Here is a 72089-nt window from a genome sequence, read left to right as displayed (position 1 = left end):
CGCTTCTTGGTATCATAAACAGATTTGATGGTGAGGGAGAAGAGTCCATTGGAAACTTGGGTTGAGATGATGGAACTAGAGGTTGGGGAGGAAATAGGAAAAAGGAAAAGGCTTCAAAGAAACATGATGCCTTATGAATATCCCACCAATACCTGACCTATTCCCTGAGATACTGCCCCAGGCTTTGACACTATTCTTTCTCACCTGGGAAGAATTTTCCAGAAACTGGGCCCAGAACAACCCGCATCAGAAACAGAAGTGATGAATTACAAACCTTTGGGTGGAACCTATAAATATACCTTGTTAACAAGCACGTTGGCTGATTTTTGTGCATATGAAAGTTTGATCACCACTAACTTAAAAATTAGGATCATTACCATGTTGACATGATACCCAGACATGTTAAAGAGCATAAAAGATGGTGTCCATGTAAATACTCCCAGCCCAGGGCCAATGTGGTTTAGAAAAAAAAAATTATTGAACAGGTATATCTGGTTATAATTTTTGTTTCTGCACAGCTAAACACAATCAAGGTAGTACTCTCTGAAATGTTTGCTTTGATTGTTTTCCTCTTCAGTCATCGTGAAATTTCCTACAGAAACATTCAGTAGAAATAAATCTTCAAATAACCATGAGCTGATTATCTACAGTGTTAATGGTAACAAATAAATCTGTGAGCGCAGTAATTAGTAAGTAATTGCAAAAATTTTATCTTTAATTTTTGTGCCTTCTTTGTTTTTTCCATTTGATTTTGTGGTTTACTGGGGATGCTGGGTGACATTCCTGGGCAGGGTCTTCACACTAACTCTACAGAATTATATGTGAAAGCAACAGTACCTTCCTCATGGAGTTTCTGCGAGAACTAAGTGCAATCACATAGAAAAAGTACCCAGCCCATTGCCTTTGAGCACTGTAGAAACTCAACAAATGGGAGCTGTGAAGACTGTATTTCAATTTCTAATAGACACGTGCATGTCCACATAAAAATGAGAGGAGGCAAATCTTTTGAGGTTTCTATTTTCATTCTTACAAATATATTTCAAACTAAATATATTATATTACATTATATTTGAGCTAAATATAAATATAATTAAATGAAGTATTCTCACAAATATATTCTTTTTTTTTTTTCTTTTTTTTTTTTTGAGACAGAGTCTTGCTCTGTCTCACCCAGGCTGGAGCGCAATGGCGTGATCTCAGCTCACTGCAGCCTCCACCCGCCACGTTCAAGTGATTCTCCTGTCTCAGCCTCCCGAGTAGCTGGGACTACAGGCATGTGCCACCACACCTGGCTAATTTTGTATTTTTAGTAAAATAGGGTTTCACCATGTTGGCCAGGCTAGTCTCGAACTCCTGACCCCAGGTGATCCACCCACCTCGGTTACCCAAAGTGCTGGGATTACAGACATGAGCCACCTCACCCAGCCTCACAAATACATTCTAAACTAGTTTATAGTCTCAATTGTTTACCACTCCATTCCTCTCCTTTATTATTACACAAATAATTACAGGCACATCACCAATGTTATGATAGCCATAGAACATGTTGTCTTAGCAACTCACCCTCCAGGGAATAAAGTTTTGGTCTGGAAGTCACAGCCTGCTGTTGACCCTGACCCCACATCCACTTGGCTTCTCTTTCCTGAGATGGTGCAGTCATGTCTTCAGGCAAGTGACATAGTCAGGCTTCTTTCTTTACCCAGATGTCAAGCATACCTCCGTAGAGTAATTATTCATTAATTTTCAGAAAAGAACATTCAACTCTCATGTATTTTTCAGAAAGTTAATCTTAAACTATTCATCACAACCTAATTTTCCATTATAATACTGTAGGAGGCTTGGCTAAAGCATGAGCTGTCGGTCTGTTTCTCAAAACGCTCTAACCTTCACCCTTAAGTGAAACCAGGTACTCATGGGCTACTCACCTGGATGTTTAGGTCCCTCGTATAGCTCTTTTGGGCCACATCTTTCAGGTCATGCCACAGTGTAAGACACAGCACCACAGAATGCATGTGTGTGCCTTGAGCAGGGTCATGGCACCACTTTCTAGGATGTCACTTGTACGAGGACTTAGAGAAGACAATTTCCTCCCATGCCCTCAGCTACTGGATGGCTCAAGAATGGAACTTCTAAAATCCTAAAAATGCAATCTCCAACCAGAAAGCCTAGCTTCGCAGCCGAAATCTTCTCTTCACTCTGAGTCTTTCATGGAGCAAGCAGGCAGAGAAGGACCTGTTCAACTATGCGGTTCATCTGTTCTCACTTTTGCTCCATTTCATGTGTGTTAATTAAAACTGGAAATAGGTTTTGTGCCAACATTACAATACAAATGGAAACAGTTGCCTTTTGGAAAGATCATTTTGGTCTAAAAAGTAGAAGTTTACCCCTAAAACTTGTCTTAAATATTTTGAAGTTGGGAAGCTATGTTTTCTGAAGGTTACGAAGTAAAAGCTAAGATATGAGTTCTGATCGTTATTCCAGGAAAACCTGTAAAGAAAAGTAACTGTGTTGGTCAAGCCTCATATTTGTAAGCATTAGGTACTAACCCTGACTCATTTAAGTGGAAAGGAGATTTTTTTTTTAAAGGATATTGGGCATTCACAGATAAGAAAACTGGAGAATCAAGCCTGGGAGACTATCAGTCCAAAATAGAATCCAAAAATCCTAAAACCACCGCTGCCACTGGGAATTCCCATTTTTGCCTCAAAAGTCCAAACCACAGGCTGCTACCCTGACCCATGGAAGAGCATCTATCTCCCTTAGACCTGGGCTGCCATCTGTCTACTTCTCACCCACCCTCAATGCTACCCCCAAGAGCCTACAGATGGCACCACTGCCAGACATTACTGTTATCAGGCACTGGACCAGGACACACATTAATGCTCTCCCGCCGCCCACCTTTAGGAACAGGATGCAATTGCCCTCCCTATCATCACTTCTCTCAGATGAGAATCCGGACAGTTTCTTCTCCTCTTCATCAGCTTCCCACCCAAATCTGGGCAGAAGTGTGTGTGCGTGGTGGAAATTTTAGGTCATATGCTCATTACTCTTCCTGCAAGGACCATTGGAAATGAGACAATCTGACATATCCAGCTGTATAATAGGAAGGAGTTTCTGCCTCATAATGTGGGAAATTTCCAGATATTGGAAAGGCAGTCAAGATTGTAGGTAGCCAAAAAGAGTAAACAACTATTACAACAATTGCTCTTCTCTTCTTTAGAAATATAAATTTAAAATGTCCCTTGAGGCTAGGTGTAGTGGCTCATGCCTGTAATTCCAGCACTTTGGGAGGCCAAGGCAGGCAGATCACTTGAGGTCAGGAGTTCTAGACTACCCTGGCCAACATGGTGAAATGCCATCTCTACTAAAAATACAAAAATTAGCTGGGCGTGGTGGCGCATACCTGTAATCCCAGCTACTTGAGAGGCTAAGGCAGGAGAATCACTTGAATCTGGGAGGTGGAGGTTGCAGTGAGCTGAGATAGTGCCACGACACTCCAGCCTATGCAACAGAGTGAGATTCCGTCTCGAAAACAAAACAAAACAAAACAAAACATCCCTTGAATATGGGACATAGCAGTGGACATAGGAAATATTTTTGAATCAAAATCTTCTAAGAAGGGTGATTTCTTTTTCCTGTCTTCTATGGCCCTGCTAAAACTGTAAGCACAGAGATGAAGACAAAGTGAAGATTTCCAATTTTTCACGAAGGAAAAGCCCAGCTCCTCATGTCTCCTGACTTAGCTCGTAATAACTTCACTCTTGCTCCTTCCGTTTCTGTATGCAGTGATGTTTTCTCAGAGGATGTGCCAAAAGATGTATTCCGGATAGACACTGAAATGTATTCTGAATACACCACAGCTAAAGAACCTTCCTGGGCGTATGATAGCTCAGTAAAAGAAGAAAATCTAAAACTTTACATTATGATGAATAATTATTTATTACAGATAAAAGAATATTTCAAACATCGTATGACAGTATTTATGATTCCTAAACATAAATCCTAGATGGCACTTTTCTCAGCATTGTTTCAACAGGTTCTCCTAGTTACTTGGAAGTTAGTCCTACATCTGCCTAACATTTTCTTTTAACTTCAAATTCTCAATGATCTATTATGCATTATATGGGCAATCAATAAATACTCATTGACTGGATATAAGGCTGTATCACTCTTTCCAAAAAGTCAACAAAAAGGAGCCATGAGCAGTCACTTTGGAGAAATATGCTTCTCTCTCCCCTTTATGGGGATTTGCCCACCTGCTTTTTTTGAAATTTACCCAGTTATGACACATTATATCAATTAATAATGAATCTACTGAGTATTTTGTAAATGATTTACTCATAAATGAATTTCTATTAAAATTAGAGGGAGAATTGTATTTTAAGGTATTGTGTTAATGATATAGTCAGGAGGCAGGGAAATAATGGGTGGAAGAGGGCAGTTGCCTGGCAAAGGCCCCACCCTCAAGCCTGGAAACCCATGGCCCTACATGGGAACAGGCATTCCTATTTTCGCACCCAAATGTTGCCTTTTGGCCTGCCATGCCCCCGTATCCTGTACCCATGTAAACCCCAAACCCTAGGCTCCGCAAACAGAAGAGCAGAGGAGCAGAAGAGTGACACAGCAGGGAGGGAGAGAAGAGAAGGAGTGTCTGAATGTTGAGAGGAGTTTGGCTGGGGATGGTCAGAGGGGAGATTGGCCATGGGATGGCCAAACTCCAGGGGAAGATCATCTTCCCACTCCATCCCCTTTCCAGCTCCCCATCCATCCCTTTGACAGCCACCTCTATCCAGCAATAAAATCCCTGCATTTACTTCCTTCAATTTGTCCGTGTGACCTGCTTCTTCCTGGACAATGGACAGGAATCCAGGTACCAAAAGGACACTGAGCTGGTTAACACTTAAGCCGTCTGCAGACAGCAGAGCTAAAGGAGCACTGTAACATGTTCACTGGGGCTTTGGGAGTCACAGGCACCCACCCCTAGATGCTACTGTGGGGCCAGAGCCCAAAAGCACTCATCCCACCTCCTGCACCTGCCTGTTTGCATGTCTTCTCTCACATAAGGGGTTTGAGCACGGCAGCCAAACAGATGAGCCACACCCCTGTCACATGTCCTGAGAGGGGGGTCAGGGAACTCTCCCATTTCATTAATACCCTGTTTGATATAGTTTTAAAACAAGAGAAAGTCATGAATTTGTTGTGGGTCAATACAGAACACAAGTGCATAAAATAAATGTGCTGAATATCTGAATGCTCCCCTCACCTCACCCTCCTTACAAGGAGTAGGTGCAAGGTCCTTTGAGTCTTAGGAAACAGGTGAGCAAGGTAGTCAGGAAGAAGCTAGAGTTCAAGGGTCATGAAAACAGAAAGCACATGGGAGATGCCAAGGGAGTCAGGATGGGGTCAGATTAAAAAGAGTCAGCAGAATTTGGAGTCAATATGTAAAGACAAAATGAAGAACCTAGGACTAAGAAACAGAAAACAAAATTGTGCAGAAATAAGGAATGTTCAAACACACACACACACACACACACACACACACACAAAAGCGAAGAGACGGAAGGGAATCCCACACAGTGGCCTAGAGCACTGGCTCTCAAACTTGGATGAATTAACGGGATCAATTGGAAGTCTAATAAAATACAGAGAGGCCATCTCCAAAAGACAAAGAAGCTGGCCCTGGAAGTAGGAGAGGATCTGGGCCTGGGTATTTTTTTTTACCAAGTTTCTCAGGTGATTCTGATACCAAAGTTTGAGAAACACTAGCCTAGGATGTCAGCTACCAGAAGCAGAAAGAGGACTCTGAAATATTTTAATGACTTGTGTGAGAAATAATATTCCTCCAAAACAATGTGTTGGATTTTCTACTTCACAAAATGCATTCTAGGATAGTCAATTATCTCTCGTGCTGCAGGTCTTTAGGTGTGAGGCGGAGAAATACATTTTTCCAAAATGGGGATGGAAACACAAGTTAAATGTTGTATATAATGCCTTCATTGTATTGTCATTAACCGCAGGGTCTAGTAAAGGAAAAAAATTGTCATTTCCTCTTGACTCTTCGCTTCAGTATTTGGCCACAGCAGACTTTATATAAACATGCTATTGTGAGCGTCAGTCCCCAAACAAGTAAGCTGCTACCTCTGGCAGATCTTAGCCCCACACCGTGTAAGAACAAGGTTTGTGCAAGTAGCCAATTTCTCAAGTGTATTCTTCAGGCAGGTGCTACTCTGTCCCCTCACCTGCACCTCTGGCCCTTTCATGTCCATGGTTCTAGTTCTGCCTAACTTCTTACGGCCTCAATCATGTTAATCAAATAATGGATTACTTAAAATAAAAATCAAACAAAACAAAGCATGAGAAAACTTATTTAAAATGCATGGCATTCCTGTTTAGGAATGTGCTTTATGCTACCGGTATGATTTTTGTTGACATGTGGCCAGGAGATATTCCTTACAGTTTTGTGCCATTTTGCTGAGTAGAGAAGCTTTGTAGAAGAAAAGGGTCTTTCCAACCCGTGATGTGTTACCAGAAATTGGGGGTGTGTCTGTGTATACGGAGGAGAGAGGAAAATCGTGTCATCAGGGTGCTTGTGATGGATGAGTTGCGTTAGGTATTATCCCCATAAATTACAAATGCTGAATCTGCTATCTTCTGTCAGTCTAGATAAATTGGGGGTCTTGCCCATAATTGACATGACTACTGACTACTGACTCTCGCAGCTAAAACCTGTTCATTTCCTGCAAAGAAGAATCTTAAAGTTTTATACCCCCATTCTTTAAGACAACTGACTTTTGAACTGATCACATCAGAAACATCTAGTAAATGCTTGATGCATTCATTAAATCTGTTTGCGCACCTGTGTGAAGCCCTGGGTATTCAGGGTTTTTTTTTTTTTAAAAAGACATGCCTCTCTCCCCCAAAAACTCACAGTCTAGTGGAAAACTCAGACATGATTTTAAAAAGGCTGGCCTACTTCTCCCCGATAACCTCCAGAGCTCTGTCTCAGGAATCCCTTAACACTGTGATGCTCTTCTGTAGGCTTTAAAAAAAAATCTATTTTTACCACTTGCTTGTCTTTTTCTTTTCAAGTCAAATTCCTTTGAGATTCCTTTCTAAAGTGTACCCAAGAACATTTTAATTCTGAGATTGAAATTTATAAATGCAACAGCATTTTTCTTAAAGTGCTAGAGATAATAGCTAGTTCTAGGTACTTCAAAATCAAAAGACCTCAAAAACATCCTTGGGGATTTAAAATGTTTTATTGAGGAAACCACACCTAAGTTTAAACAAAAGGCTTACCAAGAGCCAGAGCTACACAGCTATCTGTTACAAAGAGAGACAGAATATTGAAAGAAAAGAAGATGGGCCTTGAAGCAAACAGAACTGAGGTTGAATTTAAACTCTAAACTTTTTTGCTGTGTGATGTTAGGGCAAGTTGCTGAAGGTTCCAAAATTTCATTTCCTAGTGTTTAATTGTACATAAAACTGCTTTACCCTGTGACTGTAAGGACTAGAAAAATGTTTGTGATGTGCCTCACATGTATGAATACTTTATAAATGGTAGCTATACTTGCATTATTCCTAGCTCAATTACTTCTAGAAATTCAGTTATTAACTACAACTTGGGTAATTACACACCAATAAAACAACTACTTTAAAAATCTGGTTAATAATGATAGCCTGGGATAAAATAGCTCCGTTTTTCAGATATATAAGCTTTCCTCTCCCATACACTTAAAAATACACAATTAGGGACCTAACTCAATTCCTCCTGGAAGATCCCCAGTCACACTGAGCCTGTCCTAGAAGACGGATGAACCAAGTCTGTTACTCAGTGCCTCACTCTCTGGCTTCCTCAGCTCCTTGCCTCCCTTCCGCTTCCCCTTCCCCTTCCTCTGCCACTTACTAAATGTGTTTTCTATGTTTTCTCCTCTTCAATACTTTCACCATGAGGGACTGTTTGGAAAATTAAGGCTCCTTCATTGTCTATTTTTGGTTTTCCAAATTCCCCTTACATTATCATGTGTTGACTAAAACTGTCGAAAGTCGCTGATGATGGACATACTCTGTATCACAAGACAAAGCTGCGTGCCCAGGGAACAGTGAAAATATAATTCTTCCAGGTTAGGGTCCTCGAGCGCCCATGAACTCGTTCTAAGTAATTCATAAATATAAATAGCTTCATGATCAGTTTACTCATAATAAAGCTGAAAGGTTAAATAAAACATCAAAGTTAATTGTTTCTGATTAGAAATATATCAACTGAGTCAGCCATCATGAATTCTCTCATGCTGGTCAGAAGTTTCGAATGGCACTTTCTCTTTCTTTCTCTCTCTCTCTCTCTCTCGCAAAATAATGGGAAACCATTTTAACAACAGTTTCTAAGACAATGTTTCAAAATAAGAAATCTATGAGAGAAAAAATAAAGTCTATTTTTTGTTGGCAGAATTTTGGAAAACATTAGCCTATCTTGTTTATGTGGGAGTTAGAATTGTATTAAACCATAACACTTTCTCGGTAACCCTCCCCATTGCCAAAATTCCATGTCTCTGGAGGGAGGGTCCTATGGCCTACGATTTCTTGGCTGAGCCCTTTTACTTGTTCTTGGTAACATCAGACATTCTCCATGCCTCTCATTGGCTAAGTCATTAACCACCATTGTTCAATGCTTCATCAACAAGGAGAACTAAAAGAATTAATATATTTTGTAAATTAAACTCATTCTTGTGTTTTCCAAGACTGTGTAATGTTTTTTAAAAATCAAGTAGTAAAACAAACTCATTCATTAAATATATTTACAGAAGGCCTCAAGAGCTACAGTAAAAAAAAAAAAAAAAAAAAAAGAAGAAGAAGAAGAAGAAGAAGAAGAAGAAGATACTGCCCCAAAGCATTCTAAGGCCTGTTAATATCCAAATACCCTTTTGTCAACAAAGCTAATTATCATAACAAACCAGTTTTAATTAATTTTATTTATTTATGTGCCTCCTTTAATTGCATTTCCTTTACACAACTCACACCTTTCTAGCATTGTATGGTAAGATAAACTATAAGCTTGTCTGCCAAGAGTAAATTCTTGCTGGACAATTGCTGAGGAATTTCTTCTACCAACATAAATACGATGCCATTTTCTGTTGATAAAATTGATTCTTGACTTGCGCCACCAATCATTTGATCTCTCTGAAGGAAGAAGTAGTGAAAGAGACAAGGAAAGTCTGAATATAATTACATTTAAGAAGTAAACCTGAGTGGAGAATAAGGACCTGTGAAAGAAAGCAATTGTTTTCATCTTAGAATATGTTACAGCCAGCGATGGGAAGACCAGAGCTCTAAGAAAATAGATTTTTAAAGATTAGTTGGGTAGGATTCCTTAGACAGAAACTCTGAGAAGGGAGATGACTCAAGAGGGAAGAAAAACTCACAGAAATACAATTCTGACAACACAATATCAAACAATCCTACTAAGGAAAAGAAAGAAAAAGACATGGCAATCAAATGTAGGTGAGCCGCAGACAAGTGTCATGGAACTGAAAAAAGAAAAACAGTCTAGTAGGCTAAAAACAAGAATAAGAAAAAGCTTTCAAAAATGCTAACAATCAACAAAAAGGGCTTTTTTTTTTTCAGTTTGAAGCAGATGAAAGAAATACAAAGAAGGGTACGTGGTTTGGAGCTGCTGAAAGTATCAGTTCCTGTTTTGTGTGTATCTTCTGTAAAGGGAAATGCCAAAAAGCCCTGAAAGGCAAGAATGAACCTCTAAGGTAGTATTAAAGACCAAGATGGGGCAGAATCATGCTAAAAAATGGCAGCCAACTATATTAAACAAGCAAAGTGCTTCTGACCAGGTGAATTCCATCTCAGGCTTCCAAAAGAAATCACAAAATGAAGTGGCTGAACCCATGAGAATTTTGCATTGAGGAAAACTGGAGAAAAGGAAAGGCATTAGAAAGTGGAGACGAGCTAATGTTGAGTTAATATACTTAAAAGATGAGAAGTAGGAGAGGGTGGATTTCATTAATTAAAGTCTTTTAAATTCTGTGTTGATTGTGGGCAAGGCAGGAATTGAGAAAATCAAATGAGATCAATATGGAGCCAGCATGGATGTGGGATGAACAATTCAAGCCAGACCTAACTCATTTTCTCTTTTGATAAAATTACTAGAGCGGGAGACAAGGAAAATGCTGAAGACATATGTGTCTGAATTTCAGTTAGGCATTTGACAGGCTCTCTTATTTTACCCTTGCAGGGAGTAGTTCCCAAAATGGTATCTGCAAAGAACAGACTTCCATAGGATATTCATAGGTATGTAGGGAGTGTACACAAATACATTTGGAAAATATGAGTTAAACAAAATATAATTTTCAGTATTTCGAAGAGTAATACACTGTATATGATAACATGCATTGTAGCTCTTCAAGAAGAGAATATAGTGTGCACCATCTCCCAAACTTTTTCTAATATAGCCCCCATTTCTGCTTAGGTAAATCTATTAATATCATCTTGAAATAAAATTTAGAAAATGTTTTATTGGAACAAGAAATATGTGCTGAATAAAATCAACAGTAGAAAGTATATTGATATTAGATCCACCATACCCATAACAGAGTTCTGACTTGAAGAGAGGTCTCCAATGGGGTGACGCAAGGTTCTGTCCTTAAAGCATCATTGACTTGTCTGAAAAATGGGTGCCCATTTTCAAAACTATGGATACTATAAAATGGAAAGTGGTTATCAATATGTCACCTTATAGAATCAAAATCCAAAAAGATTTCAACTGGATGCAACCATGAGTTGATTCTAAGTTGAATAATACATGTAAAATTCTACAGATGGTTGGGGGGAGGTACAAATGCAAAATGAAGGTAGGTTGAGGGAGAAGAAAAGTTAGTAGCAGTGACCTGTATGTGCAGAAATTTCAGATCTGGAAAAAAATCTCATTATAAATCAACAGCACAATGTAGCTACAAAAAAAAAGTCCTAATATGCTCTTAGACATTAATCGAATTACAGAATACAGGACAGTGGAAGCAATAGGCTATATCTGCTCTACTAATTGTGTTCTGCCTTAAGGGCCATGCTTCAAAGACACACTACCAAGTAGGATAGGATGGTCACCAGTAGGGTAAAGGGGCATGAAATTGTGTATGAGGCGTTAAGAAATGAGGCAGAAACTAAGACTACTTTGTCTACAGAGGGTGCACTGAGAAGACACAATAGTGGTCTTCACATATTTGGAGGATTGTCCTGTGGAAGGAGCAATAAACTTCTACAGAACAGAACTGGGTTGAGTGAAGGCTCCAGGAAGTATGGCTTTGCCTGAACACAGAGTTGTTTAAAGCTGGGCTGCTACTGACATTTGTGAATTGCCTGTTGCTGGTGTGTCCCAAAAGAAGTGTGACAAATGCTTAATGGAAATATAGTACAGGGGACTCATATGGGAGAGTGTAGGGACAAGAGTGACTTTATTTTAAGTGCTAATCCACCATGTGACCCCAAGTCCGGGAATGTCTCCAAGATGTCTAGTTGATGTATTACTCTTTATATAGAAACACCTATTCACTGTAAGTTTTGCCTTTTCTCCAAAACAGTACTTGATGTTGCATACATCATAGGCTATAGCCACCTCCACATTCCTTCCAGAGCACATATACTTCTTCCCCAAGATGGAAGCTCTCAGTCAGGGGTCAGGGAGTTTGCAGTGTAAAAATATACCTGTCTTACAGCCACCCAAGACTATGCTTCTGTCTATAAATTCCCCTAATAAATCACCCTATACGACCAAACCAGATTTATCTGCTGCATCCTTTGGTTTCTTGGTTCCTTCTGTGTTTGTGAGCCACTTTGAATATATGGCCCTTTCGTGGAACAGAGAGAAATGGACTATATGGTTTTTAGCACTTTTTTTTAAAATCTTAAGATTTACGGTTTGGGCTACAGACAAAGGCATGGTGGTCCTCACTTGATGGCCCAGAGTTCTTAGAGAGAATGAAGAAGTCAAAACCAAATCCAGAACCTGAACACTAGAACAAAACTCAAGGGAAACATAGGGTCTAAAATCTTAGTCTCTTGGCCCTAGTCTCTGGCCTGAGGGCAGCCAGGCCACGCTAAAAGCAAGATGGTGCCACAGCTTTATGTCAGGGTACCAGATCTTAAACCCTATCAAAGAGTTTGAGTTTGAGGCTGTTGACCTGCCATATCTATTGCCAACACCAGAACTAGCCCAGCAAGTGAAACAAAACTGAGCCTCTGGGGATGTATGGGTTAGGAGAGGTACTGAATCTTCCCAACAGTGAGGAAAAAAAGGGTAGCAGATGCTTGAGGAAAAGTCCATTACCTTATGATAGATCTTGGACCTTGCAGAAGATTATCTCTAATGTTACAATTTTAAATTAAACAGCAGAGATTTGATTTCAACATTAGACTTAAAATGTAAAAAAAAAATGGTTCCCTATTTGGGTACACAAATAAATTCACATATGAATTCATTTTAAAAATCATGGATCAGTCAACTATAAAAGAGAATAAGTGGATTGAACTTAAGGGGATGACTATACCACGGAGAACTGCATTAAAATTCAAAATAGCCAAGAAAAGCTGAATTATATAACACATAAAAATAAGAAAAGCCATAATAACAAAAGTAATGAATAATAATACTAATAATAATGATAGCAAGCACTCTGCAGCAGGCACTTCTCTATGAAGTAGATACGGTGGTAAACTTTTACTCCCACAACAACCCTAATGTACCTACTATTATTATCCTCATTTCTACAGTGGGAAATCTGAGAAATAGAAAAGTAAAGTAACCACAGTAAACACAACCAAAGGGTCATATCCCTAAGCAAAAAAATATAAAAAACACAAATTCAAAATGGGGCACATATTAAAAAAGAAAAAGATAAAGAATGCTAGGACCCCGAGATTTGCAGGGTACAGAAAAGCAGTATCTCCTATGCTGATGGTGGGAGTATAAACTGATATAGCATTTCTGGAAAGGAGTTTGGCAATAGGTATAAGAAGCCTTAAAAATAACCAGTTTCTTCTTCAATCCAGTAATTCCATTACTGGAAATTCTCCTAAAGAAAAAAGAAAATAACTGTGAACAGAGGATTCTCCATAACATCATGCATTGTGTCATTGCTTATAATGAGAAGCAAATTGTTTCAGTAAAATATGAAAGCTAAAAATGCCAAAATGCAATATAATCCCTAAAAATGATGCAGTCAATACATTTACACACATTTAACAATACTCCCAATATTTTCTGAGTGAAACACAAAGCAAATTCGTTCTGAAAAAAAAATTTGAAGATGCATGTTTCAAAATATGAAGATTAATCATGTCGTTTATCTGAATAGTGGGATTGTCATTCAACATTATTTTCTTTTTTTGGAGATTTCTGTGTTTTCAGATATTGTGACAAAGGGCCAGTTACAGGAGAAGTGACATAACACTGTGATTAAGTATAGTCTCTGGAGCCAACACATTAGGGTTCAAATCTCAGCTCTGCTGTTACTCTCTGGGTGACTTTGAGTAATTTACTTAATTTTCTTATCTGTAAAATGGGAATTAAAAACCCTCGTAGAGTTGTTGTGGAAATTAAATGTATTAATCGATGTAAAGCACTTAGAATAGCACCTGGACCCTGGTAAACATTAAAAAGAATTAGTAACTATTTGTACTGCTTATAATATTAAACAAATTCACAACAATAACAAAAATTTGTCATCAACCAGTTTTTTCAGAATATAAAATCCACAACTTTTAACCTGTACATTTATGAATTTTCAGAGAAAAGTAAAAAACAACATTCCACTTCAAATAAGAAAAGAAATCCACTATGTTACCAAGAGATGACGTAGGTGGCCACACACAGTTATTTTTTCTCAGAGCACACCTGTTTGTTGTGTCTGTGTCTGGTATTGAGACATTTTGTAGTCATACAGCTATTATTAGCCCTATCATTTCCAGTCAAAAAGCAACAACTTTAAAGTATAGTTCTAAAAAGTATATGATTATGATGGAGGGGAACACAGAAAATTATTTTTAAAAGTCAAAGTAGTGGAAAGATGATGAAGTATTAACAGGTGAGATGAACCATTGGGCCATAAGAAAAATTATTTAGGTAAAAGAGCAAATCATGTGACATTTGAAAAATGCCAGATCTATTTGATTAACAGACATTAGCAGCAGATGAGGACAGGTTTGGATACAGAAAACAGGCAGGAAATTTTGAGGACATGGCCAGAAGAGGAGCATCAAAGCTTAGCGTCAGGCAACCCAATTCATCAAGATTGGTTATTGGAGAATTTAAATGTTAAGTGTGGTAAGCGTGCTGCAGATTAGACCTTTGTTACAAACCATGAATGAATCTGTTGGTCAAGGCCTCCTTTGAATCAGTCCAATTTCCTGTGGAGTGGAAATGTGGTAGCAATTTCACCAGAAGCACTAAGGAGGTCCCCCATGATGCTTACGGAGAGTCAGAGAGGAAGCTTTTACAGCCTCAATAGATTTGCAGTGGAGACAAAACCATCTATTTTGAGAAAAAGTGTCTGATAGACTGCCTACCAATAGGGAGAATTGCATGCCTTCTTTCAAATCTTCAAACATATTTTGTGAGAAGGTGCTGAGAAAAATGCAAGTTTAAGCCCCTCTCAAGAATATTACTATGGCCTTTCTGTTCATTATAAAGCTATTCCTAAAGCCTGTGTTATACTTTTCATGTGGTATTGTGTCATTCTGATTTATGTGCAAATGGACTTAGGAACAACTTTTTTTATAAGTAGAGAGGCCTTGTGTTCTTAGCTTCAGTGAGGTCCCCAGAAAACTTGGAAAAAGGAAAAATAAAACCACCCAATGAAGACATCATGCACAGATATGCAAAGTCACCTGAAGGAGGCAGAAGGGTTCCTGGGACAGCAAGACCAAATATAAATATATTAATTGTTTTTAACTCATCCAAATAAAGAACAAATTAAGCAAAAGGATTGCTAATCCAAGATGGAAGTCTAGAAAATATTAATGGAAGAATTATTGAGGCAAAGGCTGGCAGTTCATCCTAGTGTTGTCCGAGAGAGGAGATAAGGCTAATGGATTTTGAACATGCTAGCCTTGTAGGTAAGGCCAACTCTAATGGAAAGACGGATACATCTTATTATGTCAGGCTGATTCCATTAAACATGCAATTCATCTAACTCTTCTCATTCTATTTATTCAATCAATAAGCAACCTTCAGATTATGAGCTGCCTTCCTATGTAGATATACCTACAGAGACATAATGCTATGTTGATGAAGCACATGATAAACATTCTGGTCCTTATAAGCATAATTTCATATTATATATAATTAAATTGGCTGAGTATTATTTTGCTTTCTGTCTAATTTGACAACAGAGAAAATCCATATTGATCCATACATCTGAGGTCATTTTTCATTGAAATCTGAAAACCTGGCATTATTTTAGACATCAGTCTTCCTAAAGTTGGTTAATGTGAGTCAGCTCCTAAGAGATGGATCTTCTCTTCTTATACCGACTGAAGAGCTGACTTTGGGCCCAGGTAACTAAGGCCACCATGCAATCCCTGCTGACCTACCCTGATATCACTGTTAGCAGCAGGCAAGCATTCTACATTTCTATAAGGAGTAATTCAAGAATTCTTTCTGTACTCAATGGTGGTCATCTTGGGCTCCACCGGAAGACCCATGTGTTGGAGAGGAACCAGAGGAAAGCAACACATATGCTATACAGATTAACTAGGTGTTTTAATGCTGGAAAATACAAAACTGAGAAGAACAAATAAGAAATGGTCAGAGTCATGTGACTCCAGAAAAGAGTGGCCCTAGCCATAGCTGAGTACAGACTGTAGAATCCAATCACTGTGTCTTTTTAAACATGGTCCATACTTGGGCACTGGTTTAGGAACACTGAGAATCTGACTGAATTTATTAAGATATCCTGCCTAAAACATAATATCGCTTGTTGTCCATGATTGTTATTGATCACATGGATGTAACTGTGCCAAGTTATACAACGCTATCATTCATTTTGAATTCCCTGCAGAAACCTTATAAGTACCTGTCCCACAGTAATTTGAGTGACTTCATCTACACGTGGAGATCTTTCTTCCTTTCCTCCAATTCCTCGAGACTCCATTTCTGATATGTTAACTAACAAGAACAACTGATCTTCTTATTAAGTCAGATTTTTTTCACTGTAAGAATCCAAGTAACCAAAAAAGCTCAAGAGGTTCACAGAAAGGAAGTAGTTAAATGATAAAAATGTGAAATGTTATGCAGCAAGCTGTGTACAATTAACTAGAATTCAAATATACACCTTGTTCCAATCCAAGCCATTTATCAGATAAAAATAGTCTGCTACAAGAATGTCATGATTAATGAGGTGAGACTCCAGCTAATTACTGTTTCCTCCAGAAGTAATTAGGTTGGCATTGCTAATCAAGATGAATGAACACTCTGACCCGCTTTTTTAAATGTAAAACTATGAGCCGCTACTGCAATAACATCATTTAGTTCAGGCAATGTAGTCTTTATTAGGCTTGTAGTTTGATTAAATTCTTTTGTTACACCAGGCTTTCCACACATGAACAGATGAATGCTGTGATGTTCAAAGAGTTTTTCACCCTTAATTAAAGACTGAAAAGGCTTGTTCAATTCACAGGGCAATACATAGGACAGGTCTAAATTGATAGCTTTTAAGTCGAGAATAAGGGAAGGATTCTTAGGGCTTGCCCAGCTGTGAGAGGTCTCCTCCTCCTACTATAATTCCACTTATTACGTGGGAGAAATGAATGTGAAATACTTTTATTATATTTTATTAAACAGCTTTTTCGTTTCATCGCAGCCTCTTTTATGGAACACAATGCATATATCTGTACTTACTTATTTTTTAATGCAATTAATATAAGGGAGTGGGGAGTAAAGTGCATTCAATACCATTAATAGAACAAACCGCAGTGTGGAACACAGGTCTCGGTGAAAGCAGGCAGAGTATGTGTTGCTGATTCCCGCAGTTTACATTAAAAGTGACTAACGTTTCATACTAATGGTTACGGTGAAGGAAAAAAAAATATTTTTTTCAAGATATGATTCTATTTCATTCTCTGTCGAGCAAAGGGGCTAATTTGATTAGCGGCTAAATTTATATCAGTAAACTCTGAAGATGATCACTTATGAATCTTTCACACACACACACAAAAAAGTCAGTATCTTCACCCCTAAATTTGTTAGCTAGAGGCTAAAATCAGGTCTTGGCAAACTCATCACTTCCGCACACTTAATAGGTTTCTTCATCCGCCTCCCCTTTCTTCACTCCTTCACCGATTTCCATTTTCTGTTTCCTCATATTTTTCTATAGTTATTCCAAAAGGGTAGGATTATCCTCTCCACCCTTCCTCTGCCAGTTGGTTTATATTTCCACTTGCCAGGTTGGGAAATCCTATTTTTATATCTTCTACTTAATTATATTCCCAGTCTAGAATGTGCTGTCTCCTCTTTGATTGATATGCTTGGACCTCCTGCTGCTTTGTTTTTCTCTGCGATTTTGTATACAGGAGGATAAAATAATCTTCAATTTTGACACCTCGTCTAGGTCTAGAAGTCAGTTTCTTTTTCGGGGGTTTTTTTACTTGTAGAATTTCATAAATGGCTTTTAGCATTAGCCATCTCCATTTTTTTTTTTTTTTAACCCTGTCTTCATTTAAAAAGATCTGAATACGGCTGACCTCCAGGCCTGACACTGCGTGTTCTCCTGAACTCCTTTTAACAAGCAGCAGAAGCCAGCCCTTCTAAGCCCCATGTGTGACAGAGACACAGAGATGGAAAATGGGCCACAAAGCCTCTTTGTTCAAACAGAAAACCCACACACCAAAGCTCACGAGCACCAGGATAGGTAAATGCGGCAGGACATGCCCCACTGCTCGAGGGTAATTGTCAGGGTGTCATTAGACAGGACACTTCATTCTCTTTCCTAATTTTCCAGTTGGGTTTTGAATTTGTCATAGTTCCGTGTCATTTACTTTACTCCATCGTTATTCTACACCAGGCTGCCTTCCTTAAATGTGGCTCCCCTCGCGTCGACGGGGAGCGTTAGATTTTGTCCTAGGATCTTGTATTAAATAGCTCCCAAGCTTTTTTAGACTTGTCTCTCGGGTTCTCTCTTTTCCTTGGTGCCTGTCTGTTTAGCACAAGGATAGCTCCTGTTCTGCCTGATAAACCCAAGCTGGTATCTTGTGCTTTCTGCCATGTGTTATTTAATTAAAACATGTAGTTCTTTCTTGGTCTTCTAAATAGTTCTGGCACCATAATAGTGACTGAGACTGGGGGCAGCAGTAGGACTTAATATAGGACTGTTGACCTTGATCTAGCCTTTTACAGTTTTATAAATTTTTTTGTTTGTTTTATTATGTAGTCTCGACTCCTGGTAAGAATTAAGAATAAGCTCTTTGAGTTCAGATAAAGTACCACGGACTTCTAATATACATTCCTAAGTCTACATTCTTATTTGCCTGAATTATACTTCCTAAAAAAGAAGAAAAAAAAACTCAGAAAAAATTTGTATGACAAGTTATAAAGAAGATAGTATCTTTAAGTTGGACTCCATGATGACATTGGTTGAGTTTATACAGGAAAAAAGAAGATACATATTAAACATTTAGCAGAATGTCTAACAATAAAGTCATTCACGATAGTACCCCTCTTCCTTTATTCTTTTTCAATAACACACAGTTTAATTGAAGGACTCCAATTTTTCTCTAATTCTACACTTCACTTGTTTGTTTTACAGCTATTTCATGGAAAATAAAAGTTAATCTAATCCCTCCCAGCCTCTAATCTAACCCTTCTCAGGCTCCCTGTTCATTTGTTTCTGAAATTACAGTCTCTCTGTGTTTCTAACCCAAGACTGCATCTTTGTGATTCAATTTCTTAATGATAAAGCAGGATTTTTTAAAAACTTGCTTTTACTGAATTCATAAGAATTACGTGAATAATAATAGTAAATAACAGTAGCTGATCCTCAGAGTCATGACCTTGAGGAGTGAGCAGTAAAGAAAATTCTATTGAGGTAGCAGCAAGAAATTTAGAAAGTGAATCCTTTTAGGGGTAAACTACAGATGGACAAACAGTGGTTTCTTGAGTAAAATAGGAGAGTCAAAAAGCCAGGACTTTGTACAACACCAACCTACCAGGGCCAAGACACGAACCCAGCCAACAGCAGGGGCTCCAGCAGTCAAGCAAGGCAAATGTCCAGAAAGAGTGGCAAATTCCGTCTTGATTTAGGAAACTGTCAGCACAAGGGTTGCAACAGATGGTAGCAAGGTCCCAGCACAGAGACATGGATTCCAAAAGACCATTGATATTTGGAAGTTTCAACTGCAACCATTTCTCATGTAAGACCATCTATCTATTTCAGTTGTAGCCACTGGGAGGGAGGAAAGAAGTCCATACATAGCAAAAACAGCAATAGCCTTATTACACTTATTACCTTCCTGAGGTTCTAAAGCAGGACCCAGAACCCCGAAGAGGCTGTAAGATAAGATTTCAAAGTAAAAAAAAAAAAAAAAAAGCATTAGCCTAGGCCTGGGCGCTGGAACATACAGGAGAAAAGTAAATTGCATAGAAAAATTAGCTGGACATGGTGGCAGGTGCCTATAATCCTAGCTACTCAGGAGGCTGAGGCAAAAGAATCATTTGAACCTGGGAGGCGAAGATTGCAGTGAGCCAAGATTGTGCCATTGCACTCCAGCCTGCATGACAAGAGCAAGACTCTGTCTCAAAAAAAAAAAAAAAAATTTGCAGGAGGATCTCAGGGGCCAACTGGCCTGCAGAGGTATAATCAACAACCACTCAATAGCCATTTAATAAGTACACAATGTATAGTGCAAAAAGTAGGGTTTTAGCCATCATAGAGTTCATAGATGAGTGAAGAAAACAAGAAAAGTAACTAGCTAAAGTATAAAAAGTGCTATAATATAATATTCTGGAATAGTCACTAGCTAGTCTGAGCTGTGGAGGAGAGGGTGTTGTGAAGAATCTCCCTAGAGAAACTCATGTTTAAGCTGAGGCCAGACCCGGGGTCTTTTCTGCTGTAAAGGAGAACCTGGGAACAATTCAGGAGACCCGTATTTAACACTATAGCATCCACAGCCACACCTACTACATCCGAGGGAAAAAAAAGCATACATAGAGGAAATCAGGAAAATATATTACTTATTCATTACTAGCTAGGGATTCAGTCCTAAACAAGTGCATGGAAACCTTGATCCTGGTGACCTCATGTAAGCAAAGAGGAATACTTTTTCTTTGATGACAAGAAGTCTAAGCAATCTAGATTAATATTTGCTAAAGTGTATTCTATGGATCACTAGTCTTATAGAATAATCCATATCAAAAAGGATCATATGGGCAAGTGCCTTTGGGAAACTTTGAATACTGTTACCATCTCTCAGAGAATCATAAATCATACTTTATATGTTTACTTTATTTAAATTATTAAATAATTACTATTGTTACTATGTATATGTATATAGTTATGTAAATGTCTGTATCAATTCATGTAAATAAGTATATATTGATTATATATATTCAAGGCACCAAAGATTTACAATTAAGAAATGTGTTTGAATTCTATGATCATAGTATTTCCCAAACTTACTTAACTATAGAACTCATTTTTGTGTAATAATCTTTACTGTGTCTTCAACGCATTTTACTTCATGAAACGGTGTTTTAGACTTGGTGTCAGAAAACTTATTTTGTAAAGGACTTGTCTTAATCTGTTCATGCTGCTAGAAAAAACAATACCACAAACTGGATTATGTAGAAAAAACAAACATTGTGTTTATTTCTCATAGTTCTGGAGACTGGGAAGTCCAAGGTCAAGGAGCTGACAGATTTGGAGTCTGGCGAGAGCCCACTTCCTCATAGACAGTGCTCCCCTTCCCCTTCCACCATGTGGCTATGTCGTCACATGGTGGAAGTGGTGAGGGGTCTCTCTGGGGTCCCTTTTATCAGGGCACTAATGCTATTCATGAGGTCTCAGCCCCCAAGACCTAATCACCTCACAAAGGCCACACCTCCTAATATCATCACCTTGAGGATTAAGATTTTCACATAGGAATCTTGGGGGGAAACAAACATTTAGAACATAGCATGGCCAGATAGTAAACATCGAAGGTTTTGCAGACTGTACCATTTCTGTCACAATTAATCAACTCTACTGTTGTAGCACAAAATCAGTCATAAACAATATGTGAGTGAAGGGCAATGACTGTTTTCCAATAAAACATTAGTTATAAAAACAAATATTAGGCCAGATTTGGCTCATGGGTCAGGATCCAAACCCTGGTCTAGACAAGGAGATATTATCATAGATCCTACACCAGCATTTACCCTTAATCTCTTGGTGACTGGGATGCTAAAGTACAGTGATAGCCAACCTGAGTAGAGATGACATTAGGCCTATTCTACCCAGAAAGGAGAATCCAAAAAGAGGAACTGAAGAATGGAGAAATGAGAAAGGTCAAGAGATTACACCAAACAAAAACAAAAGGTTTTTATTTATTTCCTGAACACATGGATACCTCCATCGCTTGGCACCAGGGACTAATCATATCTTTGGTCACATCTCTTGTCAGCACTTTCTTGGGTAGAGTGAGTGGTAAACACCTGAGGTCCCTTGGAGTAAACATGCATAAATGTTTGAAGAGAAATTAAGGAAAGCCAAGACTGGGGGATAAGAGCAGAGGTGAGGGTTGTCAGTGCTGCCTCTCTTCACTATTCCTTCTCCATATCTTCAAGTAGCCAATAATCTGGGTCTGCCCTAACTATGGGGTGATAAGGTAGCTTTATGTTTTTGATATTTTTCCAAATCTCCCCCATGGTCTAAAATTCTACCTTTTTAGAAGTAGGGATTGGGTCTTGCCATGTTGCCCAGGCTAGTCTTGAACTCCTGGCCTTGAGTGATCCTTCTGCCTCACCCTTCCAAAGTGTTGAGATTACAGCCATGAGCCACCATTCCTGGCCCAAAATTCTACCTTTAGAGATATTAAGTGAGAAACATAGTACAGACATTGAAACCAAACAAACCTAGTAAAAATGAATGTTACCTAAAACAAGTACAGCACCTTCCTATTAGTTGATTGGAACAGATACATTCATCTGATTAGCAAGATGATTTGGAGTCTCAATGGGATAAGGTTCCAATTAAACAAATTTCCTTGTGGTAAAGCACAGAGATGACTAGCTCTGTGTATGAAGTTCAGCATGAGGCTATTGACCTCATTATCACCTTTCAGCCCTCACCTCTACCCACATCCCAACCTTCCTTTACCTTTTTCTTCTTTTGGTGTTTAATACAGAGTTTTGGCTGTAAATACCTCGTAAACACAAGTCTCCCTCAGTACAGCACACTTATTGGGAGATGTCAAGGAGGGTTGAAAGCTAGGGAATAGGAACCTTTGGGGAAGGGTTAGTAAAGAGAGAAAAGCTTTGGAAAGGGTCCCCTTACACAAAGCTGAAAACATTAGCAGCCTAAGTTCTACAACATTGATTGTTTGAGCTTAATCTTGCCACTTTATCACTTAGAAGGATTTTCACTCACATGTTAAGGATGCAATAAAGGGAACATCTTTCTAGGCTTAATTCCCATCCGTGAATTAATAATGGAAATATTATAGGAAAATGATATGTCTTCTTGGAATCCAGAAAATAAAAAAGAATGAATACTAGGAATAGTCAGATATGTACTGTCTATGGTCTATCTTTTTGGATTATCCTTTCTGGGTAGAATAGGCCTAAGGTCATCTCTATTCAGGTTGGCTACCATTCTACCCTCAGACCACCAGAAACACACTTGAGGGTAAACAAAGTTGAGTTTATTGACATATTACAATGTAGGAGAACACACACACCATAGAGGACTGTGGGGCATCTCAGTAAGAAGGTGTTTGAGTGTGTTATAGAATTTGAGCTTGTCTTCGGTGCTTTGGGGAGGATTCAAGGAAGTGAGGCTTTTCTCTGAATTCAATTCTCTCAGTATGTAAAGGTAACTCTTGCGACTGGGTACCTTAATAATCTGAACCTATAAGATGAAAAGAACAAAGTGAGTCTAAAGTTGTGATTCAGAAAGAAGCAGTTGTCACTCATACTAGCCAGAATTAAGAGATGTTTGGGCATTTTTGTGACTTTGGAAAATGTTCATGTTTTTGCTATGTTTGGACGTGATTGTGGAGTGGTCTTATTTTTGGCTTGATCCATCACGGCCACAGAGTAGAGGTGTCTAATGTTACTGTTCTGTAGGATTGTTTACATTTTACAAGAGAACACTGTGGCCTAGTTGAGAGTGCCAGGTCAATTCCTAGCTGTCAGAAGCTGCTTTTTCCTTTTTCAGTACAGCATACTTGAGAAAAGCAGATTTGAGAAATGTCAGAAGAATGATAAATGTGATTCAATGGGCATAAGCACTAAAGGGAAAATTGTTTGAAAGAAATGAGAAGTTCTAAAACGTGAACGTTGGGCTAAGAGGGATCCATTAGCAGAGTGCAGCTCTACCAAAATCTGAGCCAGGAGGAAGAATCTTCATGCAAATAGATCAGGGAGAATAGCTCTCTGATAAAGTCAAAGCAGTGAAGATTAGAGACAGGAGAGTGAAAGAAAATAAGGTATGTCCATGTTGAAAAGGGAAATTAGGTAGTAATTACAGCTATAAAGCTGTTGCAGCTTCGTGTTTAGCATGGCCTGATCTGCTTTGCCAGGTTGAGAATGGGTGATACTAAATAGCATCATGAAGTAGTGGAACCTCTGAGTTGAAGGGGACATATCTTCCATTTTTTCCCTCCAGATCTATCTGCCATCCTTATCTGCTCCCCATGAGGCTGACACTCCAAGCTACATCCACAGATTTCCCTGCCTTCTAGCTTCCAGTGTGATTTGGTCAATGGGAGTCACCAGCAGGAGATAAGAGGAAGGGAGGAAAATGAAATGGGGTGTTGATTTTCCTGGATTCCTCATTGCTGGGTCATGTGCTATTTGTCCCTTTAGAAAAGGCCACATTTCCTGCCACGCAGTCTTTTCCATACCACGTCCCTCTGGGCTTAGTGTTCATTCCATCTCTTGCCTCTCCAGACCTGGGAATAATAACAACCTGCTACTGTTACTAACTTTGGGGGCCTATACCTTTCCTGCTCCTTTCCTAAATGGTTGCGAGAGTTTCCTTATTAATCCCTTCTCCTTTATCTAGTTGAGCATACCATCTACTGCTGCTGGTATTCTGACTGACACTAAAGTAATGTAGTCCAGCATTCCTCCCAAACTAAAAAGCTCTTCAGGAAGAGGATGTCACCACATTGAGTGACAGGCTATTCTGTTTCTTCTCCTAGGTTCATGCCAGCCAACATTATTTTTCTGTTTCTTGTTTTTTCACTTATGTAAGTTCTTTAAAACTTGGAGCATTTAGGCACTCTTATGCTACTTTGGATTTAAGATACTCCTTTCCTCCCTCATTGATTTTTACCTGACATTGCATTACCTAACTGTCATGTTTTAGACTTCTCATCTTTTTCAAGCAACTTTCTTTTTAGTCTTTACACCTATTGAACCCCTTTTATCTTTCTTCTAGTATTTCTCAAGTCTTATGTAGGACAGGAATCTTCATTTTGTTCTTTTTCAAATTTGATGTAGCCATTTTTTAACTTTATTATATATCTTAGAATGTGTTTCACAAGTTTCTCAAAAATTCAGTTGGAGTCCAGCATTAAGTTTGCCGATTAACTGGGGGAGAATTGACACCTTTACTTTGAATTCTCTCATCCACCAATTATGAAATATTGTTCCATGTCTTTAATAAGATTACAAAATTATCTATACTAAATTATTATGCATTCTTAAGAGTTTGATTCCTAGATATAGTATAGACTTTGTTGTGATGTGTATGTTATTTTATATTCTATAACATTTTTAGTTGATTTTTGCTAATGTAGAGAAACACTACTGATTTTCCCTTAAATCTTTTATCTGATAAATTTGCTGAACTGTTATATTAGCATTATTTCTAGTAGCATTTTTTGTTAGTCATACTGGATTTCTATGAAGATCATCATATCATATGCAAATAATAATAATTTCCTTTCAAATCTTATATAGTGTACATTTGTCTTGTCTTACCACATTAAACATGACTTCCAAAAACATGTTACACAGTTGTAGTGATACTGGTTATCTTTGTCTTGTTCTTGACCTTAATGGACACGTAGCTAAATTTTCTCCACTATATATAATATTATTAAAGTTTTTCAGTATGTATTATTCATAAAGCTAAGAAAATATCTTCCATTACTGGTTTATAAGATTTCTAAAAATTATATATTGATACTGAACATAGTTAAATGCTTTCTCTGCATCAATTAAAATTTTTCTTCTTTGTTTCATACATCTGGTAAATTATACTGATTGTTTTTCCATTGTTAAATCATTCTGGCATTCCTGTGATAAAATATTAATAATGAATCATTAGATTCAACTAGCTAGTATATTATTTAGGATTTTTACGTCTATCTGCATACACTAAATGGGTGTGTGTATATATATACACATATACATATACACATGTACACATATATATAACTGCGTATGTATATATATTCACACATACACACTGTGTGTATGTATACATATATACACACATACACACACATACATACACACACATGTATATACACACACATATACACACACACATATACACACACAACATATCTATATATGTAGTGAGTGAGAGTACTTCACTATGCAGTTTTGAAATTAAGGTTATTCTAGTTGTGTAAAGGAAGCATGGCAGCTCTAAATTGTTTTCTGTTATGGAACAATAAGAGAGAGATTATCAGACACTTAAAATTTTGATAAACTTATCTGAAAAATTGAGCCAAAAGATTTTGAGAGAGAAGATACATGTTTCAATTTCAATTTTCCAGTTATTTACTTTTTCTTCTTCTTCTTCATTTATGTCATTTTATATTTTTCCAGAAATGTATCTACACTGTCATCGAATTTATTGGCATATAGTTGCTCATATATTTTAAATCCCATATCTAGAACAATGTCTTCATTTTTATTACTTTATTTATTTGCAGTTTGACTTTAATTTTCTTGATTAGTCTTGCCAAAGACTTACGTACCTTATCAGTCTTTTCATAGAACAACTTTGAGTTCTATTAATCTCTATTTCCTTTCATCTATTTCATTGATTTCTGTCATTATGCTTTTTATTTTATTCTCTCTTATTCCTTTAGGCCTTTTCTATTAGTATCTTTTGAACTTCTTGAACTGAGTGTTTAGCTCAGTATAAAAAAGTACAAGTACTTTAACTGTTACACACATTATCTCATGTAATTTTTCACTATTCTCCAATTCTTTTTCAATGTACTTAATATTTTATATTTACTATAATGGTTTTTACAGCAATATTGGTTTCTAGATTTAGGTGATTTTTTTTTTAAAAGAGATGGAGTCTCTCTATGTTGTCCAGGCTGGTCTTGAACTCCTGGGCTCAAGTGATCCTCCCATCTCTACCTCTCAAAGTGCTAGGATTACAGGTGTGAGCCATCACACCTGGCCCAGCTTTAGGATATTTTAAAGTTATCATTTTATTATTGACTGGCAGACTGAAGATATGGTCAGCATGATCTCGATTCTTTAGAATTTATTAGAACTTCCTTTACGAGTCACAGTTTTTGTGTATGTTTCTTGCATTCTTTTTAAAAATGTATATTTCCTAAGCCAGGCACAGTGGCTCACACCTGTAATCCTAGCACTTTGGAAGGCTTAGGTGGGCGAATCACCTGAGGTCAGGAGTTCGAGACCAGCCTGGCCAACATGTTGAATCCTGGTCTCTACTAAAAATACAAAAACTAGCTGGGTGTAGTGGTGCACGCCTGAAATCCCAGATACTCGGGAGACTGAAGCATGAGAATCGCTTGAACTCAGGAGGTGGAGGGTGCAGTGAGCTGAGAGAGCACCACTGCACTACAACCTAGGCAACAGTGAGACTGTCGCCAAAAAAAAAAGTGTATATTTCCTGCAATTGAATAAATCTATGTTGATATATAGATTTATAGTATATAAATAATATATGACATCTATAAAACTTTATATCCAATAATACACTTTATGTATAGGTTTAACATGTTGGCCAGGCTGATCTTGAATTCCTGACCTCAGGTGATCCACCTGCCTCAGCCTCCCAAAGTGCTGGGATTACCGGCGTGAGCCACCACGCCTGGCCTGGCCTCTTCTTATAAAGGCACTAATCCCATTCTTGAGTGCTCTATCCTTACAAACTAATTACCTCTCCAGAGCCCCTCCTCCAAACACCATCACACTGAGGATTAATTTTCAACAAACAAATTTAAGGGGATGGGGAACACAAATATTCAATTCATAATGCTCTCCCTGTGGTTGCTGTACCCTACCTCCCATCTGTGGCCACGTTGGTATCTATAGTTTAGCTCTGAAATATAATAATACATTTCTGTTTCTTTATGAGGAGACTTTTCTTGTTTGGATCATAATAAGATTTCTACATTATTTATAAACTGTACTTCATGTATCAATTAAAGCATTCTCTTGGATTTATTTCTCTTCCTCCTGGGCACTTCTTCCAAGAAAATTTTCAAATACGGTTTCTATGTGTCAACACTCTAAGACGATGTCATTACCAAAAATATCTTTATTGGGATCCTCCATTGAAAAGATCATTTAACCTAACGTAAAATTATACTTTAAACAGATTTTGGAATTAGAGATCTGGGTTTTCGTCCCCATTCTACCACTGTCTGTATTACCTTGAACAAGTTGCTTAACATTGTGAGCCTCACTTTTCTCATTTGTAATGAAAGAATGCTAATATCTACTTTGCAGCATTGCCAGGGCAATTGTTGATGCATGCAAAGTGGTTAGAATGTAGCAGGTACTCAATAAATGGAGCTGCTAGAAAATATAAAACACTATAATTTAAAGTTATTTTCCTTTAACATGTCGGCATTATTACTCCATTGTCTTTTTGCCTCCAGTATTGCTAATGAGAAGTTTAATTTCAATCTGATTTATTTAATTTTGTGAATCACCTCTTTATATCTGGAAGCTTTCAGGATTTTCTCTTTGATATTCTTAAATTTCCCACCTCTAGGTGTGAGATTTTTCTTATTTATCCTATTTGGTACCCCATAAACTCTTTCATGTCACTATTACTCACTGTTATGGAGCAAACGTGTTCCTCAGATTTCATCTGTTGGCCTAATCCCCAATGTGGCAATATTGAAAGGTGGAATCTTTAAGAGGATCATAAGAGCTCTGCCTTCATGAATGGATTAATCCACTTGTGGATTAACAGTTTAAGGATTAATGGATTAATAGGTTATCATGGGAGTGAAACTTGTGACTTTATAAGGAGAGGAAGAGAAACCTGAGCAACCAAGTACAATATTCAGCCCCTTTGTCATGGGATGTCCTGCACTGCCTCAGGACTCTGTACAGAGTCCCCACAAGGAAGACGGCTCTTATCAGACACCAAGCCATGCCCTTGGACTTATGAGGCTCCAGGATTGTAAGAAATATGTTTATTTTCTTTTTATTTTTTAACTTTTATTTTAAGTTCACAGGTAAATATTCAAGTTTATTATATAGGTAAACTTGTGTCACATTGGGTTGTTGTACAGATTATTTCATCACCCAGGTATTAAGCCTAGTATCCAAAAGTTATTTTTTCTGGTCCTCTCCCTCCTCCCACCCTCCACTCTCAAGTAGACCCCAGTGTCTGTTGTTCTCTTCTTTATGTTCATGAGTTCTCATTATTTAGCTCCTTCTTATAAATGAGAACATGCAGTATTTGGTTTTCTGTTCCTGCGTTAGTTTGCTAAGGATAATAGCCTCCAGCTCCATCTGTGTTTCCACAAAACACATGATCTCATTCTTTTTTTGTGGCTGCATAGTATTCCATAGTGTATATGTACCAATTTTTTTTTCCAATCTGTCATTGATGAATATTTAGGTTGATTCCACGTCTTTGCTGTTGTGAATAGTGCTGCAATGAACATTCATGTGCATATGTCTTTTCTTTATATATTACCCAGTTTCAGGTGTTCTGTTATAGGCAACAGAAAATAGATTAAGACATTCATCTTTATTTAATTATGGAAAATCTTTGGTTATTATTTTTTGTTTCCTCACCTCTATTATACTTTTTTTCTATCTTTTTGAGACCACACCATGGCTCTACTAGCACTTCTTATTTATCCTTCTTACCATTACTTTTTCTTTTTTATTTTTTTTATTTTTTATTCATTCTCTGTGTCTTCTGCAAAATATTCTCAGACTTGTTTTACAGTTTACTAGTTTATTCTTTGCCTATAACCTCCACGCTATTTATCCCTCACTGAAATTCTTGATTTTAATTGTTATAATTTTTATACTCATTTTTCCATTTGACTTTTCATTATAACTGCTCCTTCCTGTTTCATACAACCAAAATTCTCTGTATGTTTCATTAATTCTGATCTACCTATTATAGACAGCCTAGTTCTCTTTTTATGCATGTTGTACTTCTCGGCTATCTGGCTATTGCTGCCAATGGCAGCTTATTTTCCCCTAAAAGAACTATCAGGCCGGGCACGGTGGCTCACACCCATAATCCCAGCATTTTGGGAGGCCGAGGCGGGCGGATCACCTGAGGTCGGGAGTTTGAGACCAGCCTGACAAACATGGAGAAACCCTGTCTCTACTAAAAATACAAAATTAGCTGGTCATAGCGGTGCATGCCTGTAATCCCAGCTACTCGGGAGGCTGAGGCAGGAGAATAGCTTGAACCTGGGAGGCAAAGGTTTGCGGTGGGCCGAGATTGAGCCTTTGCACCCCAGCCTGGGCAACAAGAGCAAAACTCCATCTCCAAAAAAAAAAAAAAAAATTATCAGTCTTAGCTGAACTATGCAAAGCTCATACACAGCTTCTGCACTCTTCATAGGTTTATGAGGGTAATCAACCCTAGGCCCGGGAGCCCAGGGTCTTCCCCAGTCCTTTTTATTGCCCTCTTTCCTGCTGACCCTGTTCCTCGGGGAATATTTTTATTCCTCTAACTTTGAAACTGCTCTCTTCAGAGGACTTTTGTTCCTTGACATATTGGCATAACTTGGGGCACGAGGTTGTATGGAAACAAGGAAATGCTTTGGGGGCAGCAAGTCATTTTTTATCTGCTGTTATTTGCTCCTCACTCAGGCCAGTCTCTGGAATTGCCCTTCTGTTGCCTCAAAAGCCTTCAAGGCACTAAGCTGGCTCCACCATTTTCTCTCTTCCACAGTTCCATGTGAGCAAACGATAATCTATCCAGGGCAATATATCCAGAAGGAAAAGTATACAACTCAGAAGTTCTTTCCCAACTCATTTCCCAGTTCAGTGCAGACACACACACTCTCTCTCTCTCTCTCTCTCTCTCTCTCTCTCTCTCTCTCACACACACACACACACACACACACACACACACACACACACACACAAAACTTCCCTCTCTCTCTTTGTTTTTCTTTTTTTGTTTTGGAGGGGGACGGAGTCTTGCTCTGTCGCCCAGGCTGGAGTGCGGTGGCGCCATCTCTGCTCACTGCAGCTCCACCTCCGAGGTTCAAGCGATTCTCCTGCCTCAGCCTCCCGAGTAGCTGGGACTACGGGCGCCCGCCACCATGCCAAGCTAATTTTTGTATTTTTAGTCGAGACGGGTTTCACCGTGTTAAGTGTTTCTTTTTTTGTTTGTTTGCTTTTTGAGACAGAGTCTAGCTCTGTCACCCAGGCTGGAGTGCAGTGTCGCTATCTCAGCTCAGTGCAACTTCTGCCTCCTGGGTTCAAGCGATTCTCCTGCTTCAGTCTCCCCAGCAGCTGCGACTCAGCTAACTTTTGTATTTTTAGTAGAGATAGGGCTTTACCATCTTCGCCAGGTTGGTCTCAAACTCCTGACCTCAAGTGATCCACCTGCCTTGGCCTCCCTTAGTACTAGGATCATGGACATAAGACACCACGCTGGGCCTCCTCTTGAATGTTTCTTACAGTCATTACTTTAGGTATCTGGACACTGTTTCTTCTTTATGTGGCTCTCTAGGTTTAAACTCTGGGGGGAGAGAGCAATGCGTGTTGGTTCACTATCTTGTCAGAAATGTATCTTTATTTTTCTACCACATTAAAGATTTTTCCCAGTCTAATAAATGAAAAATCTGAATCTAAGTTTATAATTTGCCCAAAAATGTATTTCTACAAGTGTCAACATATCACACATAATAAATGGATAAATGGATACATGTCCCAGCCTATTAGCCATGGGAGATGGGGAGAGAGAACCTATCCAAACAAATATAGGGCTCAACCCTCAGACAAGGGAATCAAACCCAGCTTTGGTGTTTAGGTTTTATGTTCCATGCCATAGAAGGTAATCACCATAGAGGGTTTTCTCAATATAGTGTTCAACCTCTCAGCCTATATATTCTCTAGATGTAGACTCAGAAGTCCATCTTAGACATGTTTTGAGCAATGTCCAGTGAGCAAGTGGTAACCAAGAGGAAGCCATACTCAAGATCAACTAAGAACCAAACAGTATTTTGGAACCACACAAAATATTATAAGTCTCCTTATCTCTAGCACATGAGAAAATTGGTGTATTTAAGAGTTGGGAAAAAAATTTACTTTTCCACCTTCCAAAAGAGAGGACAATTTTTATGAGGGCTTATATTAAATATTAATTGCTATGCAACAAATTACTCCAAAACTTAGCAGCTTAGAAAACAAAAATCTATTATTTCCTACTTTCTATGGCTCAGGAATTCAGTAGCAGCTTAGCTGAGTGGTATGGTAAGGTCTCTGGCGAAAATTCAAGAAAATATGTCAGTAGGAACTGTAATTATCTGAAAGCTTGACTGGAGCTGGAGTATCTCCTTCTAAGATGACTGACTTAAATGGCTGTTGGCTAGAAGCCTCAGCTCCTTACTAGCTGTTGGCAAGAGGCTTCCATTTCTCACCATTTAGGCTGCTTGAGTGTCCTCACAGCATGGTTTCTGACTTCTCTCAGAGCAAGTGATTCAAGATAGAGTAAGGAGGAAGTCAAATGTCTTCTACGATCTCATTTTATTTGCTCTATATCATTACTTCCGCCATATTCAATTTGTTAGAAGCAAGTTACGATGTCCAGCCCACCCACAAGAGAAGAGGAATTTACTTTCATTTCTTGGAGTGAAAGAAGTGTCAAAGAATTTGGGAACATTTCCAAAAATCACCAGTGAAATTTTGAATAGTACAAATAAATAATGGGTCTCCCTTAACCAACATAAGGCTTAACAAAATTAAGCCTTATCCAATTCTGAGACTTTCTTTGTAAACTAATTTAACAAAGGATTTCAAAGATGTGAAAACATTTCATGATGTAGCAAATGAATGTTATTTAAACATTTCTCTAATAAGCCTTTGTGATACTGACAAATGCTGGCTAATGTTATTAGGACTCACGGAAGTTAGAACTGTTTGAAAAAATTATCCAAAACTTGGAAATAAGACAAAAGATGCCAGAAGTACTTTTCAATGTTATACTAGAGCATCGTCTAACACTGAGGTCCTACACCCCCAGGCCACAGCCCAACCAGTACCTGTCCATGGCCTGTTAGGAACCAAACCACACAGCAGTAGGTGAGTGGCAGGTAAGCATGAAGCTTCATCTGTATTTACAGCCACTCCCCATCGCTCCCATTACTGCCTGAGCTCTGCTTCCTGTCAGATCAGTGGTAGCATTAAAATTGCATAGGACTGCGAAACCTATCAGAAACTGCATGCAAGGGATCTAGATTGCAGGCTCAAATTTTTCCACGGATGTTGGGGGATGGGGGAGACCACGAAAAAATTGTCAGTGGAAAAACTGTTTTCCACAAAACCAGTGCTTGGTGCCAGAAAGGTTGGGGACCACTGGTCTAATAGGTCTTCCCAAGGTTTGTTTAATTTTCTAGGGAAATATATCTTTGTTTGACTGATTATTTACTGTTCATTACAACCCCAGGCTCTACGAAGCTACATGTTAATTTGCAGATTTTTGTCTTAAGTGATGATTTCTCTCCGATAGAAGAAATGATCCTAACTCTTATAATTTTATTGCTGCATAAGCCATAACTTGTCTTTTCTCAATTTAATAAGTTTATTTCATCACACTATTCATGGGTGACCATATAAATCTTCATCCCTCAAATTATTCTTTAGACCAGCTTTACCTTCCAGCTACATCCCTCATTCATGAGGTAAATAAATCTTTGACATCTTACTGTGTATTTGTATGAGAATAATGCCATGTTTATAATTTTTTGAAAAGTATACTTTAATCATTTAATAATGTCATTTTATTTTTAATTTTTGAAACAGGGTCTTGCTTTGTCATCCAGGCTGCAGTGCAGTGGCACAAACACAACTCAGCCTTGACTTTCCAGGCTCCAGCAATCCTCCCACCTTGGCCTCCAGAGTAGCTGGGACCCTAGGCATTACGCTACCACACTCAGCCAATTTTTGTATTTTTGGTAGAGATGGGGTTTCTCCATGTTGCCCAGGCTAGTCTTGAACTCTTGACCTCAATCAATCTACCCACCTCAGCCTCCCAAAGTGCTGGGATTACAGGCATGAACCCCTGGGCCCAGCTTTGAGGGGATTTTCCCAGTAAGATAGACTTGTCTGCTGCAGTCTATTCTAATGTATTGTCCAAGAAGTACACATTATAAGCTGCTTCCTCTTGAGAACATCTTTATGGGGATCGTGGAGTGAATCCCAAGAGCAACATAACTTTTCTTTCATTAAATCTCTGTTTTTTATTCTTCCTCTGATTTTATGTTTTTATTTTTGTTTTTGGTTCTTGGCCAAGTCTGGTTGCTGTTGTTGTTATGGTTGTTGGTGTTTGTATTTCATCTAATTTATGGTTTTAGCCATGACTTTTTCTGCCATCGAGGCCAGGGATTATTAGTAAATAATGAATCCTTAGGTAGTATATAGAACACCTTGTGTACACATGAGTCCGGTCTATACATGGCTGATAAGTTATTACCCGTTGGAACAAACAATGATTGGAAATCTGATTTTATGGTATGACTATTTGACAACCTTTTTCAATCTAGTGAGAACCCATTCTTGGTCAGGTAAGAGATGAAAGATCATCTAAATTGTTCCACTTTTTGGTTTGTTGCTTTGGCTTTTTGTGAGCTTAACCTAGTTAGGAAAAACTTTATGCCCACTGGAAAGGAGAAAATTTCTTTGAGATCTGTACTAGTAAATTTCATTTTTCTGTTTACCTTAGACCTTTGTCTATAGTTACAGAATTGAAGCGGCAAGCTCTCTGTGTGTCTCTGTGTCAATAACTGAGAAAGGCATTTCCTTTTTATTGTGTGTGCATGAAATATTTCCTACCTCTGGATGGTATTAATATATTAAGTTATAAAACCTCTTAAATTAAAGAAGCTCTGTTCTGCTTGGGCAGTAGAGAACAATAAGAATCACATAAATTTAATGTTTCCAGAATTCTTATAAAGTAAAGAAACTGAACTTCTAATGTTGAGTGTGTTAGCCTTTAAGAAACAAAAACAAAGCCTTTTACAGAAACTGCCAACTCAGAAGCATTTTTATATAAGCATCCAAGTTCATGTAATAAATGTGAATATCATTAGACAAATCAAAATGAATTTCCACGATTTTGCTTAAAAGAGCTTTACATCTTTTTCCTAATTTTATCAATGTGGAGTATAATAAAAAAATACTTTTTTAAATTGTATTTGCTGCTCACTAAGAAACTAGGAATCTGAAGTTCCTAGACTTTTTAACTGCTTTATTAGTTCAGATAAGTTACTATTTCTCTCAGACATTTTTTTAATTGAGGAAAATATAAAATTATATGTTCAGTGAAATAGAATTATAATTCTGATAAGCATTTTATATCAAGAGTTATTATGTCCTGTACTGTGTCAGTTAACACTAATTTTCCAAGATCATTTTTTAAGTTTTAGACAAAAAAGCTAATACTAAATTGAGTTAATTAATGGAAAATTCTTGGATATCTACACAGTTTCTAAGTAAGCATAGTTTTAAGACACAGTATACACTCTTGTTTCTTATTTTTACACATTTTAAGAAATCTATGCCTCTGAGCTCTGTCAACAAATGTATTCATTTGTGCTACTTTAAAAGGTATAAAAGGGAGTGTGTAGCTGTAGAGGTTGCATGTACTCAGGCATTTTGTAGTTTGCCATAGTGCTTGTATATAACAGACAGTTAACATTTACCTACCTTCAATGTTTTTCTGATTAATAGGAGTTAGTTGCTTTGTTAATGCTGAGTTGTTGATGCTATACTAGAATAATACGGAAGAGAAGTACAAATGCGTAAGAAAATGAGATGTATGTGAGAGAGAGAGAGAGTTTTTTTCAAAAGAAAAGGAAAATGGTTTTGTTTTGAAGTAAAGTTTCTTATTTGAGAATTTGGAAGGAATTAATGAAAGACAAAACTTAAACGGATATAGAAAGTTGTAGAAGACTACAGAAAGTGAATGTTATTTGCTTTGGTTTTGAATACCTGCAAACAATGTCTAAAAAGAAGAAATGCAAAAACAGCATTGTACCGGTACAAAAATAGATACACAGATCAATGGAACAGGACAGAAAACTCAGAAATAAGCCGCACACCTACAACCAACTGATCTTCAACAAAGTCGACAAAAATAAACAATGAGGAAAAGACGCCCTAGTCAATAAATGGTATTGGAAAAACTAGCTAGCCATATCCAGGAGAATGAAACTGGACTCCTACCTGTCACTGAACACAAAAATTAACTCGAGATAGATTAAAGACTTAAGTTTAAGACCTGAAATTATAAAAAATTTCCTAGAAGAAACCCTAGGAAAAACTCTTCTGGACATTGGCCTGGGCGAAGAATTTATGACTAAGACAACCAATGCGAATGCAACAAAATTAAAAATAGGCAAATAGGACTTAATCAAACTAAAGAGCTTCTGCCAGCAAAATAAACAATGAACAGAATAAACAGACAACCTACAGAATGGGAGAAAATATTTTCAAGCTATGCCTCTGATACAGAATTAATATTAAGAATCTATAAAAAAAATCAACAAGAAAAAAAAACCCATTATAAAGTAGACAAACAAAATTAACAGACACTTCTCAAAAGAAGACATACACAAGGCCAACAAACATGAAACAATGCTCAACATCACTAATCATCAGAAAAATGCAAATTAAAACCACAATGAGATACCATCTCACCAGTCAGAATGGCTATTATTAAAAAGTCAAAAACTAACAGATGTTGGCAAGGATGAAGAGAAAAGGAAACACACTTATACACTGTTGGTAGGAATATAAATTAGTTCAGCCACTGTGGTATGGAGATTTCTCAAAGAACTAAAAATGGAACCACCATTGACCCCAGCAATCCCACTACTGGGTATCTACCCAAAGGAAAAGAAATCATTTTATCAAAAAGACATCTGTACTCATATGTTTATCACAGCCCTATTCACAATATCAAAATCATGTCCATCAACAGTGGATTGGATAAATAAAATGTGGTATATATGCACCATACATATGTATACATATACACAGCCATTAAAAAAAAGAATGAAATCATGTCCTTTGCAACAACATGAATGAAGCTGAAGGTCATTATCCTAAGTGAAATAAGGCAGAAACGAAAAATCAATACCAAATGTTTTCGCTTATAAGTGAGAGCTCAACATTGGGTACACATGGACATGACGATGGAAACAATAGTCACAGGAGAATCCAAAATGGGGAGAGGAAGGAGAGAGGTTAGGGTTGAAAAACTACCTGTTGGGTACCATGTTCACTATTTGGGCAATGAGTTCACTAGAGGACCAAATCCCACCATTACACAATACACCCATGTGACAAATCTGCACGTGTACATGCTGAATCTATAGTTTTTAAAAAGTAAATGAAAAAGAAGAAATGCATATGTAAAAAGAAAATCAGCAAAGTGTGCTTAGTTTGATGCACTAACTCCAAATATAATGCTTTAGTGAAAGGTTAAGAATTAGGTTTCTCACTTTGAAAATGAAAAATTATTCTTAGAGTAATTAGTCAGCTCTTAATAAGAGATAGTAAAAAAAGTATTCTTCATGTTTTCTGTTATCTGCCCAGGTAAGAGGATTCTGTATCTCACCAAAATAACTTTATCTACTTTGTGCTGAATTTTTATAGCCTTAACTATTTTTTACAAACAGAATCAGCAAACTTAGAAGACAGACAATAGAAATTACTCAATCTGAAGCAGTAAGAGAATAAAAGATTGGGGAAAAAAGTAAACAAAGTCTCAAGAACTTGTAGAACAATATCGAATTGTATAAATATGTGTAACTGGAGACACAGAGGTGACTAGATAGAAGTTAATTCTCTCAGTACCACATGGCTCTAGATTTGTTGACTATACTCCAAAGAGGCCTATATATGCAAATTCACATATCTTGCTGCATCCATATAAATGAAAAGGGACAAAGCACAATGTAACTAACCTTTCGTGTGATCAAGAATAATCTTCAGGTATTATTTATAATTGGGAGAAAGGAGAATTGTTAAGAAAAATTATCCAAAACTTGAAAATAAAGCAAAAGAATGACAGCTAATCTTTTTACTGTCATACCATAGCATTCTCTAATAGGGCCACCCAAAACCTATTTATTTTCCGCAAGAATGTATTTGCACTTGACTTAATATTTGCCATTGATTATAACCCACGTGCAGTTACATGCTAACTTACAGATTTATATTCAGCAGAAACACAAATGATTTGTTTGATGCATGTTCATTTTGTACTTACATAAGTTATATTTTTCATCTTTTGAAATATATAATTTTTTGAAAGATGAAATGCCTGAAATTCAATTTTTGAAAAGTCAAATGACCACATATGAAGCTTGGATTATAAGCAGAAATTGACACCAACTCTTCTCCAAGGAGTAATTTTGTGTGTTTCTTTTTAGGGGATGAACTATATAGCCTTAGACAATTTCATGTAGCAGCTGATTTCATGAGGCAAACAAAGCCTAGATGTATAGGATTAAATGCTGCTTTATAAATCATTAAAACCATCCTAAAATCAATTCAAAAATTGACCAGAAGCCATTGCACTTTGCTCCAAAGAGAAATAACATGCTGAGTAAGCAACACAAATGCTACTCACTCTTTTCCAAACTGAAGTGACCTGCTGGGTCAGCACGGTGCCAGCTAAAACTCTAGCCAACAAAGGCAGTAAAAGTCAAAGAAAGCAAAAACTACTGAAGAGAAGCCAAAATATTGGAAATTTCATTGAGTGTCGTGTTAGTAACTGTATCAGTATTCAGTTCTGGGAAAAGCAAAATGGTGGAATAAGATTATAGACACAATGGTATAAGATCATATACAAAAAACTATCTTAAAATACATGCTAGGAAGTGATCTCAAGACTGGGGGAGATGCCATAAATTCCTATAAGATAAGAAAATCAGGTTTTTCATGTCATCTGATATTGATCAAGAGACCTAAACTCTAATCAGTTATAGATTTTGACTTCAAAGAACAGCAACAGCCCTGGCAACAGAAGCAGCAGCATCTTCCCATGGAAGATTTAGCCTCTGTGCACTACTCATTCCAAATCATTTCCTGATTCACCAGAACCAGCTCTTTTATGCTCATGTAAACACACTAAGGTCCTGATGTAATGTTGTCCTTGGAACCCATGCCCTGTTATGCTAGTGTCAATTATATTTTACAAAAAAATAACCTTCTGGTATCTCCAAAACCTAAACAGGCTTGGCTGGGTTGAATAAACATGTTCAATCATTCCTTTTCTCCCGATCCCACAACAAAAACAAAACCAAAACAAGAAAAATTCCAGAATATGCCCTATAATAATGGGAGAAGCATTGCTGATTGAACATGAGCTACATACACAGAAAGTCATCTGAGAAAATGGAACACAAATACTCTCCTAAAATCCAATTTTAAAAACATTGTTTATTTGCCTTTCCAATTGGGCCTGAGAGTACTACCTCTAGAGGCTTGTGCCAGCAATGCAACAACAGCATTGAAATGGAAAAGAAGTGGAAAGAGGGTAACATTTCAAGTCAGATTTTTTTCTTACAGAGCACATGGAATCTGGGAGAAAAGTGAAAGATGTAAAGAAAGAAATATAGCATTAATTAGAGGGCATAGCTTTGTACAGCTTGAAATACAATTTTGTGATTTTTTTGTTTGAGTGTTTTGTTTTGTTTTTATAAGCTTGCTACACTGTGAGCTCTGTGGGGATACTATTCTTATATCCCCAACTTCCAGCACTTGTAGTACCTGGAATACAAAAGGCACTTGCTGAAAACATGATCAAATTAACTAACTCATGTACTATTTAAAAGTATAGTAATGATTACCCCCACTATAAATCATGTTATCATTATATATCATGATTACCATTATAAATCGGATTTCAGATAAGGCTAGATATGAAGAAGTGTTGCAGGCCACAGCTTCTCAAACTTTAAGGTTCTAATGTTCATACAAATCACAAATCATCTGCATATCATGTTACAATGAAGATTCTGACTCAGTAGTCTAGGTTGGACACAAATTCATAGGTGATGCTAATACTGCCAGTTCATGGACCACATCTTGAGAACCAAGATTCTGGGCAACCCAATGCTTTGTGACAACAGAGGAGACTCCAGAGCGGGGAATTGATGTGTAGAAGTCTGGAGGGCAAATGACTAGCAAGGAAGGAGGAAAGCTTGGGCCACGCAGGCATCAGTGGGGCGCAAGGTGATTAACCATTCGAGGAGCATGTCCATGGCCCCTTTCCCTTTTCACTCTAGAAAGTGAAAGCCTTTGTTTCTGTTAAAAAAAAAAAAAAAATTCCAAGAATCAGTGAGCAAGCGGGATAAATATGTAGGGAACAAGGCTGTCTTCTTACCCTTGATGTCATGTTATAGCCATCCTCATGGCTTTATGAGGCTGGATGAGATATCTCCTTTCTGGCACCTTCTTGAGGATCCTCATGTCCTGGAGGAGAGACCTTGGCTACAACCACAGGAGACCAACTCCCCAAGAACTCAGGAGTTTGAAAGAGATTGTTCAAGCATTACAGATTGAGGCATCACAGATCGCACCAACTGGCTGCCCCTTTCGCTCTCCCTCATTCTACCCAGTCCTTAAGGCTAATCCCTCCCTCTCTGCTCCAAGACTTGCAAACACTGAAGACACAAAGATGGTTCCCACCTCGCCTGCCCCCTCCCCTGTGCCTGGGTTCATCATTCTTCACACAGCCGTCATACCAATGAAGCACAAGATGCTCTCAAATAGATTGCCCCTGTTTGAAAAGATTGTTTCAGGGTCAGAGTGACTGAATCTATTCAAGTAGGCTACTGGCCCAGAGGTTGGGTAAATCTCTCATTTTAGCCCCTAAAATTATCTTTTGAGCTCAAATTTACACAAACGCAAAAAACTTAAAGACCGGAGTTCAACGTATGGGCTGGGGACAGGGAGGGTCCAGTGAGGCACGCAGAAACCGTGGCTATGTCCAGTTTCTCACTCTCCACCAGAGATGTGATGTTTAATTGCTTCATATCTCCCCTTTTCCTACAGTAACTCAGATTGTCAGCGACAGCTCCGGGGCTTGGGCCACAAGCCTGAGGCGCCAATCAAGAGGTAGGTAGAAAGATGGGAAGCGGAAAGCAGGGTGTGCTTGCCACTGAGCTGCCACCCTCAGGGCAACCTCGAGGCACAGCAGCTCCAGGGAGCATTATAAACATGGAATGCAATGTAAAAGGTGTCCCTGGGGCTGTGCGACTCTACAGTCTGGGAAGGGATCTTTGAGAGAAGAGGACCTGCAGGAGAGGAGTGCAGGAGGCAGAGTGCAGGAAGGTCAAAAAGGGCAAGTGGATTCCAGCTCAGTTTGATCTAGAATGTTTATCTTTAAGGCCAGGTGCAGTGGCTCAGGCCTGTAATCCCAGCACTTTGGGAGGCTGAGGCGGGCAGATCACTGGAGGTCAGGAGTTCAAGACCAGCCTGGCCAACATGATGAAACCCCGTCTCTACCAAAAATACAAAAATTAGCCGGCTGTAGTGGCGCATGCCTGTAATCCCTGCTACTCTGGAGGCTGAGGCAGGAGAATCGCTTGAACCTGAGAGGTGGAGGTTGCCGGGAGCCGAGATTGTGATACTGCTCTCCAGACTGGGTGTCAGAGTGAGACTCCATCTTAAAAAAAAAGAAAGAAAGAAAAGAATCTTTATCTTTAAATCTATGTGGGTATGTAGACAATAACAATGATAGCGAAAACATATATTGCCTCAGGAAAATATCGATGCTGTCATTAACTGCTAGAGAATAAATGAGGTTATCTGCCTGGCTCTGTAAAAACAACTTAAATGATTGTCTCATGTTGTAAGCTTCTAAGCATTTCCCCAATTATCATGCTTTATAATAAGGAGTATTCATAACGTTAAATGAGTCAAGTTACCTTGATGGGAGTCTTATTTTATTACAACAATAACCTATAGAATGTGTAGTCGGTGTGCCACTGTTAAAAAAAAAAATTAATTGGGAGGCCATTAGGCTGAGACAGCTCCAATACCTTGGGTTCTTATAGGAGCAAACCAAACCCCAATGTAAATAGTAAAACAACACTTAGGCTGAACTAACCAGAAACTGACAACTAACCACCAACTAGAGACTTTCCACTTTCACCAATAAATGTATTTTCTTTTGTTTTGTAAAAGTTTTCTCTCTTGCCCACCTCCACCTGCCCAGTGGAGCACTGAACTGTTCGTGATCTGGCACTGCTCAGTTCATAAGTCACTGAATGCTCAAATAAACCTGTTAAGATTTTAATGTGCCTAAGTTTATTTTTTAACATCCCCATACCGGAAATTAACCAATCCAGAGGAAAAAATATTTTAAGCATCAACAAGAAATGCATGACAAGATGGATGCATAATTACCAAAGAGAAAAACCATGAGTGATAGCTGAGTTTTGAAAGAAACAAAAGACCAATCATGACTGACTAGTGTAATCTCAAGAAAAATTAGCAATATTAAATGCATGCTCAGTGCCATTGTGCTTCGTCTCTTTTAATCCTCAACAATTCTATAAGATTGGTCCAATTATTTTCCGTATTTTATCCCTAAGTAAAGCATAAACAGGATAAATAACTTGTTCGAGGCCATCCAACTTGGAGGGGAAGAAGTGGAATTCAAATTTGAGCTTTGTCTGCAGATCCCAAGCTTTTGCCACTAAGACGTAGACTCCCTAGCACCGGCAAGCAACATTTATTCCTCAATACCTTATGCTAAGCTGAGTGTTTCATATCCATTATCTAAACCATTAGCATAAATAAATGGTCATGCTCAGTTCTACTCCAGCCAGTCTGAAAAAAAACAACAACATCAAGAAGCCTAGAAAATGGGAGTCCAAAGAGGAAGGATTTCTTAAGGTTTACTCAGGATCGTCCAGAGGATACAGCACTCTGGCCAAATGGTGTGAGCAGTCCAAACCGCTTGGTCTTAGGGATGTTTCAGATCAAGGCCATGCAACCAACCCCTCTTGCTCTGATACCATAATTACCAAGTTTCCTGGTCATGGTCTTATTTCTTTTTGTGTTTGTTTATTTGTTTTTGTTTGTTTTGAGATGGAGTTTCCCTCTTGTTGCCCAGGCTAGAGTGCAAACTACAACCTCCACCTCCCGGGTTCAAGCAATTCTCCTGCCTCAGCCTCCCGAGTAGCTGGAATTAAGGCACTCACCACATGCCCAGCTAATGTTTTGTGTTTTTAGTAGAGACAAGGTTTTACCACGTTGGTCAAGCTGGTCTTGAACTCCTAACCTAGGTGATCCACCTGCCTCGGCCTCCCAAAGTGCTGGGATTACAGGAGTAAGCCACTGCGTCCAGCCCATGGTCTTAATTTTTATGTTTCCTTTTTTTCCCCCTACAAGAAGGGAATGAAGGAACCATTGGCATCACTGCATAGCTTTCTCAGAATAAATTAATAAATTGGCATCTGGCTTATACATCAGTGTTTTGTGAGTTGGAATAAATCAAGTCTGTTCATATGACTAAGCTGTCAAAGTTGGGTTATTCGACCTAAAACGTCGTAACCACACCAAAGTATTGCCATCCTGAGACTCTTTTGGGAAGGTGGCTGACCTCCTCACATCTCTAGATGACATAGCTATTGTGTGTCTAACTAAATATAAGTGTGTTCATTTTTTTCATGCATTGTTTTTCCAAGCCAACACAATTTTTAAAACTCGGGAAGCACATCTTTTGACTATGGGCTAGATGCCATTAATTCTAAAGTACACAATTCAACAAAAAGATAAAGAAAAAGGTGGAAAAGGAAGAGAAATAACCACTGATTAATTACCAATGGGAGTGCTATTTGGGAAAAACGACTCTGAACAAAAATTACTTGTTTTCAACTGAAGATGTTGAATAGAAATACAAAGCAAAGTGATGGAAAATCAACTAAATAAAGGCCTTAGAGAAAGTCAGAAGTTCTTTGGTCTATTCCTAATTTCCAGAAAATGCTTTTACAAATGGTCAGGCAACTGAGCATCTGAGATCTAATTGTGTCACGTCAAACAAACTAGTTTGATGTTCTCCTTTTAGAAGAGCAGATGGAGTAGTCAAAAGACTATGAGAAACCCCTTAAGAAAGATGTGACAGTCTGAGGGACAGACTTAAATTAATGTTTAAAAAAATATAAATGCTTTGATGAATTAGAAAGGATTTTTCAACCCAGATCTAAATGAGATTTTCCTCGTTCTTTAAACAATGCCAAAGTAACTTTCTGGTTTTAAAGAAGAAAAGAGTACAAAAATTTAAGAATTTAAACAAAAATTAATTCCAAGAAAGAGTTCCTTAAGAATGCACCATCAAGGAAAACATTCTAAATCATTTTCTTCTACTGAAAAGTTCTTAAGAATATAGAGAAGTGCAAAGAATGATATTATAAACACATATATGTCTACTATACAGTTTTAATAAATGCTAACATTTTGTGATACTTTTTTGAGAGAAATAAAACCTTCCACATATACTTAACATTCCTTCTATTTCCCATACTAGTCCAATTCTCCTTCCTTTCTCCCCAGAAAAAAAGCATTATTATAAGTTTTGGCATACACTGCATCTACTATATATGTGTGTAATATAAAAATATGTAGTATTATACACACATAGTATATATGTGAAGTATATGTAGTATTAAAATACAGATTGAGAACAACCAAAACTTTCATATCTCATGTGACTCATGTATCTCATATATCTTTTTAAATATATTCTTAAAATTGCTTCTAACAATGAGATATTTTAAAGGAAACTTTTTGGAGACAGTTGGTATGACTAAAAACCAGTGACCATTTCTACTTGGAAAATAATTAGAATCTAAACGAAATTTAGAGCAAGGAATTTATTATAGTGAATTCTGAAATCTATTTTATAAATTTTGAGAAGATACTATGAATGGGAAAGAATTTCTAAGGTGGTGAGGTGATTAAAAATGCTACCAAGAAGCTCACAGTTCATAAACTTAAAAGTAGAGATGAAACAAGTCCAAAATAGATGTCAAAGGTGAACCCAGATACTGTAAAAGACTGTGATGGTTCATTGAATTCTCTTCCATCCATGTGAAGCTACTCTCTGGCAATAACTTACACAGGTTCAGAAATTACATTAACTCTTCAAACCTCCAGAGTACTGTTTAGTAAGTTATTACCTGATGTACTAAATTTTCTTAGCACCTAAATTATTCTCAGAACTTCATTTATTCCCTGGGCTCAGGTTATGGCTTCCAGAAACCGTAGAGTCTCCTGATCACTCAAGAGTTCCTGTGACACCCAATAGTGCTTATCAAATTATTGACAAATCATTTAGGCCACCTGGAAAATCCAACTAAACAAGTGAAAGTCACTCTTAGGCCACCACGTTCACTTGCTTAAAGATAACAGAGTGGAGAAGGGTCAATCTAAAATATTCAGATCTATTAAAGATAGAACCTATTGACCATGTGGCCAGTCCAAATGGCCATTATGATTGGCAAGCAAAGCCAATTCAATAAAGAATGATTCACTTATTGGTTTTATGTAGTCAGAGTTTTAGCAAGTAATAAGTGCTCTATAAGTCTGGCTCTTGGTCAGACTTCTTGGGGTTATTAACAGTCCCTAGGTAATTTTATTAAAAAGAGAGGTATTGATCCTAGTATTCCAGCCAAATTCTAATTTATGGATTTATAGTCTAACCTTCCCAAATTCCCTCGGATTAAGTGGCCTACTCCCAAAGGACAATCACCCTGAGCTAATATGCTTCTCCCAACCACAAGCTTCCCTTGCAGGAAAGCTCCCCAAAATAAACTCTCTCTGGTCTAACTCAACAACACAGAAGTCTTCGTGGGTTTGAATAAGCCTCTTCAACTATCATACACTCAACAATGTAAAATCATATTTTAATCTTTTTTAGTAAGAGATGTGTCTTTAGTTAGTCCATTGCAGGAGCAAATGAACAGAACATTGACAGATGTTCATTTACAGCTGTCTAATTTCTCTATAGATTTTGCAGTTGTGATAGAGAGAAGCAGAAGTATAGGGAGCAAAGCTGTTGAGTTTCGACTCCTTCTGGAAGAAGAGGTAATAAATAATTAGCCTTGCTCTTACTCCCCTTGGAAACAGACATTAGCCTTACTGGTCCAGAAGTGGAGGTTAGAAAACACCAAACAATTTCGTTATTTTACCTAACTCAGAAATATGATCTTTACTTTTTTCCTAAGAACATCGAGGGTAGATACTCTTTACGGGGGTGCAGACCAACATGACATCAAGTGGCTGGGCCAATAAGGTAAATACGTGTAGTGGACCACCAGTCCCCATTAAAACTTGGAATGAGAAGCCATGGACTAGATAATTTTTCAGTCATCCTTGGTCTTACAAGTGTGTAATAGGAAACTAAATAGTTGGATATTTGTTTGATTCCATTTGAAAAATCAGTTGATTCAGGGAGAAAAAATGAGTTGAGGCTATGGGTTGACATCACATAGGCATTAATAGGTTGACAGGGTTTTGGTTTTTCATATGCTTGTTTTGGTGTCAGCGCATAGCTCAAGAGATCTATGAAATCTAGGGGAAGATTTATTTGGTAATAGGGTTAGAGGCATTATTGTCATGGAAAACAATATAAATGACCATAGCTCAGAATGCATTAATGCCATTTCTACGCATTTAAATTACAGCATATTTGGCTGTGAAAAAATAAGTGCATCTAGTAAACACATAAACAGGTATTTAGGGTCTAAATAATAATCTTTTCTAACCAATTCTGACACTCATTAGCACCTTTGAATATAATTTTATGCAATTTAATTTTTTATTTATAAAACTGTTTCCAGGTGTGATTATTATTCAGCCATCACAAGATATATTTTTAAAAACAAAAAAATGACAGCATTCACTTCAAAATTTATGTATGCTGATAGAATATTCTAATTATACAACAAAGTAATTGTGTTCATGTAATTTTTTTGATATTAGTTTACACTGCAGATGTTTGCAAAGGTAAAATAAATCAAAACTCCAAAGCTAATGGAAAAACTCCAGGTATTTTCCATTAGTACTATTCCCTATTTTCTTATGGATTATAACTATGTAGCTTAAGGTGATGTTTGTTCCTTCTTCAAGTCTTTTTCTTAATCTGCCTAACCAGACACCCCAAGCACAAGGAGAAACATCATCTTTGCAGTATTGTTACCAGAGCCAACTATGACAGCAGAGTATGAAAGAGTTATTTCAAAAATAGACTCCTAAAGTTGAGAAACTCATGAAAATTGAAGACAGGCTTCATTTATTTGTGATTCTGGCAACAGAAGTACAACAAATTACCCCCAGTACTAAAGAACTCCAGAAAGGTATTCCACTTTAGGTAGAAATACTATTGCAATCATTCATTCATTCATTGAATGAATTTATTGAGCACCTACTAGATGACAGGTAATGTACTGCGGTGGTAGGGATCCAAGAATGAACAGGATGGGTCTTTGCTCTCGTCTAGTGGGTAGACAGATACACAAGAAATTTGCTTGTGGTGATTAAGATTGCATGTCGAAGATGACCTTCTCCTGGGAATGATGGTTATTCAGGAAAAACATTAGTCAGGCCTGCCTCAGAGGAAGATGGTCATGTTTAAGAATGACAAAGGGCAAAAAGTCTGGTTTCAGGGCTCCTGTGCAGCAGCCTGACAGCATTAGAGACTGCCAGCAGAAACTCTGTGGTTTCCAGCTTAAAAGTTACCCCCTACCCCGTGCATTATGAATGCCCGAAGACAATGCCATCTATAGGACACTGCCTGACTGTGGAGCATGGTGACATTTTCTGCCTGCTGCATTGTTTATTTTCCCTTTCTCATAATTAAACCTTTTTCTAATCCTATAAGGTAATAATATTTGCAAATGGAGAACACCTGGCTATCCATTATGATGAATTTTCCAGGCTTCTGGGGAAAGAGTTGTTCAAGCCAAAAGAAATCTCACACACCCCCAGAAGTAACTTGAGCCCTTCATAATATGAATACATGGGTGCAGAGGTTAAATGTATATTTAAAGCAGAGAAACCATGAATATTGCGTCTCCGTATGTATGTGTGTGCATGTGTGTGTGTGTACGTGTAATCATCGAATTCTAAGCTTGTAGGGTGTGCTTTATATCTATATCATATGTTATCCAGATACCAGTTGTATATTATAAACTGCATATGCAATACCATATGGACACCATAAAATATCACATGTGTTGTCAAGATAATTTTATATTTAGTGCATGATTAAAATGTCCTATATTATATACCTATCTTTTCTGTGTGTACATAGATTTGTCTAACAAATTGCCTTCATTACCAAATTCAGATATAAATCAAAGTTAAAGTCGCTTTACTTAAATTTAATAAAAAGCAATATGGAAACGTGAATACAGTTTGTTTTTTCTTCACTAGATTTTTCTGCCATGCAGCATTTAACACTGGTGCAGCTGTCAATACCCATTCATCTGCTATCGGGCAGCTTTTTCCTTTCACTCACTGTGACATTTTTAAAGTGGCAAAAAAAAAAAAATAAAGCTTAAAACAGCATATTTGTCACTTTTTTCTTTCTGGTGACCTTTTAAGCACTAGGGAAAATTACTCTATATGTACTAAACCCTTTAATCATTACATGTACATTTCACAATAGTCCTTTATATAGGGGTATGATTTAATTAAATTTAAGGAATTTACATTGTACATGCTGCTGTTCATTTAATTATTCAAAAATTTAAACACAAGAAAACCTCATCGCTTTTAGCTATGGCAACCATGTAATGCAACTGTAATTTATATTAAGACTCATTTTTATAAGTGGAATTTCAGAAATAACTTGTGCATACCCTCAGCTTCCAGCTTCTAAATTCTGATAAATAGCTACATGAAATATACTTATTCAGTAAGTAAAAAATATGTGTTGCTAGTGAGGCATGACAAGGAAGGTTTTGAGAGAGGAGATGTAAGAATGAGTCTCAACTCTATTTTGGATCACTGTGTGACCTTGAGGGAGTTGCTGAATATCTCTGATTTGCACCCGGAATCTCATCATGTGTGAAATGAGATACTGATAGCCACCTCTCTCCAGCATAGTGTGATTGTGAGGAACAAATTAGCAAATATTTGTATATGTGCCCTGAATCTACAAAAAAATGAAGAGGAATGTGATTTTTGGTTCAAAACCACAAATATTCTGTTTTCTAGAAATGGTGGAGAAATTAACAATTCTTATAACATGCCAGAAAGAAATCAAATATTTAAAACAAACTAAAATGACAACATTAGCAACATATTATTCTAAAACTAGAAACGGAAATACTGCTGCACCTGCTATAGAATGGCTTTAAAAATTGCAAAAGGTAATAATTCTGGATTGCCTCTTTAGTCTCAGTTTTAGTCTCATTACTTTGATATAATTGGCATATCTTTAAAAATGACCAGGTCTTTTTCCTCCTACCCTCTAAACTCTGTGGCCTGGCGTAGTAGAAAGTGGATGAAGTTTACAACAGCAGTCTTAGAACAGTGATCTTCGCCATTTACAAGCTGGTCACCAGCAATATGCTGGTACACAATAAGATCCTGATGAATGGTATTTATTACTGCTGTTCTGGCAAGAAATCTCTTGGCACCCTTTACAATAAAAGCGACCCAGTGACTTTATGTATTCTGTCGTGCAGTAAGCATCCAGGCAGAGGTCAAGAGGCAGGTGGTCCTCTTCTTCCAAGAAGTCCTCTTGGAGCCCTCCTCCTCTGTCTTTGACATGCTGGGAAAGCAAGGGCCTATCATGTCCATAGGTAAAATGAAGTTACATTCCAAGCCCTCCCCTTGAGGCGAAGGATCCTGATGTCTTTCTTTCCTCCCCTCCCCAGTCTTCTCATATACACAAATTCAGGGTGGGGAATGGGGTCAGGTGGTGCCTGGTGGTCATAGGCCCGTTCTAATAGAGTACACTAAGCATTGTAATAAAGATGACTACACAGATCATTTGAAACCATTCAAATCGGAGGTTTGGAATAGGAACTTGGATCGAGTCAGAAAGAATGAATGAAATTCTCCAGGCTGGCAGGAGGGAGGAGAAAGATTCCTCAAACAAAGACAACAGCATGCTGAAACCTAGACAAATGAAATGGCACGGCTGGTCAGCCTCACTGGGGCTGGCGTATGGCTTGAGGGCAGATGAAGATCAACAGTGATTGTCATATGTGCCATTCTGAGAAGTCTGGGTTTCATCCTCTATTCAGCTAGGACCCAGTGATGTTTTCAGCGAGGAGATGACACTCCCTGACTTGTGTTTTAGGAAGATCACTTTAACATTTATGTGGAGAATGGGCTGGGGTGATAAAAGACTGCACGATGATGGATTGTACAATGAGGGTAGGCTTTGGAATAGTCAAGCAAGAAAAAGCGTGATCCTGAACTAAGGTAGCATTGGTATAAACAGGAGGAGAAATTAGGAAATGGAACCAACCAAACTTAAATGAATGACCCTGAGGAGTAAGAAGGAGAGAGAGGTTGAGGATATCCTGGATAGTTTGAGCAGATAGGAAACCAATTAAATATAATAACATTATATATATTTCAAAAGGAAAATATTCAAACACAATTACATCCAAAGACATCAGGAAGCAGTCACATGCTTGCACTTATTTGTAACAAATGTTTGCATTTAAGAGACATTTTTAAATTTATATTTGACATTTTTAAACAAAGAGTAAATAACTATATTCCTATTACTTAAAATCACCTTGAATGTGTGACAGCTACCAATGCTGGGTCATCTTATTGGCAATGATATGCTTCTCCAAACTGGGGGTTAACCCTTAAACATGATGTCATGCTCAATAATGTTCTCAACAAAGAGTCAGGTAGTTTCCCTTCAGTTTACATGGCAGCTGCATCTTAGAAAATGTCATATATGTTTAGGCGGTACAAGCTTACTTCATGTCCATACGTAAAATGAAGTTAGATTCCTAGCTTAGAAGATTGTAAGTGGCTCTTTTCACCTACGTGAATGGCTGGGGGGAACATTTGAAGTTGTACAGAACACAGGACATTTCTTTAACTGTCCCGTGCTCCATAAGGTCCTTAGCATTCCTGCCTTCTCGCAGGCTGTTGTTAATAGCCAAACCATTGTGAAACCTAAATCACTGGGATGATTAAACACCTTCCCAGTGAAATTCCAAAACATTCCTAGGGAATGGTATCACTCTGACCCCACTGAAAACTAGAGTGCTTAGGGAAAGTTCCAGAGAAAACACCACAGTTTCCTCTTTTCATAGCAGCTGGGGAGACCATTTTAGCTCTGGAAAAAAAAAAAAAAATCAACTCTTTAAAAAGAACTTTGATCCTGCTAGTTGAGAAATCTTCTTTGGTGTGACTCAAACTGTACAAGACACACTGATGGCCAATCAAAAAGGATGAGAAGGAAAAAGACAGTATCGCATCCATGCTTTCATTTTTAAAGTGTCATTTCTACCTCTGCGAGCTTGTGTGACCTTAGGCAATTCATGAACTGTAACAGGCATTTCTTCGTGCCTTGAGTGTCCAGGGTAGAGCTGGGAACAAGATACAGCGAATGGCTCTATCCTTTACTTAATGGGTGGGCCTCGCCCGCTGGTTTGTTGGATCCAGTATTGCTCTGGAGCCAGCTTTCACCAGCTTTTGAGAGCCAATCTAAATCTTCAGGAATTTTGTGAGCCAACTGACAATATGTTGGAAGCTTAAAATTGGCCATAGCGATAATATTTAAACCATGGAAATTGGCAAACACTAAAAATCAGGGCTCTCCCCACTCCCCAGAGCCAGTTGTTAAACATTTACCAGTATACCACTGGTTGAAGCTCTCCCCGATCCTGTAAGAAAGGTAGAGGTTGTCACCAGGGAGGCATTTTACAAATGCCCATAATCCTCTATGTTCTGTCAGCCTCATAGGCTGCTCATTATACCCTCATGCTTGGTAATAATGTTACAGTAATCCTGTTACTTATAGACATGCCGATGCTATTTTTCTGAAGCACCCATGCAAGTGTCTCATGGGTGGGCAGTCCCTGTGCTGGTCACTGACATAGACAGCCAAAATGGCTCGCCCTAAATAGACACCTCTGGAAAATCCTAACACCCCCATCTGTGAAAGAATGCATTTCAGCCCTCCCCTGCTAATCTTCTTACGGTAGCTAAGTTTTACTCAAAGCTTCAGCTTAGACATAAACACTAATTCACTCACTCTTCAATCAATCTGCCACTATGGCAAGACCAAGCTTGGGGAAAAGCCACAATAGCCTCAAACGCAACTTGAAACTGACAAATCCCTTAGCTTCAGTTTCTGGGCCAAAAAGAGTTAAGAGTTTGTCAGCTTCAAGTCACTAGAGGCTTTAGAAGTCAGTCAAATCTGCCGACTCAACACATTTTGCTTTAAATAGGAAAGATGCCAACTGAAGCTGAATGGTAAAAGAGATTTCCAGGGAGTGGTAAAACTAAGGAGAAGGCAGGAGAAAAGAATATGTAGTGATAGTAATAATTCCTTTTTCAAACAATGTGACAGTACTTTTACTAGATATTTCTTCTCCTTTTTCCATTATATCCTCTGTGCTAAGTATTATTTTGGCCATTTTTACAAGTGGCAAAATTAGAATGGTCAGATAAATTTCCCCGTGCATTTGGGGAAATTAGAACTAAAATCCTGGTTTTCTGATATCTTCCTCTCAATCACTTCTACTCTAGATATGTGTTTCCCATTTGGCAACAGGAAGATAACATAACTAAAACATCCCTTGAGCCACATCCATACTTAGGATTTTATGCACATGAATCTGTTTAAAAAATCGTTGAAAATAGTCAAATATCCATTTAGTTCAAGTGAATTCTAGCATTAAAAATATATTTATAATCTGTGATAACTTCATATGCCATTATCTCCTTACATCTTTTTTTCTTTTTCCAGCTTTACTGAGGTATAATAAGCATACAATAAACATAGTAAGTGTACAATCTGATGTTTTGATGTATGTATAAACCCATAAAATAATTACCACATACAAGAAAGTCAATACAGTCATCCCTCAGTATCATTGGGGGATTGGTTCCAGAATCTCCCTCAGGTACCAAAATCCTCAAATGCTCTTTTCCCTTATATAAAATGGTGTAGTATTTGCATGTAACCCACGCACATCCTCCCATATACTTTAAATCATCTCAGGATTACTCATAATACCTAATACAATATAAATGCTATATCAATAATTGTCATGCTATGTTGTTTAGGGAATAATGACAAAAAAGGTCTGTACGTGTTAAGTATGGACACGATTTTTTTTCTGAATATTTTTAACCCACGGTTGGTTGAATTCACTGACACAGAACTCACGGATGTGGAGGGCCGACTGTGTGTCCAACACATCAAAAATTCCTCATGCCCTTTGTAATTCCTCTCGTCTACCCCTTCCAACCCACACTCACCCCAGGAAACAACTGGTCTATCTTCTGTCAATGAACTAAATGTTCATTTTTAATGTTTTATAAACGTAGACTCATACAATATGTACTCTATGACCTCTTTCATTCAGCATAATAATCTCAAGATATTGCCATATTGTTGTATTACCAATAGTTCCTCTCGTTGTGTTGCTGAGTAGCATCTCATTATGTGAATATGACACAGTTTGCTTATTCATTCACTTATTGATGGACTTTTGATTTTTTCCAGTCTGGGGCTGTTATAAATAAAGCTATTGTGAACACTCATGCGAAAGGCTATCTACTGACATATGATTTTAATATCTCAGAGCGGAATGGCTAGGTCTTATGAGAAGGTGAATTTTACTTTTTAAGAAACTGCCAAACATTTCCAAGCTGGCTATGCCAATTTACATTTCCAACAACATAGTATGAGAATTCCCATTCCTTCACATTCTGGTCAACACTTGGTATAGCAATCTTTTTAATTTTAGCAGTGCTAACAGGTGTGTAGTGTTATCTCATTATGGTTTTAATTTGTATTTCCTAATGAATAATGATATTAAGCATCTGTTCATGTGCTTCTTTCAAATCCACATATCTTCTTTGGTTAAATCTATCTGCTGTCCATTTTTTGTTGTGTTATTTTTATATTATTGACTTTTGAGAGTTCTATGCATATAATGGATACATGTTCTCTAGCAGATACATTCTTTGCAAATATTTTCTTTCAGTCTGTGGCTTGTCTTTGCATTCTCTTAACATCCTTTGGAGAGCAGAAGTTTTTAATTTTGATGAGATCTAATTTATCCATCTTTTTGTTTTATAGACCACACCTTTGGTGTCATATCTAAGAAATCTTTGCCTAACCAAGGTCACAAAGATTTTACTTATGTTTTCTTTTACAAGTTTTAGAGTTTTAAGTTTTACATTTAGGCTTATAATTCAATTTGGAATTCTGAGTTAATTTTTTTATATAGTCCAAGATTTGAATTGATGCTTGTTTGGTTTCTTTTGCACGTAGATGTCCAATTGTTCCAGCACCATTTGTTGAAAAGACTATCCTTTCCCCCACTGAATCGTCTCTGCACCTTTGTCAAAAATCAGTTGTCCATGTATATGTGGTTCTATTTCTGGACTGTGTTCTGTTTCATTGACCTATTTTTCTATCCTTATGTCTTTACCATTGTCTTAGTTAACTCAGACTGCCATAACAAAATACCATAGACTGTGTGGCGTAAACAAGAGAAAGTTATTTTCTTACATTTCTGGAGGCCAGAGTCTGAGATGAGGGTTCCAGCATGGTCAGTTTCTGGTGAAGTCTTTTTTCCAGACTTGGAGACAGCTAGCTTCTCACGGTGTTCTCACATGGCAGAGAGAGAGAGAGAGAGCAAGCTCTCTGGTGCCTCTTCTTACAAGAGCACTAATCTCATCGTAGGACCCCATCCTTTGGACCTCAACATATAGATGGGGGAGTGTGGGTGGGGACACAAACATTCAGTCCATAAAACTATAGCATTCATGCCCTGAGAGTCTGGGGGTTGAGTAAGAAGAAGGAAAGATGTAGTAATAGTGATAATTTCTACTTCAATCCAACAGTGCTTTTACTAGATATTCCATCTCCATAACTGATTACTTTACAATAAATCTCAACGTCAGGTGATATTAGCCTTCCAATTTTCTTCATGTTGATTATTCTAGGTCCTTTGCCTTTCCATGTGAATTTTAGAATCAGCTTGTCAATTTTGACCCAAAAAGAGACCTGCTAAGCTTTTATTGAGTTGTTATTAAATCTTTAGATCAATTTGAAGGAATGACAATTGAACTGTATTTCTATATGCATAAGAAACATTCAGAAAGTAAAAATAATACCACTTATAACATCAAAAATATGAAATACTTAAAAAAATTCCAATAAAAGATGTGAAAGACTTGTACCCAAAAACCACAAAACATTGCTGACAGAATTACAGAAAACCCGAATAACTGGAGAGCTGTATCTTGCTCACAGGTCAGAAAACTCAATATTGGAAGGATTTATTCTTCCCTTTAATAATGGAAGCTGCTGCATTTTTATTTTTCTTGGAGATAGGTGAGGCCATTTGACTCTGATCTGCCTAAAAGAATCCCAGCAAAAAAGTGTGTATCGTCTCTGGGTCATATCTTTTTCTCTGTTTTTCTTTTCCCATGGGCTGGTCCAGATGAGGACAGCACCATAGGGTAGTGCATTTTCAAGTGTAGTTCCCTGACGAGCAGCATCAGCTTCCCCCGAAAACTTGAGAATGCCAATTCTCACTCCCTGAACTATTCAATCAGAAACTCTGGAGTTGGGGCCCAGCACTCTGTTTTAAAAGAAAAACCCTCCAGGTGATCCAGGCACAGACTGCAAAGTATCAGTTGGAACATGGTTGGCTGAATATGTTTTTGGAGCAGTCACCTACTCTCCCAGGACTATCTCCACCCTCTTATATGATGGAGAAATAAACTTGTCTTGCTTGAGACTTTGTAATTTTTGTCCCCTAATCTGTCTCTAACTACACCTCCATTGTGCCTCTACGTGATATTATCCTGACCTTGTATAGATAAGTTTCTTTCAGGACATATGGTTTATCTCAAAGATAGTATCAAGATTACCACTACATGTCAAGGGTTATATTTGCCTATACTGAGGGATACATCATCAAAACTGGTAGTATCTTTCCTATATAACTTGTGATGTTTTGAGAAGTTGGATAAACAATAAAGCAACATAATGTGCTGTATTCAAAGAGATAATTTTATAAATTGTCATATATGTTAGTCTTAAAAATTATGAGACTTACATATTTTCTCTTTTTGCATAATTCTCTTTTTCTCCAACTTTGAGGAGAAAATATGGGATTTTTTTTTCCTCTCCAAACTATTTACTTTTTCCAATCTGCTCCCATCATGTAGGTACTTTAGTTGTCAATAGCAGCCAGAATTACCTTGAATACTTGTTCAGGGGAATTGAAAAGGTATGAACAGCCCTAATGCCGAAAGTAAGAAAAATAATGTCTTAAATAATATTCACAGTTGACTGTTCTTCAAGCAAGAAAAAAGAGAAAGAATTGTGACCTGGAAAGAAACCAGTTATTTTATATATAAAATTGTATATAACATAAAATATATATATTATACTTCTTATATAATCTGATCTATATAGCTCAAAATACATATATGTTTGTGTGTATTTTACACATATATATATAGTAAAAGTACAGTGCAATAACTCTTGGTGGAAATTTTTCAATGGTTCATCATGAAACACTTCTTACAGTGCTTCAATAAGCCGGGCAAAGTTGACTGGAGTACTTCCTGGTGACAGGAAAATTCAAGTGTTCACAGCTCATTCAATATTCTACTTATTTGCTAAGCACCTCCTCTGTATCAGACAGCCTCTTCAATTGTTGAACAGCCGTAATTGTTTAAAAGTTCTAACTCATATTAAGATGAAATCCTCCTGTAAATAGCTTCAACAGAGCCCCTTGCAGAAACTCACTGTGCTAAGAGCTGGAGATAGAGATACAACTGCCTTCAGGGAACTCACAGTGTCCTGGAGGTAGGGACAGAGGGTCTGATGACAGAATTAATAAATGCCAATATATGGATGTACAGAATGCTTTGAGAAACTAAAGGAGGATGTCCTAAAAGATGAATAGGAATCAAAAGAGAAACAACATTCTGGGTACCAGGAAGAGTATAGGTACAAGCACAGAAGCATAGAAGAGCAGGACATTTAGGAAACCTCTAGTAGCTCTGTATGTCCAAAATTAAAGGTTGTGGAGTAGATGCTAAGACTGGCAAAAATCTGTAAGACGCATATTAAGAAGAGACTTGTACATCACGATGAGGGGCTCAGACTTTATTCTCCAGGCAATGGGGAATCAGTAGAAAATATTATGTGAGCAAGTGACATGATTTGCCTTCTGATTTGAAAAATTATTCTGACTGAAGAGAATGAATCAGAGAAAAGAGAAAACATAAGAAAGAAGAAGAGGATACCTGTAAACAGTTTCTTCCCCACTCTTCCTCCTGCCCTCTCTCTGTTGCCTCCTCCTGCAAGAGAAAATATATCTAGGCTAAGGTAGCAGAAGTGAGGAGGTGAATGAATCAACAGATCTGAGAGATATGAAATAAGATTCTCATCAGTATTTAGTAATCAACTCAGTATGGGGAGTGAAGGAGAAGGTTGTAGTTCCGTCGCCTGGAGCATTACAAAAGTCTTTCCTATGACAACCCTTTAGTCATTTAAGAATGATTATCACCTTCTTTCCTTCACCCCTCAAACAAACCAATTCTTGTCCTTCAACCTGAGTACAATAAAATGCCATTCCCCAGTCCCCCTATTTCCCAGTGTTTAAGTGGGTGTAGAAGGTGCTTATCTAAAATTTCTCAACTCAACAACCTACTCAAAACTCAAGAAGTAGATAAATGTATTTCTCTCTAGCCTATAAGAATTCACACCAGCCAAAAGATCTCCCTTACTGTTTAGTTGTCAAAAAAAATATATTAATGCTTCTAAATCAAGAACAAAAATAAAGTCACTCAAAAATAAAGTTTAACATTTCATATTTTTGGCACTTAAAATATTCTTCTATTTGTGCTTTCCTAACATGAGCATATGACTTGCAAAGCAAAGTAGCCATAAATCAGGCTACTCTAACACCCTCTTCACAGACATTTGTCAGGAAAAATAATTAGTATACTGGCTAAGAGAACACTAATAAAGCAGTGCATTTCATTTCATTTGGTCCTTATTCAACAACTGCAAAGAGTTCCAAAGAAAAAGACAAAGAAAATTAGAATTATTATTATCCTACACCCAGCTTTCCTGATGGAGCATATTTCTTGATGCTGGCAAAACTCCTGGACCTAATCTTTATTTTTTAACCTATTGATCCTTTTCCATTAGTGACAGACTTGCTCTGCTACAAGGGATGGGTTTCCAAATTGGCCTGAGGGAGGCATGTGGGTTAGAAACAATATTGTCATTGGCCTAGTTTTGGCAGGGTTGGTGGAAAGTCAGACAACTGTTATGTTTTGGAGTTGCAGGCTAATAGTGCCCTCTGTTTTCCATTTTTGCTCCCATCCACAGAATTACCAGATGGCCAAGAAGCCACTAGAACAGAAGTAATGTCCCAATACAGTGGAAAAAGACCAATCCAGTAAACACTCTAACATCCATCCAGTGACTTAAAATAGCAATCTAAATGTTCTAAAGATGAAGGGAAAAAAGTAGAAAACATAGCAAAAACTCTTTCAGCCTGACTCCTTTCACCTGAATACATGGTCTTTTCAGAGCAATACATTTACCACAGATTCCAGCACCCTCAAAATGTTCCACCCATCTTCCCAAATGTCCGCCCCTGTAGCCCAGTTGACCAGGATTGCTCAAAAGATTTAGAAGACATTTCCTAAACTTCCCAGAGATTCTCAGTCATTGGATCCAGGGTGGGGCATAGTAATCTATAATTCTTTTTAAATCCAAAATATCCTTATCAGAATGATTTCCCATTCATCTTGATAGAAGGTGCTTTTAATGCTGCTTCCTCCTGAAGGAACCTTCTGTAAGCCTTGCTTTTTCTCCTGTAAGCAGGCGGAGAACAGTGGAGCCACCAACACACAAAACTACTGTTTGTGCCTGGCTAAAGACCGTGGTGATTTTATAGCACCCTGGGCATTTCATATCCATGAAGTGCCTGGGGCTCTGCATCAGGCACTCCTTGCGTTTCCTCTTCTGGAGAGGGATAAAAGAGATCTTTTGTGAGACGCATGTTCTCATGGGTAGGTAGTCACCACTAGAAAGGGAAATATGTCATTTAAAAAAAATCTTTCCAAATGATTCTGATGGTCACACTGGGGAACCATTTAAAGGAATCTTTAATGGTCTATCTGTAGGAGAGATTTTCAAATGAGGTGCTGGTGTTAGAAATGGAAGTCATTGGTTGGGTAACTTTCCAATTTTAATACATCCTCTGCTCCTACCTCCAAGTTTCTTCCATGCTTCCTAGTGGAGAGGGAATATAGTACACAGGGTGAGTAAGAATTGAAAAGCACTGTCTTTGGAATGGAGAGTCAGGGAACTGCCTGGAGAGAAATGAAACAAAACAAAACAAAACCCTCTCGCTCCGATAGTGTAAACTAGTTGGGTGCAAATATAAAACAACTGTTATCACCACCCACCTCAACGCTGGTTCATTCTATGGGGCAAGTTCTTCCTCTGCTCCTGGAAGAAATTCTGAGAAGGTGAAACTGGTTTTTCCTGGCATTTTCAGATAATAAAATCATTTTGCCTGAAAGAGTCTCATGTTATAATTAAAAGTCATATCAAAACCATAGAGTTTAAAGTTAAAATTTCTCTCCTCCCCGACTGGGGATCTATCTGCTCCCCCAGTTTGGGCCTGCACATTCAATCTCTTCTTAGTTTCCCTTCCTGCTTCTCCACCTCCTCTCCCTCACTCATCCTGTCCCCCATGCAAGATTGAAGGTGGGACTAGGGGCTGGGGTAGGCAAGGAAGAGAGGTAAGGTTACAGAGAGAAAGGTCTTACCTGACCAATATTGATGCAACCTGACCCTCCTTCCCCCTGGCTGGCTAATTCTTGCTCACGAGATGCATTAAGCGTTCTTTGAAGAGCTCCTGTCATCGCTGGAGATGTCTCACCTGCAGAACCAGGTGAATTCATTTCCTCTAGCTGGTAATTCACAATTCCCTGAGCACCTGACTTTCACCATATACCTTCAGCCTTTTCTATTGAGGTCTCCTTGCCTTCCCTCTACCAGGTACATGGGCAGGGCTTAAGGCAGTTCAAGGGTAGCTTTATCTCTCACATGTTGTCTATATTTGATCCATGAAAGACTCACGTGTCATTCCCTGTTGCACCAACACAGCAGGAAACTTTGGCCAGAGCATCTTGCTTTTAGGTGCTTTAACCATGTGTCAGATACCAGTCCACTGTATCCCCCAAACAGCAGGGAATCCTATCAGAAACCTCAATTTATCCCTGTGAAGCCTATTTCACTTGACCTTAGGTGAGGAGGAAGCCCCTTCCTCTTACTCCATAGCCATGAAGACAGGGTATCAGCAGCATTCTAAAAACTCTCTCTAAAATTTTTTCTTTCTTTTGACCTCTTCAATTTCTTTCATAGATTGAAGATAGGTGATCTGCAAAATCAGTTTATAACACCATCTTCTCAAAATGTTACGTGGTGTATCTATTGTCATGAGGCCTTAGGTGAAACAGGGATTTGGAGAGTCCCATTTTACATTTTGATGGCTAAAGCCCTAGTCCTTTGGACTGTCACACCAAGACGGTCAATGGATTTCCATTAGAGGATCCGAACGTGCCCTGTATTCCAGTTGGCTCTTTGACATTTAAAGTCTGGGCAGACTGGCAGGCCCCATTTGCCAAGGAGCAATTACTTCCGTAGTAATTAGGTCTGAAATCATGTTGCCTGTTTGAATCAAAAGCAGTTATCTGCACAAGATAACATTCAATGAGTGCAGACACGGTAGAGTAAATAAACAACCCATGTTTCTTCAACCAGGCACAGCCCTGTATTTTACAGCAGTTAAAGATTCTAAGGGTATTAAAGATTACGAGAATGTAATCATACAAATACCAAAGAGATTTGCTAATTAAAGCCAAAATCTGGAAGTATAAGCTGAAGTTATTAGTGTTTATATTATAATAGAAAAGAAAAAGAGGGACAAAGAAGGAAAAAGAAAAGAAATCTTAAATGGTAAACTGAATAACAAAATCATAAAAATGTAAATATATCGAGGATTCTAAAAATCAACTATTTTAATACCTTCATCTTACATAAAATAATAACAATAGTAACAAAAAACCCTACTGCACATTTGCTATGTTTTAAGCACTTTATAATAATGTTATCTCATTTAATCATCATATATGAAAGGCTGTGGTAGATTAGATTATTGCTCTCAGATCGTCACTCACTCCCTTTTCCTGCCATGTAACTTTCTGATGCAGTGTAGTGGGCAGAGTACATTTCACCACCCCATTGATGTTGGGCTTCACCACGGGACTAGCATTGATTAATGGGATGTTAACACATGTCACACAAATACAAGAGTAAAGTCTGCTTTCTAAATTTGTAAATTGTGTAATTTGACTTGCCATCTTGCATTCCCGAGATTGGTGCCGGACAAGGAGAATGAAGAAACATATGGAGCAAAGCTAAACTCAACCTGGAGCCTAGAGCCAAGGCTCACCAGTGGGCATCCTGAAGCAGATGTGCCCCAGAAAACTTGCAGGCCCATGAACCAAGAAAATTAATGCGTGTGGTAAGCCACTGAGTTCTGGACAGTTTGGTATATGGCATTATTTTAGCAATAGCTGACTAATACAAAGGTCTAGACAAAGAGAAAGAATGTCTGCTTATCACCAAGGCTGAAATACATTTAAAAATCTTCATATTCCCAGTTTTCTTTCATATTGCTTATTTGTCTCAGTTTAGATACCTTAGCTCTAACCTGTGCTCATTGCTGGAAGTTAAGAATTTTATCTGAAAAAGAGTTATAAGAGTAACTCACAGAAGCTCTCAATTACTACAAAAGTTTACACACACACACACACACACACACGAACCTTTTTGTGGGTGCTTGCTTCGTCTGAGATGGAAAGAAACAAATGGACATCTATAATAGGTCAGCTTCAGGATGAACAACAGTAAGCTGACTGACAAGGGTTTTTTATGCAAAATGTACCGTCAACTCCCAGGACTAGAAGCATATAAAAACCTAGGCATCAATCAATGGGTGTTTATTGAGTGCTTATACAATATTAGGCTGAGGGAAAGGTGGTGCTTGGGAGTGGGGGGTTGAGGAGTGGCTAAAAATAAAAATATGACAGAGAACTTCCCCTGATAAATTTTATTCTCATTCTAACAGAAACTCATAGTTTCAAACTCCAGAACACTCAGATCTGCATGGGAACTAATAATTTGTTTCAAAAATAAACGTCAAATTGGCTAACAAACAAAAACATCTACCGCCCCCCCCCGACAAAAATAAATTCTACGGCAAACATTTAGTCAATGCTAAAAAAGTAAAAGCATTAACTTTAAAATTAGAAATAAGACAAAAATGCCTGCTATCACTATTTATGTTCACTTTATACAAGATATCAGAGCCAGTAGAATAACAAAGAAAAAAGAAGTCAAAAGTGTGATAACTGGGCTGGACGCAGTGGCTCACACCTGTAATCCCAGCACTTTGGGAGGCCGAGGCGAGCAGATCTTCTGAGGTCAGGAGTTCGAGACCAGCCTGACCAACATGGTGAAATCCCATCTCTACTAAAAATACAAAATTATCCAGGCCTGGTGGCATATGCCTGTAATCCCAGCTACTCAGGAGGCTGAGGCAGGAAAATCGCTTGAACCCAGGAGGTGGAGGTTGCAGTGAGCCGAGATCATGCCATTGCACTCCAGCCTGGGCAACAGAGCAAAACTCCGTCTCAAAAAAAAAAAAAAAAAGTGTGATAACTGGAGAAGAAAAACCAACAACTACTATTATTTACAGACTATATGGTTGTATATATAGAAAACTAGAAAGAATATATAATGTTGGAACCATAAAAAATTTTAAATAGTCTGGTATAAGATTATTGGTGTGAAGATCAATATTAAAAAGCCAACAGCACTTTATTTTTTTATTTTTTTATCTTTTTAAACAAACTTTTATTTTAGGTTCAGGGCTACATGAGCAGGTTTCTTATATAGGTAAACTTGTGTCATGGGGGTTTGGTGTACAGATTATTTTATTTCCCAGGTAAGAAGCACAATTATAGTTTTATATACCAGAAATACACCTTTAGAATGCGTAACTTTTAGGGCCAGGTGTGGTGACTTATGTGTGTAATCCCAGCACTCTGGGAGGCCAAGGCAGGCAGATCAATTGAGGCCAGGAGTTCAAGACCAGCCTGGCCAACATGGTGAAACACTGTCCCTACTAAAAATACAAAAATTAGACAGGTGCACTGGCATACTCCTGTAGTCCCATGAGGGACTCAGGGGGCTGAGGCATGATAATTGCTTGAGCCTGAGAGGTGGAGGTTGCAGGGAGCTGAGGTCATGCCACTGCACTCCAGCCTGGATAACAGAGTAAGACTTCATCTCAAAAATATAATATGTAAATAACTTTTAAAAATACCACTTAAAATCCAACAATAAAAGAAAGTTGTGTGAATAAACTTAACAAAAGCTTTCCAAGATTTCTATGAAGAAAAACATAATACCTTACTGGAAGGTATGAAAGATAACTTACATAAATTAGAGACATACCATGTTCACGAATTATATGAATGGGTATGTATTATAACAATGTCAATTACCCCTAATTATTCTTTACATTCAACTTAATTTCAGTCACAATCCAATAAGGTTTTTAAGGGACATTACATGCTAATTTCTAAAAATCTCATGTAGAATTAATGGACAGATAGAAAGATGGATAGTTATGTGACAAGGAAAAATAATAAAATGTTAATTATAGAATCTAGGTGGTGGGTTCCTGGGTGTTTGTTTACAGTAAAATCCTTTTAACTCTACTTTTGGACTTTTAATAAGAAAATGTTTCGGTGGAGGGGAAATCATTTGGAAAAGCCAATAGCTACGAAAAGCTCAGATGCTCCTAAAAAGGAAGAACAAAGTGCTTTACCACATGGGAAAACTTTGAGTGAAAGTTATTAAGACAGTGTGGTATTGGTGTGAGAACAGACAACTGAATCAACAGAACATGATAGAGACCAGGCATCTATGAAAACCTAATTTATATCAGATCCGACATTAGAGATCATTGGAGAAAGGATACACTATTCAGTAAATGGTATGAGGAAAATTGGTTATCCATATGGAAAAGAAAACATTGAAGACAAAACTTTAAAACTTTTAAGAAAAAGATAAGAGAATGTCTTTTAAATATCTTTATAAAATAGAAAGTTTTTTAATAGCAAAAAGGTATAACTCATAAAGGAAAAGACTGATCAATTTTATTACATTAAAATTTAAAACTGCTATTCCACAAAAGATGACATCAAGGAGTAAAAGATTATCCCACAATCTGGAAAGAGTTATTTTCAACTCATATAACTGAAAACAGATTAATATCCATATTTTATAAAGTACTCTTATAAATCCTTGAAAAAAAGACAAACAACCCTACAGCAAAAAATGGGCAAGTGCAGAAGGATGAAAGGATGTAAAAATCTAAAAAGCCTATCCTGGGGGAAAGAAATACACAAACTCCTTTAGGAAAATTAACATTTTTAGTGGACCTCAATTTTGAAAGAATCAAGCTAAAACAAAAGTGGCACGTGCTTATGATATACTGTGGTAAATTTGCAAACCTCCCATAAATTATAATCTAGAAGCTTACAAACCACATAGGACTTCATGAAGACTTATTTATTACTCTACCAAAAAAAAAGTATGAATTATGGCTAAGTATGCCTTTCTGTCCTCGGAAAGACAGCAAGGGAGGCAAAATCATAACCAAATATCCTTTATTTCTCCCTTATCTTGTTTCTTCTTTCCTTCCTTCCTTTCTTCCTTCATCCCTCTGCTCCTTCCTTTTCCTTTTCGTTTCATTTTCCTTCTCTCCTTCTTCTATCCTTTCTCTCTGTCCTTCTGTACTAGTTTTCTAATACTGCATAACAAATTACAAAATACTTATCTAGGTGCAGTGGTGCACATCTTTAGTCACAGCTACTGAGAAGGCTGAGGTGGGAGGATCATTAGAGCCCAGGAGTTTGAGGCCAGCCTGGGCAACGTAGCAAGACCCCATCCCTAAAAATACAACAACAACAAAAATCCTTAACAATACAAAAAATAAATTATTATTTCACAATGCCTGTGAGTCAGGTGGCCAGTAACAGATTAACTGGGTCCTCTGTTCAGGGTCTCACCAAGCTGAAAGTAAGCTGTCAGCCAGTGCTGTGACCTCATCTGTGACCCAGAGTTCCCTTCCCAACTTATTCAGATTGTTGTCAGAATTTAGTACCTTTCACCGATAGGACTAAGGGTCCAATGTGCTTGCTGGGTGTTGGCTAGGAGTAACTCTCAGCTCCTAGAGCCTGCCCTCAGGTCCTAGCTACCTGACCCTCCTACAAGGTGCAACTTACTTCCTCAAAGACAGCAGGAGAATCTCTCTCGTACTACAAATCTCTCTAACTTCATTTAAGAGCTCACCTGCTTAGGTCAGGCCCTCCTAGGAGATCCCTTTTGATTAACACACATTCAACTGACTAGAGACCTTAATTAAGCCAGAAACCACAACTTACTTAGAAAGCTAGAGAAATAAAGGCCAAGTCACAGAGGACTTTACAAACCACATATGGAATGTGACCTTCATCCCAGCAACAGTTAGAAACCAATGAAGGACTTGAAGGTTTTTAAGAACAAAAATGTCAGAATCAAATGGTCAGATCTGCACTTTAGAAAGATGGCTCCAGGGGGCTGTAAGAAGGAGAAAGAGGGAGGTTCCACTTGAACATGTATTTGTGGGATGGAAGGGGAGCATGTGACAAAAATAACTCTAGACGCTGCCCTCAAGATACTATGCCATGCACTTAGAAACTCTTTAATTTGAAAAACAATTGCTGGGCATCTATTCTATCCCCAGAGACAAAGCTTATAACCAGAAAAATAGTCATATACCTGTCTTCTTCTAACATGCCACAAAAGTACATGTATGGCTTTTGAAAAAATAGTTGAGAGAGGGCAACGGTCAAAATGTGGAAGGGAATAAAATTTAGGGGAGAAGGTTAGCACACCAAAATGTATACTGTATCTTCATTTATGGTTTCCAATTAGGATAAAATATTCTTAAATTTTTTTGAAGTCAAAGGGGTACAAGAGACTTGGTCAATTACGAAGACACTGGGTTCACAGGATAAACTTGTTTAGAGGAAGAACCAACATTCCAGAGAGTCAGACTGAGCAAAACTTTTCACATGGATCATCTGCATTATTTTAAGTAGTAAACTAAGAGCCGGAAGAGGTCAAAATGAGGGAGTGAACCGTGCGCAGCAGGGTTTGCAGGAAAAGGTCTCCTGATGAAGGGAAGACAGAATACAGCTCTGCAGAGAGGAGGGGCAAATCCTAGTAATGAATTTATCTCTATACACACCATTCGATTCTTTCTCATTTGATTTGTCAAAGGGCTTAGGGGTTATCTTGTGATTGGAAAGCCCCACATGTATAATAAATTGCTAACTTCATCTCTTGACTGACTTGTAAATCTTGAATCTTTTCAGGGATTAACTACTTGCTAAATTCATTTATCAAAATTAAAACTAGGTTTTCAGAATGCTGCCCTCCAAATCCCAAGAAACTATGAAAGATTAACCTTTTGCAGAGCCTTCCAGGCTGCGCACCAGTGGGTGACATCAACACAAGTGATTAATAGCAGGTATCTAAGGTCTGGGGGAGATGCTGACAGACATTCTCCCAAATGATGGCATAAGTCAGCTACTAATCAATCTAAGAAAACACACATCCTGATACTCTTCATACTAATGAAGCATTTCCAATTAATATTTAGAACATCCATAGGAATTCTGTTTTGCACTAGAACCAGAGGTTTTAAGTGTATCAGACCTCCTGAATATTGTAAAACAGAATTCATTGACTCAGCCATTTTTAGTCATTCTAGAAGCAACAGGAGCAGCGGCAGAATTAAACCTCAAATCCAGAGTTGTAGCTGTTCCGTGATGCTGTTTTGAAAACAGAGCTTTTGCTAACATTTTTTATACCAGGGATGCTCGCACCATTTGAGCCATACACAACCTATGTGCTCATCGTAAAGGAGCGCACCCCTCTCTGTTGTCTTTCTCCCTTGTCTATTTACAGCCTGTGGTGTCATCTTGAGGCCTTAGAAGCATTTCATCCAAATAACCACATTCACACAAAATGTTCCAACACCTTCCCAGGACAATCCTTGACATTTTCTCTTCCCTCCTTGAGTGGCATGTGCTGTGAACCTGCTCCTTCTTACATCTGAAATGGCAACTGGGCGAGTTAATGGTCCCCTCAGATCCTCTACATCCATGATTCTTGTAAAACAAACTCTTTGCCCCAGTTCATAACAGCCCTGATGATGCCCTAAAGAAAGTGACACTGAGACTTTGCCTCCCACTAAAGGGTACAGGTTAGACTCAGATGGGGGTATAAAATGGCACGAGGGCCAGGCACGGCGACTCGCGCCTGTAATCCCAGAACTTTGGGAGGCTGAGGTGGGCAGATCACCTGAGGTCAGGAGTTCAAGACCAACCTGGCTAACATGGTGAAACTCCGTCTCTACTAAAAATACAAAAATTAGCTGGGCATGGTTGTGCATATCTGTAATCCCAGCTACTTGGGAGGCTGAGGCAGGGAATTGCTTGAACCCAGAAGGCGGAGGTTGCAGTGAGCTGAGATGGTACCATTGCATTCCAGCCTGGGTGACAAGAGCAAAACTCCGCCTCAATAAATAAAAAATAAAATAAAATAAAATAAAAATGACATGAGCCATTTTATTTAATATAATACCAAAGTATTCCCAGATTCCCTTAACTGTACTTCATGGAATTACTCCCTCTGCATTTTCTAAACCAGTGGTGAGCAATCTTTTCTTTTTCCCTTGGGGACTACTAGCTTACAGGATAATCATTTAGCAGGGGATCATAAGAATACAGGTCATACTAATTCCATTTACTTTATAAGCATCTGGTAAAGCCAGGATTACTGAGCATTTATGGCTACCATGTACCGTGTGAAGCAATTTATATACATTATTTCTACCAGTCTTTACAACAATTCTCTAAGATATGTTCAATTACCAACATCCATTTAAACATGAGGAGACTGAGGCACTAGAGTGTAAGTAACCTGCCCAAAGCTAGGGAGTGCCAAGAGCAGCTCAGACCCTGGTCTACCTGGCCCCAAAGCCTGGGCTGTCCTTACTGATGACTGCCTTCTCTTTCATCACTGTGAAGTCCATGGTAGGCCCTAGAGTCACGTGGATGATGAGTCACTTGGATGCATAAGACAGTATTTCTGCTCCACTACCCCTGGGGCTTATATTCCAATAAAAACAGGTTAAAACCTATTACAGAGCTAAGAACAGAGTCATAGTCCAGCATGGCGGATGCAGATATGAACTCAGCCTAGAAGACTGAAGAAATATTCCCTAGAGGAGTGACCTTCAAGCCGTGAATGTGGTAGAGAGTATTCAAAGCGGAACAGGTGCCGTACTAAAGCACACTGTTAGAAAAGGGCACGTGCTAGGAAAGGCAAGAAGCTTGACCTGACTGCAATAGCAGCAATAGAGGCAGGAAGAGGAAAGGGAGGAAGAGGAGGAGAGTGACAGGCAATGGAAAAGGTTAGGTTAGGCCCCAGTGGCAATGCTTAAGAGTCTAGATATTATTTTTCAGGTAAGGGCACCCATTGTTTCTGAGCAAAAGCGTTGCATTACGAAGCCTGACTTTTGGGGTTTTTTTTTTAAGGAATACTAAGCAAGTGGAAGTGTGGTAGAGAGAAAGGCCAGAAGCAGAAGCACCTGTTTAGAGTCCAGGACAACAGTGAAAGCAGGTGGAAAGGAAACACCAGACAAGGTACATGTCAAAGTGTCTCCAATGGACTTACCACCATATTTTATACCACATATTTATTGATTGATTTATTTTCTGTCTCCCACGAAATTATATGTTCCATGAGAGCAGGGATTTTTGCTGAATTCTTAGTGCTCAGGACACTGCCTTATAGAACCTCCATAAATGAAGCAAACCAAAAGGAGTTTAGGGGTTGGTTGAATTTAATACACGAGAGAGTGGAGTGACTGAGAGATTACGATAAAATTTCTAGCCTGGGAAACTGGATGGATCATGCCAGAGATCAAGAATACAAGACAGAAAGATTTTGAAGTATCTACAGGATTCCAGAGTGACATATGCAGAAAGCTGTTTGAAGTTTGGGACCGGAGCACAAGAGAAAGGTGGAGACTGGTTTCAGAGATTTGGGGATCATCAGTATAGAGTTAGAGATGGTATTGAAGCTATGGAAGCAGAAAAAACCAGACAGAGCCTACGAGGAGAACAGGGGAGAGGAGTAAAAAACTATGAGCAAACACAACATTTATGAGATAGGAGAAGCCAGCAAAAGAAGCAAGGAAGAAACAGTGAGAAAGACAAAAGAACTGGGAGAGAAGAGTGTTCCTGAAAACACCAGAGGAAAGCATCCTGAAAAGCAGAACCCAGTGCATTTGGGGACAATCAGATGTGCTATTGGCTATACACAGGTAAGAGAGAAAGAAGATAGAAAATAGACCATCTGTATTTCGAAACTAGATGATCATTACAATCTTTATAGAGGACATTGTGGGGCACGGAGGGGATGACTGAATGTGAATTGTTGAAAGTTCTAGAGAAGGCAGGAATAGGGCTACCACCAGCTCACTAACCCATTTGTGCAAATTAGAGGAAAAACACCCCTTCCTGGCGAGGAACAAAGGCACAGAGACTGACAGGTGGAGCACCCCCTCCTCTTGAGCTCAGTTCCTTCATGCAGAATGCAGCCTGCCCAGCATCACGCAGTGGCCCTTGCTAGGATTTAGACAAGGAATTCGTTTAAAATAGTGAGACCAGAATGCCAGCATAAGTGAAGAAGTCAACCTCAGATGAAGAGAAAAGATAGAGTATGTTGCAGGAGGAGACAGAAAAATAAAATGCAACTCAGAGTTTAAAAAGCATGGTAAACGTTTGAAACAGAAAAAAATAAAAATTTATTAGAGGCAAGAAAAATGATGATCTAACCCATATTGATAGTTCACCTGAGGCTAAATACTAGTGCCGCAAATTGTACAGGTATATAATTTTTTTTTCTGCAATGTTCAGAAGCCCAGCAACAGGAACAAAGAAAGCAAGTTGTTAGCTTCATCTTAAGTTTTTTTGGAAAATTACAAAATGCTTCACTACCCATTTTAAAAGTTGACAGCAATCAGAAAAATCCAGACAGAAGGAAACTACAGAAAAATAACTGTTCCCTCAACAAATAAATTGCAAGTTGAAAAAAAGAGACAGAAAGTGGAAACCTGTAGAATAAAAAACATTAAGAGAAAAACCAACCAATCACAAATTGAACTTTATTTGAATGCTGATTCCAATGGACATATTATAAAATTATTTTTAATTGACATTAAAGGGCAGTTGGAGATTTGAACATTAACTGGATTTTGTGATACTGAGAAATTGTTACTAGTTTTAGGAGCAATACTGGCATCATGGTTAGGTTCAAGAGTCCTCATGAATGATAGACATATACAGGTCTGTTTACAGATGGACTTGTTACTGAACTGAAACTTGCTTTCAAATAAAATAGGAAGCAGGAAAGTGAGTGGAACACAGGTGAAATAAGAGGGGCCGTGAACTTATGACCTTAAATCTGGATGACTGACCTATGGTGAAGGCTGTGATCAGTTCCTATGATAGGTTCATAAGATTTATTATACTATTCCGTGCACTTTCGTATAGGTTTTAATTTTTCCATAATAAATTCTGTTTAATGTAGTGACAAAACTAAATTCTATTCAGTGAATAATGGAAAAATTCCACTAGTTCTAGTGATGGCCAGTTAAGGAGATAACATGAGAAGTGACGGAGAGAAAAAATTTCAAAAGAGGGATAAATTAGAAAAAAGCAGAAAAAATGTAAAAGACAAAACACAGCGAGATAAAGGCATAAACACGAACAGAAAAAGAGGGTACTATCAGAGTGAAAGCAACACGAATTTAAAGACTCAAAAACAGACGTGAAATTACATTACCACCTTGTGGTCTTTTAGGATATTGCCCCTAAATACTCAAATGATGATGTTTTTTCACACCTGTAGGCATTTGTGGGAGTATCGTCCCTATGCTTGAACCAGGTGTAATTTAGTTAAAGGCCATATCTAAGCTTCAGATAGGAGGTTTCTCATTTGTGATATAAACTTTTTTGAGTCTTCTAATATTTTCAGACTCTACTCCCACTTGTTACAAGGTCTCAATATTTCTATGCTTCACTGTCCCAAATTTCTCCCTTTATATATTCAGGGTTAGCTTCCAATTTGGTATTTCAAGACTTTATTAACAAATTCTTATTCACCTTGTACAAATGCTTAATGACTCTTTTTTTTTTTTTTTTTTTTTTTGATACGGACTCTTGCTTTGTCACCAGGCTGGAGTACAGTGGCGTGATCTCCGCTTACTGCCACCTCCACCTCCCAGGTTCAAGCCATTCTCCTGCCTCAGCCTCCCGAGCAGCTAGGACTACAGGTGCCCACCACCACACAGTGGCTCACGTCTCTAATCCCAGCACTTTGGGAGGCCAAGGCGGGTAGACCATGAGGTCAAGAGATCGAGACCATCCTGGCCAACATGGTGAAACCCTGTCTCCACTAAAAATACTTAATAATTTCTTGACTTTTTGGTTTTATAGTATTTTATCTTTTTCCAAGACAAAGTCTCGCTGTCGGCCTTTACCATTATATTTCCTGCCTGACTGATCTTATAATAATTTCTGACTCTTATGTTTTTGAGCATTCTACTCACCTTTCTCTTACCTTCTCAACTCCATGGCAGTTACTTTTCTTATAGCATGTGACAAAGTCATGTAATACAGTCACATAATGTGGCACCACAAGACAGGAAAGGATTGGACTGTGGAACCAAAAGGAATCTATGGCTGTAATGGCCCCGCTATTTAGCCAGATGACCCAAGCCAGGACATTCTATCTCTCTTGTATTCAACAGTCCAAGTAGCCCAAATGCTGTTACCATTCCCTCGTATTATCTTTTAAATTCGCCCTCCTGTCCTCTCCTCCTGTGTGAGCCCCTGCAGTCCTCATCTCTGGCATGGATTGATGCACTAGACTCCTAGCTAGCACCCCTACTTCCATCCAGTCCAG

At 38.1% G+C, this 72089-nt stretch overlaps 1 long non-coding RNA gene and 1 pseudogene across 1 annotated transcript; both read right to left on the bottom strand.

The window, feature by feature from the left end:
* Positions 1-31685: 31685 nt before the first annotated feature.
* Positions 31686-71818, bottom strand: LOC144332809 (uncharacterized). Its single transcript, XR_013400939.1, has 3 exons — positions 71734-71818; positions 40032-40120; positions 31686-39952 (listed from the first exon to the last, which is right to left on the bottom strand). It is a non-coding gene; the product is annotated as an uncharacterized LOC144332809 (long non-coding RNA).
* Positions 58683-58920, bottom strand: LOC144332808 (small ribosomal subunit protein eS27 pseudogene; annotated as a pseudogene).
* Positions 71819-72089: the final 271 nt, after the last annotated feature.

This window comes from Macaca mulatta, chromosome 11 (genome assembly GCF_049350105.2).
Source record: "Macaca mulatta isolate MMU2019108-1 chromosome 11, T2T-MMU8v2.0, whole genome shotgun sequence".
Lineage (NCBI taxonomy): Eukaryota > Metazoa > Chordata > Mammalia > Primates > Cercopithecidae > Macaca > Macaca mulatta.
Note: the sequence above shows the minus strand (reverse complement) of the source record. Positions and strands in the feature narration are given on the sequence as shown.